General features: G+C 36.6%; 1 protein-coding gene across 1 annotated transcript; it reads right to left on the bottom strand.

The window, feature by feature from the left end:
* Window positions 1-41,589: 41,589 nt before the first annotated feature.
* LOC122029352 (probable nucleoredoxin 1) lies at window positions 41,590-48,961 on the bottom strand. Its single transcript, XM_042588301.1, has 4 exons — window positions 48,701-48,961; window positions 43,984-44,466; window positions 43,423-43,902; window positions 41,590-42,433 (listed from the first exon to the last, which is right to left on the bottom strand). The coding sequence occupies exons 1-4, from the start codon at window positions 48,833-48,835 to the stop codon at window positions 41,777-41,779; spliced, it is 1,755 nt and encodes a 584-aa protein (XP_042444235.1). The 5' UTR covers window positions 48,836-48,961; the 3' UTR covers window positions 41,590-41,776.
* Window positions 48,962-72,089: the final 23,128 nt, after the last annotated feature.

The following is a 72,089-nucleotide window of genomic DNA, read 5'->3' on the forward strand; positions in this document are numbered from 1 at the left end:
CTTCTCTTTGTAAGCTAATGACCTCGAGATCTTCTGCCGTATTCCTCGCCTCGCCTTGGACGTCGTGTGGGCGACGATCCTCCAAGATGAACACCACCCAAAAGAGCTTCTCCTCTTCTTCTAAAATCCGGCCACCAACACCACCAAAGAGAAGAGAGCAAAAGGGAAAAGAGAGAAGAGAGGGAGGGTCGACCACTTGATGATATTCAAGCAAGAGAATAAGAATTGTGTCTCATGAAGCCCCCTCACCCCTTCTTTTATATTACTTGTCCAAGGCAAATAAGGAAAAACTTTTTACAAAAAATAAAATCATCCAAGAGTTTTTCCTTTTTCCTTTTTATTTTTCCTTTTCTTTCCTCTTGATTGAATCAATCACCAATTTTAATTTTGTGATGATTTTAATTAATTTAATTATGGTCGACCCCTTGCTTGGGCACCAAGCAAGGTGGCCGGCCACCTCATCATGAGAAAAAGAAATATATTTTTTAAAAATTTTACAAGAAGAAATCCTCTTATAAAATTTACAATCTCTCTTTCCTAAAGTAGAAGTTAAAAAAGGAAAGTTCTAAAAATTAAAACCTTATTTTAAAATTTAAAACTTCTCTTATAAATTTCCTTTTTTAACATGATGATAGAAAATTTTAATTTTAAAACTTATCTTCCTTTTTTTTCTTAAACCATGAGGATGGTTAAAAAAGGAAAGTTTTAAAACTTTTAAAACTCTCTATTAAAACATATGGCCAAATTCAAATAAGGAAAGTTTTTAAAATTAAAATCTCTCTTTTAAAACTTATAGTTTTCTACAAAGAGAAGATTTTAAAAATTTAAAAACAACCCTCCTTGTTTGAATATTATGGCCGACCCCTACTAGCTTGATCACCAAGCAATAGGGTCGGCCCTTTAAGAGGAGATGTGGCCGGCCATTGCTTGGTCACCAAGCAATGGACCGACCCCCTTCTTGGACACCAAGATGAGCCTTTATTTGGATGGACTTGAGGCTATAATGAGGCTACGACAGGGACCTAGAGGAGAAATTGGTTTTGGCCTTCCGATGAGCTTGAGTATCCCGTGCTCGCCCCGAACACACAACTCAAGTTCATCGATAATAACTCATTCCACTAGAGAGTTATTACCACACTACCACACCAATCCCAAATTACATTATGGGCTCCTTCTTATCATGAGTGTGTTAGTCTCCCTATGTTTAAGATTACGAATGTCCACTAATTAAGTAAGTTACTGACAACTCACTTAATTAATATCTAACTCCAAGAGTAGCACCACTCAACTTCATTGTCATGTTGGACTAAGTCCACCTGCAGGGTTTAACATGGCAATCCTTATGAGCTCCTCTTGGGGGCATTCTCAACCTAGATAACTAGGACACAGATTCCTTCTATAATCAACAACACACACTATAAGTAATATCATTTCCCAACTTATCGGGCATATTGATTTATCGAGCTAAACCTCACCCTTTGATAAGTTAAAGAAATAAATATTAAATATATGTGCTTGTTATTATATTAGGATTAAGAGCACACACTTCCATAATAACTAAGGTCTAGTTCTTTTACTAAGTCAGTACAAAAAGAACTTACCTAAATGATCATACTCAATACACTTAAAGTGTATCAGTATAATTTATTAGTCAAGAGAAACTAATACTTAATTACACTACAACTATTCTGACAGTTTGTTCCTTTCCATCTTAGTCGTGAGCTATTGTTTGTAATTTATAGAGAACCGACAACATGATCTTCTGAGTGTGACACCACACTCCATATTATCTACTATATAAATTAATTGAACAATTACATTTAACAAATAAATGCAGATATTGACCAATGTGATTCTTTTATTTCAAAAATAAATATTTACAAAAGCTAGGCTTTTAGTATACACTCCAACAGATTTTACTTGGTTTGGAGCCTGTGACGACTCCTACTCTAAGGCTCACAGTCGTTGAGTGTTTACTTTGGGCAATTCACTATCAATCCATCAAATTACAAAGACAAGTACAATTTACAATGAAAATAGATTAAGTGCTATAACTGAAATTATACCGACGACTTAGATAGTTGAAGATGCAAGCTTTCGGTCGTCGGAGCAGCGTTACGGCCTCGTGGACTTGTCTTTGGAGCAGCGCACAATAGGAAGATTGTAAGAATTTGTTATGTTTGATACACTATCCAAAGAGAGCAATTATAAGCTATTGAAGGTACCTTCAACCTCCTTGAAGGTGCCTCCAGCTGTGAAGTTTATCCCCGCAGCATCGGAGCCGATAATTTTCGCAATCTATGAAACTTATCCGGTTGAAGACGCCTTCAAGATCTTGGAAGGTTCCTTCAAGCTCTTGGAAGGCGCCTTCCATCCCTGATCCAAGGTGCCTTTAGGCACCTAAAAGGTGCCTCCAGCTCCCTCCTACACGAAGCTTTGGATAAGACACTCGAGGCACCTCCAACATCCCTAGAGGCGCCTCGGACACTGTTCATCCAAGCATTTCCTTATGCATCTCCCTTCCTTCAAGGCATATTAGTTCAAAATTAAAATATATCCTGCAAAACAAAGTTAGCATAATAAAATATAAATAATAACGTAGTTGGCAATTTTCAGACTATCTGATTCTGAATTTTGGATTTCCCGAAAACCCTAGGTTGAACCGATGTCTACTGTTCCCTCAGTGGGGAATGCACCCTCACCTACTCCTCTCAGGAGAAATTACCTTTTGCCAGATCGGTCCTTCAGACCGACTGGACTTTTGCTCAGCGTCCGAGACTTCAGAACTTCATGCTGAACGTTTGCTCCATGACCTGTTCAGACTTCCACCTGATCCGTGACCACCAGGATTTTCACCTAAAATCCTCGACTCTAGGATTTCTCTTAAATTCCTCGATCCGCCAAGACTTCGTCCAGTCCCCCATACCTAGACTTCATTGTCTAACTGCAGTTAGGAATTTCCATAACCTACGGTTATCTCCCCTTAGGACCTAGGGTTACCTCCCCCTAGGATTTTCCACCTGCCTAGAATCCACTAGGACTTTTGTCTAAGAACACTTAGGACTTTTCTGCAAGCTCAATCATGCTTGTAAAACAACAAGTAACCTTAACTTTGAACCCTTTGCTATAATCAAAACACAGATTCGATCGTCTAGTGCTCCCTACACCAATAGGGGCTAGGAGAAGTTTTGCCGATTAGCATCCACGCCTCCATGAGCCATGGTTTATACTTTATAGTTTATAACAGGTCCCAGGTATGAGTGATCATTCTATGAAAGTTACGAATCAATGAACCAGAGTATGTAGTAACTACTGCCGATAAGCTATTACACGTTATAGCAACTACTACCGATTGGCTGCTACAACGCGCATATAGTAGCTGCAACAACATGTAACAGTAGCTGCTACATGATGTAGTAGCTACTCGAGAGTAGCTGCTACACTATGTAGTAGTTTGATAATACATTTATAGTAGTTTTACAAAATATTTACACCACCTTGGCAAAAATTATGTGGTAAATTAAATTGACATCAGTTTTACAATAAATTTACAACAACTTTTCATTAATCAAGTATTTTCTAGTAAAAATTTTAGGATCAACATGAAAACTAAATTCTCTTATCCCAGCTTGTCTAAAATTTGTTGGTCTTCTGTATATTTAATTCTCGGCGTACCGCATAACAAAAAACACATAATCTAACCTGAAAGATATATTTTTTTTTACTGTTAATAATTTAATTGCAAACAGGAATATAGAGATATATAGAAAACATGGATAAACAATACTTATGATTTTACTTATGTTGGACCTAGGATTGTAGATACGTCAAACTCTCTTAACATTAGCGATTGTAGTCCTAGATACCACATATTATAGTAAGATTAGTCCAATATTCTTTAAAAAGTCTACCTGTATTGGGATGAAGTTTGTAAGCAATACACATTAAAAGTTGATACATAGTGAATTCTTCAACATGGTAGGTACTTACAGAACTATGAAACTTAGAAGTGTATAATTCTGAGTCTTCAAGGGAGTTATAATGCACATATTGAGCTTCTTACAGGTCTATAATCAGTAGATGCCAATGATTACCTGCGTTATTTAATGAATAAAATATATATTTGATTGACTTGTCATTGTCAGTATTTGATGATAGACTAAATGTTTTAAATGACATCAATTCAAACAAATCCTGTGTATATAGACAAATATTGTAAGAGGAATATATGGAGAAAAAAAACTCGGTAGTAGCAGTTGGTGTTATACTTACAACAAAACCAGCAGCACAAAAAATAGATGGCCAATATGGTATACCAAATGTTTTGGCTTCCTCTGCAATGATTGCAAAATATGCATTTATATAATTGCCATATGTGAGTACGGTCCAATCAAAAATAGTCATGAAATATGTTATATTCAATGAAATCATTCTGTTGGACCATATTACTTTTATCATAGCCCTACATAAACAAAAAATTAAACATGTCCATAAATTATGTTTTACAACTTATTGTTGCTACAATTGTAGTAGCTACGTAAATTATATGTGTTATAGCAACATCTAAATATACGTGGTTGAATTTATTCAACATTAACAATGTTTGTTTGATAATAATTTATCCTTGTGTTCACAATACAATTATTAAAATTATTCATCATATATTTGTATATTACAATAAGTGTATAACTCAAGGGCCACTTGACTCACTTTAGTTGAATCAGTTTTAATAATGTCTCTGCCACCAAATCATCTTTATTTTCTTAAAATATGACTTCGCTTGCTGAAAAAATACATAGATAAAAGTTTTCTCCATGAGTAATTAAATGTCATATAGGAATAAAAGACAAAGCAATTAACCAACCTAAATTGTACCTTCATGAATTTGGATTTGTGTTTGACAAGCATATGTAAGAATTTAGATGTAAAGATGTGGCAGTTACATCCACAGATGAGACAAGGGCTTCTTGAACTTTAACATGATGGTCTTCTTGGAAATTGATTTTTTTTAATTCTCTTGGCTTGGCCACGAGCACTCCCTCAATCTCTTTTGCAAGTTGGGATGTGATTCTCTTTGTAGTAGTCCTCTTTGCCCTTGATATTGGCCGATTAGCAGGTAATGCCTCTATATTCTTGGCAAGCAACTGATTTTGAAGATCTTTAATTTTTCTCTCTTGTTCTACTATAATTTTATCTTTTACAGATATAATTCTATCCTTTTCTTTAATTGTTTTGTCTTTGGCAGCTATTGTAGTTTTTAAATCACTGGCACAAATTTTAATCTCATCAATTAACTCACTAATTTTGGTCTCCATCTTTGCAATGAGTTGGACGTTGTCCTCAACCAGAGACTCCAAATGAATAATTTTGGCCTCCCTTGCTTGGTAAAATGTATAAGACTCTTTCTCCTGAACACATTTTGCAACATATTCCTGAGCGAAACCGTTTGCTGTTCAAGAAATTGCTTAGGAACTTGTTTAGGAATTTCCTCATAAATTGGTTGTATAAACCCTTTAACAATTTGTTAATCTATATGTTCTATAACTTCTTTTAGGGAATCATTTGAGAGCATATGTGTCTCTAGATCAGATGGACTTAAATCAATAATTATTTGGGCTATAGGTAGTTCTATAATCCTATACTTTATTATCTTCACACGAGAGCCTAACCATTTTCATCTGCATATTCTTGGAAGAGCATGTTATTTGTAAGGATCCATTATTCTAACATGTTCATACATCCACACCTGCAATACAATAAGAATGGTTAAATTTAAAATTTTATGCATAAAATATATGAATCTATCATCAAATTTAAGAACTTATAGCGAGGAGATGTGTAAACCCCTTGAGCATGGGATCTTGATTTCTCTCAAGGCCCTCTGGCTTCGGCCTTGAAAATATCACACCAATGACTCTCAGCTGTGGGCTCATATAGTCATATATAGCCTTATACCAATTATACCTACCTAAATTCTCAAAATCATCTACACAATCAATTAGTGATTATACTAGTAATCTAGATATACTACTAGTTGTAGTAAATAAAACATAAATAAAGAAATACAATATTAAAAGTTGACAAAAGAGAGTATCAGATTCAGCATATGAACATTGTTTGCTAAGATTGATCATCTTGTTCTCTAGTCGTAATATACCAAAAATATAGATAAAGATGTAAATAATTAAAAATTTGACATAATTAAATGATTTTAAGGAAAATAAATATATTTTAGTAGATAATTTATCAGGAAATAAGTTTATATGAATTTTTGGAAGTTACTGGAATTTTTATGGATTTTATATGAGTCATTTTAGATTTTATAGGGATAAATGGGTAAGATAAAGCCTAATACCCATTTAAGTGAGGAGTTAGATTAATATAAAAAGCTAACTTTACCTAATCAAAACCTAAGTTTCGATTAAGCCTTTCCGTCACTTCGTCCCCCGCCTACGCACGTGATGCGCGATGCCATTTGCCAGCCGATCATTGACGCCGGTCTTGGTCCACACAAGTTGTCGAAGGCGGTGTCGTGTTCCTCCTCATAGCCACTAGTGCCTTCGCCACTGCCTTTCCTCTCTCGTCCGCGCATCTGTACTCCCCTGCCCTCAACGCAGCCAGTGTCGTCGCACTACTCTTTCCATGTCTTAGATGGTAGATCGCCATCGACTATCATGGGTCATCGCTGGAGAGCCGAGATGACGTCGGCGAGCAAGTTGTTCATTGCTTACCTCTCCTCTCAGTGAACACCCACCGTGTGCATGGATGTGCCATGTTTGCTGTTATGTCGCCATCGTCGTTGTAGGGAGGAAACTACCGCGCACCTCCATTGAAGTCGGTACCTTTTCTCTACCCTATCATGGTTGCCTCCCTATCGTCGTTGTTGTTCCATCGTGATGAACTATGTGATGGGTGTAAACCCGTTACAATCTGTGTGATCGTCTCAGAAGCTCTTTTCCACGCTTTTGAGTGCGTACCAGAGTCACAAGAACTTACAATCAAGTAGGTTTGAGCAGATAATCTCAAACTGTCGACTCTAGCGAGCCGAACCACGCACCGAGTAGATGAGTCGCGGACACTGTTAGTTGTCGAGCGGCGCCACGTTGCTGCTGAGAGTTGCTGACAGGATGTCGAGAGATGCAACACGAACTCAGAGTGGATGCCGAGTCCAGCAGAGCGTTGTCTCCTTAAAACAGATTCGGCCCCTCCGCGGTGCTCAGAGGATTAAGTGGACGTCTGTTTCTCAGGATAAAACGGCAGGATCACGAGCACAACCGAGCACTGGTTGTCGTGACGATCTGAACTAGATCCGAAAACTATCACTTTTCTGTTGAGCAAAAGTAGTGCACAACAGAAGGGAAAGAAACATGGGGATTAAAAGAGGAAGGAAAGCAAGTGCTCATGTGCTCTTCTCACACACGTGCTTCTCTCACACAAAGCTCACATAAAGCTCGAGTTTTGTTCTGCTCTTCTCAAGCTTCTTAATGGTCTTATATAGACCTCTGCCTCTTCTCTGCTTGCAACGAGCAAGCCCAACAAGCAAGCCACGTTGTGGCTTGCATGCTTGCCAAAATTGCCAGCAAGCCACAACGTGGCTTGCTTGCAAGCTTGCCACGTGGCGAGCAAGCAAGCTGCCACGTGGTGTGCAGGTAAGCTGACGACCTTCCTTGTCATGTATGCTAACAAGTTATCTGACTGATGTTACAAATAATGGGGTTCACAAATGACCCTTCGGGTTGATGTCATCCGGGCCCTGGATTTTCATCCCCTTTGTTCCGAATCAGTCGGCTAGAAGGATTCACTTTTTTTGTGGGACTACAACTCACACGTCACGTTTTCATTCAATTTTTCAACACTATGGGCAATAGGGGTGATCACGGATCGGGTTGGTTCGGTTATTGGGGTAAAAAATAATCCGGCCCTACTAGATCAGATAATGCAAAATCGGGACCTACATTCGGTCCTATATCCAGCGGTTCTTATGTTTCAGATATCCGACGGGTTGTCAGTTATTTGGATATCCGACTCTATATCCAATGAAATATAAAATATAAATATAAGTATAACAAAAAAATAAAAAATTTTAAAATGATAATAGACATTACTCATTACACGTTATAGCAACCAATCGGAAATAACTATTATAACATGTAGCAGCTTATCGACAATAGTTGCTACAACGTGTAACAGCTTATCAACATTAGTTGCTACAAGTAGGGGTGATCGGATCGGGTTGGTTCGGTTATTGGGATAAAAAACTATCCGACCCTACTAGATCAGATAATGCAATATTAGGACCCTACATCCGGTCCTATATCCGACGGATCATTTTTTTTCGGTTCGGTTCGGGTCGGTATAAGCGGGTTGGTCGGTTTGGCGGATTGACTGCTCACCCCTAATGGGCAATGTCGACAGACCTCCATATCCGACCATCATAGCCATTGCTATGAAAGAAGTAAGTTTTAATTAATTAATAGTTGGTAAACTTATTAATCCGACAATTAGTATTAATTGATATAATTAATGAGTTATTGGTATGTGAGGTTGATGAAGTTGATGAATGATGAGTAATTCTGTTGACTAACAGATTGGTTAATTAAGTGAATTATTCTATAAAATGATGAATGAATTAGTTGACTAACATATTTAATTAATTGATAAAGTTACTGATTAAATGAAATTAATCGAGATAGGGATTAATTATAGGATTATATTGGTACTTAGTTTATTTTGTATCATGTACTTATTGGATTCAAACACGAGACTACTCTCGGATTTAAAGATGGCTACGATATTCTACAATGAGATGGGTAAATCCTACTTGTCTTCTTGAGAGCTTTGATTATAGTGCATTTACTGTCATATTTTGATTAGGTCGCAGTTACTTGCTTACCTTAAATCTGTTCTATATTGCTCCTGAGTTTAATACCTTATTATTGTCCTTATATGTTGACCTATTGTTGATAGCTATGCAATTATGTTTGTTATTCATGATTGTGTTTATCTATATGCATGATATTATCATATCATAGTGTAGGATGTTGGATATTTTACTAGACCCCTTGGTAGATGATTTGAATTTGTACTTATTATTAGGACGATCATACCGTAGTATAGGATATCGAGTATCTTGCTAAACCTTTGTTTGCTATTTCATACCATAGTGTAGGATATTGAATATCCTAATAGATCCTTGTGGTTATTTAGACTTGTGCCTATACGCTAGTGAGGTTAGACTAAAGTGTGACTATAGAGTATTATATCGGATGTGATTATACTTTTTCTTCTTATCTTTATGTTGTTATATCCTAACGATCATTATCTCTCATTCATGGTTGAGAGAATTGTTAGAGACCATTGGTATATACCCTGTCTGCCCACGGAACCATCATGGTAGAACGTTCTCCCGCAAACAGTGACTAGTCACTTACCCTGTCTATCCACAGGACCATCTGTGGTAGAGTATTCTCCCGCATACAGTGACTAATTATTTACCCTATCTGCCCATGGGACCATCTGTGATAGAGCATTCTCTAGCAGACAGTGCCTAGTTATTTATCCTGACTGCCCATGGGACTATCCGTGGTAGAGTGTTTCTCTTGTAGATAGTATTTGTTATATGCTTGCTATATGTCGATCATGCATTTGTTCGTGTAAGTTTGGATGTACTGCATGTGCTCCTGATTTGTTGGTCATACTTGGTTGAGCAAGTTAGTGAAGTGTTATGTTATTGGTTAACTTTTGGTTAGTTGGTGATTATGTTGAGACACTTACGTTAGTTAGTAAGCATTATTTGAGACTACATCCTTTGATCTCCTGATAATATATTATTCATGCACTATCTTCTTCTACCCACTGAGTTGTACTCACTACCCTTTATTTTTTTTCCTTTGACTTTCAGGTTAGCAGATAGAGAAGGTGTTGTATCGCTCGGAGATCCTGGCTGCCAATCCCACTCAAGTTTGAATTTCTATGTGAGTTGTTGGTTTACTTTCCACTACTTATTATTTTGGTTTTCTTTTTGTATTGAATGTTTATGTTGTTGGTTATGCTTTTAGTTAAATTAATATGTTCACATATACATACATACATACATACATGCATGCATTATCATTTTTAGCTTATTGTGTTGTCTTTAAGTGATTTGATATCGATTATTTCATATATTGTCATTAGGGAGTACCACCCACTTTGGAGGACAAGTATTCCCTCAGGGTGTGACACTAATTCCTTCTATGAACACTCTACATTACTGAAGTGTTGAAGAAATAGTGGGGTGGCGGCTGCATGCTGTTGTAAATTAACTTCACCGCCTTGGTCTGGGAGTTCTAGAATCATTGAAACATCTTTCCTTATGAAGCTAATCTCCTTATTATGAAAGATGAAACATTTAGCTTCAACGCCCCAATTGTCAAGCATATTTTGTATAAGGCTTCGAATATTTGTAATTTCAGACATGGCTACAGCATAATTAAGAAAATGTTCTTCCATTTATCAACTTCATCCGCTGGTCGTTTATGTCTAGTGATGATAAAAAAAAACCTTGAAGTGAGGGCAATTATTTTTCCAATGCGATTTCTTACGATATGCATGGGAAGCAGAAGTTCTTTGGCTCGTCATTTAATTCTATCAAATAAATACATCAGATCTTAATGATAATCATTTGACTTCATTACAATGTTGTTAGTTTTCAATCATAATATGATACATTACAATGTTATTTTTTAACCATAATATGAAACATTATAATGCCTATTAGCTTGCTAGCTACTACAATGTTATTAGTAGCTGTTACAATATGACTACTGATCACATTGTAGCAGTTATAGTCAAATAACTGCTACATGATAATATATATTATGATTAGAGGGAATTACAACTTAAATTGAAATGACTTACCATTGAATGAATTGTGGGAAATGATATTTGGCAAGTTTCCTACAAATTATATAACCAAAAAATGGTAAGAAAAGGTTGTTTAGAATTTCCAACTAGCTGCTATAACGGGATTTTACGTTGTAGCATCAATCTTGATAATATATATTAGGATCAGAGGGAATTACAACTTAAATTGAAAAGACTTTTCATCGAATAAATTGTGAGAAATGATGTTTGATAAGTTCTCTACAAATTATATAACCAAAAAATGATAAGAAAAGATTGTTGGAGTGTCCAACTAGCTGCTACAATGTGTAGCAGCTAGCTGTCGAAGTAGCTGCTACATGTTGTAGCAGCTACTTCGACAGCTAGTTGGTACACGTTGCAACAGTTAGGGATTTTACATTGTAACATAAATCTTAATAATATATATTAGGATTAGAGAGAATTACAACTTAAATTGAAATAACTTACCATCGAATGAATTGTGGAAAATTGAAATGACTTAAATTGGTAGGTTTGCTACAAATTATATAACTAAAAATATTAAATTTAATCAAAAAAAGATTATTAACTTTATAAGATTGTACCTTGTATGTTTCAAAAGCTCTTATGACATCTTGTTTACTCTCGAAGGACTAGTATATAACACCTTTAAAATGATTAACTTGTGTTGATGCTTCTATCCAGGTGTCATAAACACCTGGCTGAAGTCCAATAAAGACAACCTATATTTTTCCCTATATTAATTAAATAGATAATTTAGAATCACATATAAATAATATATTAGGATTAGAGGGAATTACAACTTGAAATGAAATTAATGACTTACCAAGTAGCTGCTACACGTTGTAGCAGCTACTTAGATATTTAGCTGTTATAATGTGTAGCAGCTACTTGGACAGTTAACTGCTACACGTTGTAGAAACTACTTCAACATTTAGCTGCTACATGTAACAACTACTTCGACAATTAGCTACTATAACGTGTAGTAGCTAATTATCCAAGTAGATGATATACATTGTAGTAGCTAAATGTCCAAGTAACTGCTACACATTATAGTAGTCGTTGTAGTAGATGTTGGACTTATACGTTGTAGCATAAATCCTAAAAAATATTAGGATAAGAGGGAATTATAAATTAAAATGAAATGACTTACCATTGGTTATGAAATGCGGAAAATGATGTTTGGCAAACTATCTGCCAATTATATAGCAAAAAATGACAAGAAAATATTGTTTGGACTGTCCAAGTCACTGCTACACGTTGTAGCAGTAATTAGGCCTTATACGTTGTAAGATAAATCTTAATAAAAAATATTGTACAGAACTAAAAAAGTGACAGTAGAGTGGAAAGACTTATGATAGAGAATGGAAAGGAGTGTTAAGAAAAGTAACGTCGGCTATGTTTGCGGTGGCAGACTCATCTCGCTTCCAGCCAGCTTGAGAACAAGTATGCGGCTGCTTAGCTTGCTAGCAGGAGCGAGATAGAGTGGAAGACAGTTGTGAAAGAAGGAGCGAGAGCTAGGAAAATTTAGATTTCAAGAAGTTGAGAGATTAAAAGTCGAGGGCAGGATTTTGAATGACTTTAAATGAATTCTGAATGAAAAAAATTAATGTTCAATAATTTTTTTTAAATAAATATATATATATATATTAACAAATTTAATAATCAATCAATTGAATTTAAAATCATAAAATTTTTAATCAATTTTAATAAGTTTAAAATGAAAACTTGATATAATATTTAAACGAATGAAGTTCAAATTAAACTTCAACTAAACCCAAATTCATATAATAAAGTTAAGTTTTAATAATCATTTCAATGACTCAATTAATTTTAGTGCAAACTCGATTACAAATCAAGTTAAAATTAAATTTAAACTAAAGCCAAACTCATAAAATATAAAATAAAGTTCAGTTTTAATAATCATTTCAAGGATTAGTATCAAAAAAAATCCCACCCTCGACTTTTAAAATTAATTTTGAATAGAGGATATAAGGAGAGAGAAAAAAAAAGAATTTAAGAATATAGAGAAATCAAGTATATTTATATGTATTTAAGTAAGACTTTAAATGAATCCCGAATGAAAAAAATTGTTGTTTAATAATATCTTTTTAATTAAATAAAAAAAATTATATTATCAAACTTAATAATAATCAAATAAATTTAAGTTCAAAATTTTTTTAATCAATCTAATAAGCTTTAACTGAAAACTTGATATAATATCTAAACAAATCAAGTTAAAATTAAACTTAACTAAAGCTAAACTCATAAAATATAAAATAAAGTTAAATTTTAATAATCATTTCAACGACTCGATTAATTTTAGTGTGAACTTGACTTGTCTCAGTTACTTTATTATCAACTAATTTACCGTCTCCCTAAATTTAAGTGGGAGAGAATAATTTGAATAATATATATAGGATAAAATAAACTACTCATTAATTATATGGTAAATTGTCTTAAATTTCTTGTATGCAAATTCAACTTCCTTCTCAGTCTCTCTTAGAAAAAATTTATTTCCACTCCTTACATATAAAATTTCCTTTACTTCAACTCCCTAATGCACACTGATTTACCTAAGTGTCCTCAATTTTTTAAGTACAAAAGTCTAACGTGAAATATAATTTCTCCTAAATTCAGTCCATTTAAACTAGAATTTAATATATTTTCTATTAAATTGAGTATGACTCTTTTTTCGTCTGATCAATCAATTGATATACTCAATTTTAATTGAATAATATTAAATTTAAAAGGAATTATAATATTATTTTTATATAACACAATCCTTCATTATATTTTATAGGTTAAAAAATCTAAAATAAAATATAATTCCTTTTAATTCAGTATCATTTAACTAGAATCGAGTGTCAGGTGAAAAATGAATCGTGCTTAATTTAATAGAAATATACTAAATTCTATTTTAAATGTACTATATTAAGAAAAATTATATCTTATTTTGGATTATTTGTACCTAACAAAATGAGGATAATTTGATAAATTGGTATGTATTATGAAATCCAAAGGAAATTGAAACCAAGAAAAATTTGCATAAAAAAATGTGAATAATTTCTTCTGTGAATAATTTTTTCTGACACGGAGATTATGTAGGATGTTGAGTTTGCTATTAGGAATTTTTTTGGTAATTTATAATTAATTAATAATTTATACCGATTCAACAATAAAAGATCCAGCGTTGCTGCTTCGGCAACCGAGGGGAAAAACAGGGTGACGTGTAAACAGGACAACCCCTCTCAGATTGCGAGCGAGCGAGCACCGTCATCGTACACTGTGGGTAGGGACGAGAGGACAAATGGAGAAGCAGCGTTTTGTCACAGAATTTTGTATGCCTCAACTCCGTGCCATCTCGCGCTAGCTGTCTCTCGCTTGCCCAGCCTCACGGGACTGAGATTCAGACCGAAACCGAAATCACTCCATGCGGAGCCTTCCGCCGCCGCCAACCAGCTCTGATGCCCACTTGGATGACGGCACGCCGGTGCAAGCGGAATTATGATGAATTTATAAAAAAAAAAATTTTAAATGGAGTGTATAATTAAAAAATATTGAATTTTTTAGCTATCCTCCTAAAAATTTTTTCGGATGGATCTAGTGACTAGCGCATGAGATATTGTCATCATGAAATATGAGGTTCGAATATTAATAAAGTCGAGATAAATGTCTCTCTTATATACTAGTTACTATTTCAAAGGCTAGTAGTCGTCCGTGATTTATCTTATTTGTGTTGGTCCTCAGATGGATTGACGGAGGCATTGAGACGAATGTATTCATCTTTTATCACCATGTACACTTTCTGAAAAAATTTTATGAGGGTAAATTGATCATCCAATATTATTCAATAATACTAATTGGGTTTCAAAATCCTAATTTTATAAAAAACACAAATAATCTTAAAATCCTAACTGGACAAAAGTAATTAAAAAAAATAGACTAAACTTGTTTTCAACTTTTGTAAAAAAAAAACGAAAAGAAAAAAAAATCAGAGAACATGTTTGATTGAAATTTGTCGTTCTATTTAAGGTTATAATATTAAATGCTATTTAATTCAGGTAATGAGTGATTCATAATAATATAATTCAGAATATATTTATTTTTAAAGTGAGCTTTTACGTGATTCTAAGATTAATAACAAAATTTAAAATTTCTTAAACCAAATGCATTGAAAGATAACTTTAATTATATATCTGTTATGTTATTTAATTATATTTGGTTCAAGTAATGATTGATTATCAGATAATGAAGTATGCTGGTTATATCAGTAAAAAAAAGTTTAAACAAAAAAAATTAATTTTTTTCTTCTAAAATACCTATTCCAAAGGTGGAATTAAATAATATTGAATTATACTTCATTCTTCATAATTTTAATTATAATTATTTGATTATTTAGAAATCAGAAAATTAAGATCATGCATGATAACTTAAACTAAATACATCTTAATTATATTTTTTAATTTAAAACTAGGTCAGTTATGAGTTCCGATTGATATTCAATTGTAAATCTCTAAACGAGATTCGATTCGATAGGTTTGACATCATGGTTCAACCTAAAGGCAAAACATCCAAGCTGAGAATTGATTAATGCTGCAACTATGTCAAGCTTTAATGGCTTTACGAGGATTAGGGAAGGTAGCCGGGGATTGATTAATGCATGTCTGCCTTTAATTTGCCAAGCAGGTTAAAGATGGGGAAAGGGTTACTCAATTAACAATGGAGAGCGAATGTGGATGGAGAGATGAGATCCTCTGTCTTAACAATAGTATGTACTCATGTCCCCTCGTTGATCAGACGGGCTATGACATCACATTTAGCCCGTCCAATCGACGAGGGGACACGAGAACATATTAATTTCAAGACAGAGGATCTCATCTCTCCATCCACAGTCGCTCTCCATTGTTAATTGAGTAACTCTTTCCCCATCTTTAACCTGCTTGGCAAATTAAAGGTAGACATGCATTAATCAATCCGATCGACGAGGAGATACGGGAACACGTCATTTTTAAGACAAAGGATCTCATTTCATGATCGTGGAAGGGATGGAGTTAGCTCCAGGCCAAATTAAGGTAGCGCCCATGAGCTAGCTTTGAAGCTGAAGGCATGGGATACGGTAGGGACAGGCGTTTACATAATTTGTCTCAGATGCCTAGCTACCTTCTGCGCGGCACGTGAACCTGCACCAAGTCACATGCACTGCCTGTGTGTGTGTCGATCTTGGAAGCTTATGACAAAATATTAAATAAAATAGGACAAAATTAAAAGATCACACGGCTTCTTTATTTATTTATTTATTTTTAAAATCGTCATATTGTTACCGAACCAATTAATCTGGAAACGAACGATCTCCCTCAGTTCGTCCGTCCATAAGATAAAAATACGGAAGCTTGAGTGGTTTCTTATCAAACAGTCACGTTTTAAAATTTTCATCCTATTAACAAAATATGGAATACTGAACTTTTAGATCATTTATTGTAAAATGAAAAATTTCTATGACAGCAGATCAATCGTCCGGTTGAATTTGATGTTCCCTCCATCATTTGTTTTTTCAAACTGTGGAATAATTGTTGTGTAGCAACAGTTAGGGTAGATTGCTATATATATAAATATATATAAATTATTTTATTCTAACAAAATAACTATATATATATATATATATATATATATATATATATATATATACAAATTATTTATACTTTATTAAAATTATTTTAGTTGGGTCAAAATCATTTTATAATTTCCATAACTAGTTAGTAACTAGTGCATTACTGTTTCTATTTAAGATCGTCGACGTACGGGTCACTGGTGAGTTGACATCGATGTTGACTTTATCGCCATTCATCTTGATGCGCGAGACTAATACCAGTCTTCTCTGTCAAAGCATGATAAGAGAGCACTAGAAAGAGAGGGTTAGAATGTCGACCGGGGTTCCCAGCGTAGCCACTCTGATCCTTAAGTTAGTTTCTGGTGAAAGAGGAAGGAGAATGAAAAAAACAATTTAGTATCTTTGGATGCGTATGTATGCGTACCTGTACTGTAGCAATCTAAATGCATGAATTAAAACGTAAATGATAAACACTTACAGTGATTTTCCGTAGATCTACAATCGGCGACGGTGTGATCTTTAAATTTGTTGTCGGAAGAGCAATTACAAAATCAAAAAGCCCTACAATTTCACAAACCAATTTCGTAGCCTCGGATGTTACAACTCCTCAACTCTTCCACATCCCGTATCCTTTATAATGGGAATTATCCTAGGGGTAAAAGAGACATTTTCCCAAAAGAAAGTTGGGAAGCTCACATTCTCATTTCCTACATCTCCCACTCGTTTAAGGTAAGTCACTAAAACTAGTTCATCTAGGTAAGTCGCTAAGACTAGTTAGTCACAAAAACTAAATAAGTAAGATAGACTATATGAGAGTTTAGTCATAAAGACCATATCAGAATATTCAATCCATACTTAGAGAAATGGTTTGTGCGACAACAAGTATATCGAGAGATGGATGTTAAGAAGATTGTTACACCTTACATAGCCGCTCTTTGAGCAATTGATGTTAACAAAGTTATTACAATTTATTTAGCCGCTCTTCCAAATAAATCAGAGACTCTCATAATGACACATAGTCTCTCTATCTTGGTAGTACATAACCTTTATCCAGGAAACATTCGATCTCCCAGTGGCACACAGTCATTATCTTGGAGATATTCATATATATCTTCCTAAATTAAAATGTTAAATTTAAAACTTTAAATTAAAATATTAAATTTAAAACTTAAACTTAAAACTTAAATAAAAAACTTTAAACTTTAAATTAAAATTAAAATTAAAATTAAAATTAAAATTAAATTAAAATAAAATAAAAATTAAGCTTAAAGTAAAATTTAAAATTAAAATTATTTTAAAAAAATAAAATATATTTTAAAAAATCATTTAAAAACTTTTAAAAGAAAAATTATTCATTTAACACTTAAACAATTAAATCAATCAAAATTCAATTAACTTAAACTTTAAACTTAATTAAATAGTTAATAAGTAGTTAGTCTAACTTTATTCAAGAATTTATGTTGACTTAATCAATACTTAATTTAACCTAATTAAAACATTAACTTTATTCTAAGCCATTGTAAAACAAACCTGACTGAACATTAAAACGTTAATCAAAATTTTAACTTTTCTTTAATTAAATCATAATTTCTCTTAATTAAAGATTGACTTAAATTGAACCTTAATTTTACTTTATTTAATAATTTTAATAAATTTAACTCTGAATTAATACTGACTTAGTTAACCTAAGTTAAATCTAATAAATAGGATGATGTAAATAAAAAATTAAATTATAACTTAGACTTTCATTAAATCAGTCAATTAATATAAAATGTAAGTTATTTTAATAAAATAAATATTAAATTATTGAATTGAGTCAATTAATATGAAATGTACGTTATTTTAATAAATAAAAGTTAATCAATAAACCATTGATAATGGTTAACTATTATTAAATTAGTACCAAATTATTTGATTCAATCTAAAACTAAATGTTAACTTCATACACTTAAATCTAAAATTAATTATTTAATCAAACTTAAGTGAACAATCATAATAAGGTATAAATAATTTTTGATGAACATTAGTGTTACGAACGGTAAATTTCCTAGGCACTAAGGTAAAAAATCCTTGTTGCTAACAAAGATAACCAGAATGTCCTAGGTTAAGGGGGAGCAAGGGTCTTAAAAATGTGTTACACATTTTAACATACTCAAACCCTAGTATAAATTAAGGGGGAGTAATAAATTCAGGGAGGATCAATTTTTTTTAAATATTTACTTAGAAAATTATTTCCTGCCTTTTTTTATTAAAAATTTCTTAGATTTTTTTTTTTAATTATTGCTTATCAAATTTCTCTTTAAAATCTCTTTTGAAAATCCTACCTCAATTTTTTTTTTAAAAAGTACTTTAAAAATCTTACTTTAAATGTTTTTTGGTAAATATTTTCGAAAGCCTTATTTCAAAAATAATCTTAAACACTTCTTTTTGAAAATTTTACTTAAATTTTTTTTTTTACAAGTTTATTTTAAACTCTACTTAGAAAAAGTTCTTTGTGAAGGGCACTTTTAAAGGTTACTTAAAAACTTTTTAGTTCCCTAAACTTCTTAGAAAATATTTTGAAAATATCTTTGAAATATGTTTTTAATCTTTGAACATATTTTTTGAAAAGCTTTATCAAATTCTTGCAAAAATCTATCTTTGAAAAATGTTATGTGTTTTCAACCATTGGAAAAACATTTGCAAAAATCTATCTTTTACAATTCCCTTAATTTTAAATATCTCCTTGAAAAATATAACTTTCAAATTTATTTTTGGCAAGTATTTTGAAAAATGTTTTGAAAATTAACTATCAAAAGTTGCTTAGACTTTCAAAAGTTACCCTGACAACTAACTTTTAAAAATCAGTCTACAACACCTCTTTGAAAAATTACGTTTTCTGAAACACTTAATTATGTCTTCCAAATATTATTGTTGGCGCAAAAACCTAATCGAGAGTAACCTTAAGTTTATATCCTTTTGATGTGTACCAAAGGGGAGAGTGATCATAAGTTTAAAAAGTTTAAGGAAGAGAGTTATCTTAAATTAGAAAAGTTAAAACATTTCTAATCCCTCAAACTTTTCAAATCTCTCAAACTTTGAGAATTAACCCTTAAAGACCCAAGCCTAACTTAAGAAAATTCCAAACATCAAAAAGGGAGAGATTGTTGGTGCAATCGACTTCTAGGATTTTGATGTTTGACAATGTACCTAAGTTTGGTCAATTTGACCAAGGGTTGATACAAACAGGACTTGATGTTTGGAAAAGAGAAGTCTAGTCAGGACTAGATGACTAGCAAAGGTAAGTCCTAACCAAAGGATAGACAGGTGAGAAGTCTACTGAGTGACTAGTCCTAACTGGAGGTTAGGCAAAGCGGAAGTCCTGGTGAGTGAAGTTGGGCTCTAGTGAGCGAAGCTAGGTAGTAAAAATCCTAGTAAGTGAAGCTAGGCCATAGTGAGTGAAGCTAGACCCTAGTGAGTGAAGTTAGGTGGTGGAAGTCCTGGTGAGTGAAGCCAGACCCTAGTGAATGAAGATAGGTGGTAGGAATCCTGGTGAGTGAAGCCGGGCAATGAAAGTCCTATTGAGTGAAGTTGGGCAACCCTAGGGGAAGTAACCCTAAGTTATATGTGACCAACGCGCGGTTAACTGGACCAGCAAATCTTGAAATCTGTTAACACTGTTTTACTTTACCGTTTTATCTATTATGCTAAATTAGTGTTGCAGGGAAATCCGACTAGGTCAACAGGCCGATTGGATAGCTGGCATGAAGTCCAAATAGGTCGACGGGTTAACCGGATGTCTGGCAAAGCGGTAAGTTAGGGTAAGTCACTGAAGGGGAGTGACCTATTGAGGACGCGTTCCTCATTTGAGGGAACATTAGACGTCGATCTAACTTAGATTCATTTCAGAAATCAGAGTTGAGATCTTGACTAGATTCTGGTCTCAAGGAGACAGAATCTAATTACTACTCTGTTTTTATAATTGTGTTAACTTTTATTTTGTAGGGTAATATAATATTTATTGTCTCGAACTAATCTTTTTCTTGCAGGAAAAACTTTGCTGGAAAAAGTGGTCCGGGCGCTCGGAGTTGGTCCGGGCACCCAGAGCTGGTCCGAGCGTTCAGAATGCAAAAGTCTATCTCGTCGCAAACGTGGAGGGCGCTGATTGGCTAGGCCGACGTCACAATCCAAGCGCCCGAAAGGGATCCGGGCGCCCCGAGCTACGTATATAAGAAGCCTTTCGACATAGCATGAAACACAACTTCTTCTACGATTGCTCTATTGTGCGATGTTCCAAAGACGCTCCTGCGACGCTGCGAATCTCCTCCGACAACCTACAACTCAGTTCATTTCCTTGTTATTCGTATTTTTTATAATTCGTGTACTAAATTGTGTAATACTTTTTGCCAATTATTAGTTATTGCCCAACGAAAGCACTCTCACATGCGGGTCTTGGAGTAGGAGTCAACGAAGGCTCCGAACCAAATAAAATTGGTTTGTTAGCGTTGCTTCAATTTTTCTCTTTCACTGCGTACTCGATTTAATTTACGATTTTTGACGATCGCTATTCACCCCCCCTCCCCCCCTCTAGCGAACTTTATGATCCAACAATTTGTGTACTGATGTAATAGAGAGGCATTCTCGAATTTACAAATGTGATCTTCAGGATCTGTTGCTCCATTGTACTCTCTAATTTACAATGCTTGAAAATGACATGGAAGTTCATCTTAGAGGACGCCTTTTGAAAATGGAGGTCATCAGAGGGCCTTTGCTCAGCCAGATGCAAGAGCTTTCCCTTTCATCAGATCCTGATGTGGTGTCTCTCCTGAAGATTCCAGAGAAGATTCCCTCACAGTCGATATACCGACTTGAATGGTAAATGCAACCGGAGGCATACCTACAAGCTAGGTTGACCTCTGATGAGGCGCTTGCGACACTTTAATTGCTTGGGGACAATATTTTGATAGGAGGGTTAGGCGTCGACGGTGTTAATTGTTGGGGTTGTCTTTGCAACACCGCATGTACCATCATAGCAACCAATTTGTCTAAGTCCTCCGTTGCCTGGTGTCATCTATCTTAAAGTCTCAGTTCAGGTCTTAACTCAGGGTTCCTACATACAACGCTAATTTATTCCTGCCTGAGATCGTCAACGCACGAGTCATCGATGAGTTGGCATCGATGTTGAATTTGTCGTCATTCACCTTAGCATACAGAGGACTGATAGGGTTCTTCGCTAGAGTCTGGGAAGAGAGTACTATAAAGAGAGGGTTAGAATGTTGGCTGGAGGCTCCCCAGTGCAACCACTCGGACACTCAAATTAATTTCCGGTAGAAGACGAAGGAGAACGAAGAACAGTAGTCTAGGATTTTTGGATGCGTATGTGCGCGTACTTTATCTATAGGATCGAGCTACTTTTTATAGAGTTGCGGATATGCTCCACATGATCCGAGATCTACGCTAGCATTATCCATATTTCCTGAAATAAATGACTATGTTGTCCACCTTTCTTGGATTAAACGGTAGGCATTTCTCACATTCTTTGGTGAAAGACTATGTTGTCAGCATCTTCAATGAGACGCAGCTTATTACACAGTCGAGTGTGCCACTCTGATTTGTCAGGGTGATCCAGACTCAAGATTGGCATGGAGTCAGGTTGCTTGGAGACAAGGCTACCGAGAGCTGAGGATGATCCAGACTTGAGATCAGTGTGGAGCCAGGGTTGCTTAGAGTTGGGGCTACGTGGAGCTGAGGATGATCCAGACTCGAAATTAGCTTAGTGCTGAGGTTGCATTTGTTAGGATCAGTTGAGCTAGAGGGGGGGGGGGGGGGGGGGGGGGAATGACTCACTTTGTTTTCTTGATCTTTGATTTTGCACAGTAGAAACTTGAAGTCAATGCTAACTCCGGTATTTACTTGGTATCCACCTCCTCAAGGAGATGACTAGTCCAAGGATCCACTCCACTCACCACACTTCCACTATCCAAAAACCCTCCTTCTCGGAAACACACCGAAGGTGGAGAAACCTTACAACACTATCAACAGTTCCTCTCCAACAGAAACAGATCACACTCACTACAATCAAGAAGAGAGAAGTATTACAAACTTTAAGTAGCGTCTTCCTTGTGCATGAGATTTAAGAACGTGGAGAGGTTGAGCGCTTGAACTTGAAACTCTTGAGAAATCTTGAGCGCTTGAAAGCTTTTTCACACCCAAGCAATAGAACAGTATTTTTTTTGTGTTCGTGCTACGTTTTTCTTCTTTCTTTCAGTGTTTTAAACGTCGAGAAAACTAGCCGTTTCTCACTCTGCCGTCACCGTGGATCGATTGAGATTATGTCCCAATCGATTCACAAGTATTCGTTGGGAGCCATCACGTCAAGATCAACGGCGCAGATTCTTCCATTTACCTTGGATCGATTTGGGGAAGATTTTGAATCGATCCAGACACCTGCTCGCGAAATCGCAGCTTTGTGAATCGATCGGCCGATCGATTCAATCCCTTGAATCGATCGGCTGATCGATTCAGAACGATTCTGTGCTTCGCACAGAATGTTCATGGATCGATCGGCCGATCGATTCAGTACCTTGAATCGATCGACTGATTGATCCAGACGCATTCTGTGTTGCGCAGAATCTTACCAATCGATCAGCCAATCGATTGACTTACCTTCAATCAATCGACTGATCGATTCAGAGGCAATCTGCCACACAGCCATGTCTGAATCGATTTACCAGTCGATCTCTGACAGTGAGCCTAACACACACATAATCTTGTGACTTGCAAGAGCTTCTCTTGCCAAGAATCTGGTCCCCGACCTTCTTGGACTTCTCTTGCCTTGCATCTGGTCTTCTGACCCGTAAGAACTCTTTCTGCCAAGAATTCAGTCCTTGACCTTCTTGGACTTCTGACCTGCAAGAAACTCCTCCTGCAAACTCACAATGCATGTTAGTTCCACCGTATTAACCTAAACTTAAATAATTGTCAACACATTGAAACTTCCAGGGCATGATTGCACCAACAATCTCCCCCTTTTTGATGTTTGACAATCTATTTAAGTTTAGGCTAGTTTCCAATACAATGATAAATAATTATTGTAGCTTGCTGAAATAATAATTGCATAATTGCAGTAAACTTGATTTTAATTTACTGAGATAAGCATAAGTAATAAGCATGAACTTCAACATAGATCTCCCCCTTTGTCAAAAATCAAAAGCAAATAACTCCCCCTCAATAAGTGCACAAAGCAAATATGATAAATACGAGGAGTGCTCCCCCTAAAACACACATATATCAACAGAACATAACAACACTGAAATGTAGAACCAAAAGGAGAGCTTAGCATAAAAGTATATCATACATTCAAAATGAAAGAAAGTTCATAAAAGGGACTCCAGAACAACCATCCATACAACAAATAAAAACATGTCACACAGGAATATAAAACTCGATAAGCTCGTCTCCCGGAGGAGTGGGATCAGGATCAGCAGCTGGAGCGGACGTAGCAGCCGGAGCAAGAACCGTCGCAAAGTCAGGATCAGGGGCATCCTCAGCAGGGGGAACAGGGGCGGTGGATGGACCAGACTGAGACGGGTGAACCGTCACCCACGAGCCCACTAAGTCCACTAGTGTATCTAGAGTCGCCTGCATCGAAGTCTGCTGCTGGACCACGGTATCCATCGTGGTACGCAGGCTGGCTACCTCCAGGGTCAGTTCCTCAAGGCGAGTGGAAACCGTCTCCTCAAAAGTCAGAGAAGCTGGCCCGTGGAACTCCTCCTCAGCCTCATCCTCCGCAGGAGCCACTGCCTGTGCATCCCCCCTGCGACGAGCCCTAGGTCCCTCGCCAAAAGCACGGCCATCACACCACCGAACTCCCCCAGGACCACCCACCAAGCCTGACTTCGTGAACGAATGGGAGGAGATCCGTGAGTAGGCCACAGTCATGGGCTCCAGCCGTCCTCGAGAGACATCGATCTTCATAAACTCCAGCCAGTCTGTGATGATGTGCCTAAAAGGCATGTGAATCGTCTCTTTCACTGGCTGAGTGAAATGAATAATGCAATGAAAGATGTTCAAGGCGATGTTAATGTCCAGGGAATGACGGATGGCATATAGGGCAAACATGTGAGTAGGTCGAAGGACGACCAAGGCACGGGAGACAATGGGAAAAAGGCAGTTAACTATGACTTTGAACAAAGCGGCGTTCTCAGCCGATAATTCAAGAGAGGAGAATTTTTGAACTTGAGCATCCGGCCCATCCGGACGTGGACGACCATAAAAGAACTGATGCATGGAGGCAATGCTGATATGCTCAAAAGGTGGTGGCAACTCATCAGGAAGAGTAGGATAAAACACCAAGTCATTATCGGATGGTAGACAACCTAGAAAAGACTAAAGAATCTCATAAGAGAAGTCCAAGCTCTGTTTTACAACACGAGTTCGATAATTTACACCATCAGAAGTGTGCAAATTATTATAGAATTCGGAGATAAGAGCGACATTGATACTGCCTTCACAGGTTAACAAAGAGTCAAGCTTGTAGTGCTTGAACCGGTTGTATGTATCAAAACAAGAAACCCTATAGTACTGGAGATCAACAGACCTAGGGGTGATTAGTTTGAAAGTATTTTTGCTAAAGTTTTGCTGCAATGCAACATTAGGAAACCTAGGATCAGTGGGAGGTTGAGGACGAGATGGAGGAACAGACGATCCTTCGCCCGATTCACGCACTTTTCATTTCTTTCTATTGAGAAAGAAATACAAAAGAACAAGAGATAGCAAGGGTTTTGCAGCGGAACAGAGAGGGTAAGACAAATGCAAGAACAGAATACGTAATGCAATGCATGAGGAGAAAACAAAAACACACAAGACACACATGGATTAGGTCAAATATAAGAGCAATAACCAAAGAAAAACACTTAGAAAAAGTGTTAAGAACTTTACTTAGGGTTAGGGTTTTGAGTCCTCATTGTGGTCTGCGTCAAGGAGACACGAGAGAACACTGCCCGCTCGCCGAGAGAGAAGGAACAGAACCGGAGGACAGGTGGAAGAGCTCCCTTCGCCGGAGAAACTCGTCGGAGGGAACGAGCGAGACAGGCGAAAGAATCGCCTGGAAAATCGCTTGGGGCAGGACGGTGGTCGAGAGAGAGAAAAGGAGGAGATGAGGGTAAGTGAATCGATTTGAGAACCATTTGATTTTGGGTTTTAATATGGGTTCGAAATTCTCAATCGATCGACCGATCAATTGAGAACAAGTGAATCGATCTACCGATCGATTCATGAGGCTTCTGTGAGAATCGAACAAACGGCTGAATCGATCCATAGATCGATTCAGACGCCTTCTGTGGAAAACCGAAAGGGCGTCTCAATCGATCCATTGATCGATCGAGGTGCTCTGAATCGATCCATTGATCGATTCAGATGCCTTCTGTGGCCAAGTGTGAGCCTCCCAATCGATTGACCAATCGATTGGGAAGCCTGATATTCCTGCACGTCTGAAAAACTTTCAGAACCAAGATTTGGAAAAACACAACTAATTGTACACTACTCCAAAAATCATGAAATTTGCATAGACACTATATGTATGTCCCAAATTATCAAAGAAAAATAAAGTTTAATAAAAATGAACTCGCCTTAGTGAAAACTTACACAAAACCATAAATTATTGAAAACTTCAAAGATATGAGGAAGTTTGTATCTACCTATTTCATAATAATCCCCATCCAATAACACACTTCAACCAATGTTTCAGAAGTGAGTTGTTATATGGTAAATTGAAAATTTCCAATCATAATCGTAGGGCAACGGGCACATGAGTTGTACACTTGCTTTCCCTATGATTGGACAAATAAATGTTTCATGTGAAAGTCATTTTTTTTGACCAACTTAATGCATCATAACAAGCATTATGACCAAGATAAATGTTCCTAACCTCTCACCCCCATCTAAATCACACAGAGAGGACAACCCTATGTGTTTGTGAGAGGCAAAAATTAAGGTGAAGAACCTAAAAGCTTTACCTATAAAGTGACCATGGAGGATTTGATTTAATCAATACAACACATTCCCAATTCTCTTCTAAGAAAGCTAAATTCAACTTCGGGAAGAGGTTTGGTGAAGATATCGGCTAAGTTTGATTTTGATCCAACATAATTTAAAATGATATCACCTTGAGTTACATGATCACGAATAAAATGATGTTTAACCTCTATGTGTTTCGTTCTTGAATGATAAACGGGATTTTTGGTTAAGTTGATTGTACTTACATTATCACAAAGAACTTGAACATTGTTATAGGTAAGTTTATAGTCTTCTAGAGTATGAGTCATCCACAATAATTGTGATACACACTCTCCCATGGCAATATATTCTGCTTCGGTTGTGGAGAGAGCTACACAATGTTGTTTTCTACTTGACCAACTTACTAAAGAGGACCCTAGAAATTGACAGCTCCCACTAGTGCTTTTGCGATCCAATTTGCATCCGGCATAATCGGAATCGATATAGCCCACTAGGTCAAAAGTTTTGATTTTAGGATACCAAAGACCAACATTTTGAGTCCCCTTGAGATAATGAATAATTCGCTTAACGACACTCAAATGTGACTCCTTGGCACAAGATTGATACTTAGCACATATACCTACGGCGAAAAGTATATCCGGTCTACTAGCCGTGAGATAGAGAAGACTTCCTATAGCACTACGATACACCTTGGAGTCAACTTCTTTCCCCTCAATGTCTTTATCCAACTTAGTATTTGTGGCCATGGGGGTAGATATTTCCTTTGCATTTTCCATCCCAAATTTCTTAAATAGCTCTTTGACATATTTGGATTGATGAATGTAAATGCCTTCTTTTGTTTGTTTAATTTGTAATCCTAAGAAAAATGTCAACTCACCAACCAAACTCATTTCAAATTCACTCTCCATGTGATTAATGAATTCATTTAAAAATCTTTATTTGTGGAACCACAAATAATATCATCTACATATACTTGGGCCACAAACATATCATTACCACTATTTTTTAAGAATAAAGTAGGATCAATTTTTCCTCTATGAAACCCTTTTGATACTAGAAATGTTGCCAATCGTTCATACCAAGCCTGAGGAGCTTGTTTTAGTCCATATAAGGCCTTTTTAAGTTTATATACATGGGTTGGATGCTCCAAATTCTCAAATCCCGGTGGTTGCTCAACATATACTTCTTCTTTTACAACACCATTTAAAAATGCTGATTTTACATCCATTTGATACAATTTGAAACCCTTGTGGGCGGCAAAGGCCAACATCATTCTAATTGACTCCAATCTTGCTACGGGTGCATAAGTTTCATCATAGTCCAACCCTTCTACTTGATTGAAACCCCTAGCGACCAATCTAGCTTTGTTTCTCACCACTATCCCTTTATCATCAAGTTTGTTCCTAAAGACCCATTTTGTATCAATAATTGATTTGTTGTTAGGCCTATGAACTAAGTCCCAAACTTGACTTCTTTCAAATTGAGATAATTCATCTTGCATTGCTAAAATCCAATCCGGATCAAACAAGGCATCATCAATGGTTTTTGGTTCTATTTGAGATATTAAGGCAACTTGACCTCCGTCATTTCTAAAGTAAGATCGAGTTCTCACTCCTTGAGTAATGTCTCCTACTACTTGATCTAAGGGATGATTTATATGAGTCCTAGTAGGTCTTGAATCTTGATTTGTTATAATTTTGGGTTCAAGTGGCAAAGGTTCATTTTTCTCACCATCACTTTCTTGATTTTCTTCTCCTTGATGATTTACCTCATTTAGTGTTAGTTTCTCTAACTCAAATTGTAATTCTTCATCGTTTGTTCTTATAGAGTTTGAAGAAGGAGTTTCTTCAAATATAACATTTAGTGATTCTTCAACTAGTTTTGATCTTTTGTTGTAAATTCGGTATGCCTTGCTATGACTTGAGTAACCTACAAGAATTCCCTCATCCGCCTAGCGGAAAACTTTCCCAAGTGATCCTTGGTGTTTAGAATATAGACCTTACACCCAAATACTCTAAGATGCTTAATTGTAGGTTGTTTACCAAACCACAATTCATGAGGTGTTTTTCCTAGAAACCTATGTATTAAAGTTCGATTTTGGACATAACAAGCCGTATTAATTGCTTCGTCCCATAGGAAACTATGTAGTGAATATTCATTTAACATGCTCCTAGCGGCCTCTTGCAACACCCTATTTTTCCTCTCAACAACTCCATTTTGTTGAGGTGTTCTAGGGGTTGAAAACTCATGTTTGTAGCCTTTTTCCATACAAAAACTTGTGAATCTATCATTTTCAAACTCACCTCCATGATCACTTCTTATTTTGTTTATCTTATGAGCCTTTTCATTTTCTACTCTATTACAAAAAGAAATCAAGGTATCTAGAGTTTGATCCTTATGTTTCAAGAAAAACACCCATGTATATCTAGTGTAATCATCCACAATCACAAAGCAATATCTACTACCATTTAAAGAAATATATTTACTACTATCAAATAAATCCATGTGAATGAGCTCTAAAGCATTTGAGGTACTTACAACATTTTTACCTTTATGAGTAGCTTTGGTTTGCTTACCCATTTGACATGCATCACATATTTTGTCTTTTTGAAACTTCAACTTTGGCAATCCGTGCACCAACTCCTTCTTTGAAAGATTTTTGATATTCTTCATGTTGGTGTGAGCGAGTCTCCGGTGCCAAAGCCACGTCTCCTCTTCTTTGGACATGAGACACTTAGCAAACACATTAGTAGCACCAAATAGTTTAACTTGATAAATATTTTCTTTTCTATGGCCTATGAGAACATTGGTGTTTAGTTCACTATGCTTGACTAGGCATTGAGATGAGTTGAACTCAACTCTATACCCCGAGTCACATAGTTGACTAACACTCAAAAGATTAAAAGTCATGCCTTTTACTAGTAACACATTTTTTATTACAAATTTTTCGAAAATTCTAATATCTCATATTCCTATAACTTTTAACTCACCACTATTGCCAAAAGAAACGGTACCTTTACTTTTGTGTCTAAATGATGAAAATTTTGATGAGTCCCCCGTCATATGCTTAGAGCATCCACTATCTACAAACCATGTTGTTGGATGCTCCCCCTTTGCGCATGCCTGTTTAAACACGATGAACCAAATGTTTTGGTACCCACACTTTGGGTCCGGTAGCATCAATAACAAATTGCTTGGGTACCCAAGCTTGAACAACCTTAACCCTTGAAGCATGGTTTCTACTAATTAGAGACATGAATTTAACTTCCTTATCTTGTGATTTAAAACCTAGTTCCGCTTTGTTGTACACACCCCTTTGAGCTCCTAGAATCATGTCTAAGTATTTTGAGCTTGAAGTAAATTTTTCCAGAGCACATCTAAGATCATCAACTTGTGATTTCAATGATAGATTTTCTTTTTCAAGATCATCAACATCACTTTTGTCATTTTCATGAAGCATGCAACTTTCACATGGGACAATTTCATTTTTGAGTGATTTCAATTCATTTTGCAATCTTTTAACCTTCCCTTTTGATTTTGCTAGTGCATTGGTTAAGCATGCAATGGTGGCATACATCTTATCAAGCTTGGGAGAAATTACCTCATCATCACTAGATGATGACTCACTTGAAGACTCCACATCTTCTCCATGACTATCTTCATCTTCACTATCTTCTACATGGCTTAAGGCCATGAGAGCCATGTGCTTTGAGCTCTTCCTTTCATCTTCTTCCGATGAGCTTGATGACGAGTCATCCCATGTGGCTTTCAACGCCTTCTTCTTTTTCTTGATATTTTCCTCTTGCTTCTTCAACTTTGGACACCCCGTTTTGTAGTGCCCCTTTTTCTTGCATTCATAGCAAATTACATCAGTCTTATTCTTAGAATCTACAAGAGATTTACCTTTTCTCTTCTCATCATTGAAGATTTTCTTAACATCCTTCTTGTCAAACTTCCTTGAATGTCTCATCATTCTTCGAAAGAAGTTTGCCATTTTACTTGATGATAGCTCTTCATCACTATCACTATCACTATCTTGTTCGGATTCTGAAGATGACTCCTTCTTCTCCTTTTTCTTTTCCTTGTGCTTCTTTTTGCTCTTTTCACCTGCAACCAAGGCTATACCTTTCTCCTTATGGCTTGTGTTAGCTTGCTCATGCAATTCAAGTTCACAAAATAATTCATCCAATTTCACTATTGACAAGTCCCTTGAAACCTTATAAGCATCCACCATGGATGACTATAAAGAGTTTCTTGGGAAAGATTTTAAAGCATACCTTATGAGATCTCGGTTCTCCACACTCTCTCCAACTGAATGAAGACCATTTAGGAGTTCCTTGAATCTCCCATGTAGTGAGCTTACCATTTCTCCATCCTTCATGGTGAAGTTTTGAAGTTGATTTATTAACAAATCTCTCTTTGCAATTCGTGAATCATTGGTGCCTTCATTTAGTTCAATAAGCTTATCCCACAAATCCTTGGCACTTTTAAAAGGTCCAACTTTGTTGAGTTGTTCCGAGCTTAATCCACATTGAAGAGTCACAATCGCCTTTGCATTTGCTTGAGCCTTCATTTTTTGTTCAACAGTCCACCTTGATGACTCAAGCATTTTTCCATTTTCAGTTGGCGCCATGAAATCCTCCGTGATTGAGAACCACATATCAATTTCGGTCATGAGATAGTGTTCCATGCGGCTCTTCCAATAAGCAAAATTGCTGCCTTCATAGAATGGTGGTCGTGAAGTACTATGTCCCTCCTTCATTGACATCTTGTAGCTCTTTAACTTGTGCTTTCTTGACAATGAATCCTCAAAAGCAAACCAATGCTCTGATACCACTTGTTAGGATCGGTTGAGCTAGAGGGGGGGGGGGGGGGGGGTGAATGACTCACTTCGTTTTCTTGATCTTTGATTTTGCACAGTGGAAACTTGAAGCCAATGCTAACTCCGGTATTTACTTGGTATCCACCTCCTCAAGGAGGTGACTAGTCCAAGGATCCACTCCGCTCACCACACTTCCACTATCCAAAAACCCTCATTCTCGGAAACACACCGAAGGTGGAGAAACCTTACAACACTATCAACAGTCCCTCTCCAACAGAAATAGATCACACTCACTACAATCAAGAAGAGAGAAGTATTACAAACTTTAAGTAGTGTCTTCCTTGTGCGTGAGATTTAAGAACGTGGAGAGGTTGAGCGCTTGAACTTGAAACTCTTGAGAAATCTTGAGCGCTTGAAAGCTTTTTCACACCCAAGCAATAGAATAGTATTTTTTTTTATGTTCGTGCTATTTTTTTCTTCTTTCTTTCAGTGTTTCAAACGTCGAGAAAACTAGCCGTTTCTCACTCTACCGTCACCGTGAATCGATTGAGATTATGTCCCAATCGATTCACAAGTATCCGTTGGGAGCCATCACGTCAAGATCAACGGCGCAGATTCTTCCATTTACCTTGGATCGATTTGGGGAAGATTTTGAATCGATCCAGACACCTGCTCGCGAAATCGCAGCTTTGTGAATCGATCGGCCGATCGATTCAATCCCTTGAATCGATCGGCTGATCGATTCAGAACGATTCTGTGCTTCGCACAGAATGTTCATGGATCGATCGGCCGATCGATTCAGTACCTTGAATCGATCGACTGATCGATCCAGACGCATTCTGTACTGCGCAGAACCTTACCAATCGATCAGCCAATCGATTGACTTACCTTCAATCGATCGGCTGATCGATTCAGAGGCAATCTGCCGCACAGCCATGTCTGAATCGATTTACCAGTCGATCTCTGACAGTGAGCCTAACACACACATAATCTTGTGACTTGCAGGAACTTCTTGTTGGTGCAACCTTAGGTCAAGGTTGATCTGGTTGACCCGACTCGAGTTGACGTGACTCGAGTTGTATTTTGATGTTTGACTTGGAGAGATTGTCGGTGCAACCTTAGGTCAAGGTTGACCTAGTTGTGTTGCATGTTGATGTTTGACACTCGTGAGAGAGTTCTATTCTTGATGTGGGACAAGAATAGATGTTTGGGAGATTATTGGTGCAACCGTAGGTCAGGGTTGACCTGGTTGACCTGATTCGGGAAAAGTCCAAGTATGGAGACTTGGCACGGGGAAAGTCCTGGTGAGTGAAGCCAGGCAGTGGGAAAGTCCTAACTGGGATGTTAGGCAGTTGGAAAGTCTTGGTGAGTGAAGCCAGGTAGTGGGAAAGTCCTAACTGGGATGTTAGGCAGTGTGGAAATCCTGGTGAGTGAAGCCAGGTGGAAAGTCCTGGTGAGTAAAGCCGGGCAAGGGAAAATCCAGATGGATCAGGGATGATCGGACTTCTGGTGTTGGAAAGTCCAAGTAGGTCAAAGGGATTGACCGGACACTTGGCAGGGAGTTCTAGCAGGTCAAGGGAGTGACCAGATGCTAGGGATGAAGTACCAATAGGTCAAGGTTGACCGGATATTGGTTTGGAAGTCTTGGGACTTTGTTTGGGCAAAAACCAAGCTCTGGATTGGTCACCAGACCGATCCAGTGATACCTTGTTTGCTCTGATCGGTCTGGTGACCGAACAGAAACTCTCTGTTCGGTTACTGATCGGTCTGGTGACCGATCAGCAAGCGAACAGAGGCGAAAAGAAAGGCAGGCTGATCGGTCCACAGACCGATCAGGCCATGTCCTGATCGGTCTGGGGACCGATCAGGAGACGATGTCGCGGAAGCACAGCCAGAGTTGGGATCGGTCTGTGGACCGATCCAGCTGTAGCCTGATCGGTCCACAGACCGATCAGAGTACGCACAGAAGGTTCTGTGCACTAACTGATCGGTCTGGGGACCGATCAGCACAGGGCCTGATCGGTCCGTAGACCGATCAGGGTTCTAGCCGTTGCGACGCAACGGCTAGTTTCTTCGCTGTCTTCTTCGCAGGTATAAAGGGGTCGAGGGCTGCTGCTGCGCGATAACTTCTTCCTCTTCTTTCTACTGAGCTGCTGTTGTGCTCTTGAGCTTTGTTGAGTTCCGAAGCTTCGTGTGAGCTTCTACGACTGGTTTCCTGCTGTTGTAGGCGTCGCTTGAAGCTGCTGCTTCATCCAGTCGAAGAGAAGGCAAGTAAGTGAAGGTTTTACAGTTGTATTGTATTTTGCTTCTTGCTGTATACTCCTTCTTGTATTGCTTTTGCAAAACTTTGTGGCGAGGTTTCTCCACCCAGAAGGAGTGATTATTAGCCGGTTCTCCGGGGACTCATCCACCGACGGATTGATAGGGCTCGTCCACCTTACGGACACGCCGAGGAGTAGGAGTTTATCTCCGAACCTCGTTACATCGACGCGTTGAGGTTTGATCTTCTTGTTTTCGTTTCTTGTTCTTATTTCCGCTGCGCTAACCCTAGTTTGTAGAAAGAAACGCGAACGATTTAGGGCGGCTATTCACACCCCCCTCTCTAGCCGAGGACCATCGATCCCAACAAGTGGTATCAGAACAAGGCCGCTCTTCGACGGATCAACACCCGTGGGAGCAAAGCTAGAGAATGGATCTCTATGGAGAAGATGTCACCATTCCACCTTTCTACGAATGCGGCGACTTCGCGTATTGGAAGGTAAGGATGAAGTATTTTCTTATGACTAACATAATGAATTGGTTTTGTGTACAAGAAGGTTTTACTCCTCCGGTGGATGAAGAAGGAAAACCACTTGAGAAGAAGGAGTGGACAAGAGAACAAATTCACAAATCCGAAATCAACGAAGAGGTAACGAGAATAATTGAATTTTCATTGCCTACTAACATTTTGTGTAAGATAGGATACAACAATGCCAAGGAGTTGTGGAACAACTTGGCCAAGTACCATGAGGAGAGCTCCACCTCAAGCCATGAAGAGGAGCCTAGTGAGCCAAGTAGCTCACATCATGGAGGGAGCGAATTGGAAGTTGAGGGCTACTCAATATCCAAGGAAGAAGAGGAGGAGAGTTCCTCTTGTTCAAGTTCGGAGCAAGAAGAAGAAGTTTCCACCTCCGGAAGGGTTGAAGAAGAAAGCTCACACCCATCCCCAAACCTAGGTAACTCAAGCATCTCAATTTCAAATAAGTTACATATAATATGCTTTGAGTGTAGGGAGTGTGGACATTACAAGAGCAAATGTCCAAAGAGAGTTAGGAAGACTCCACCGGCACCAAAGGTCAAGGAAGCCAAAGTCCCAACACGCAAAGGCAAGAAGCACATGGTGTGCTTTCAATGCAAGCAACGGGGACACTATAGGAGCCAATGTCCGAAGAGGAGGAAACCTCACAAGGACAAGGGATGCACATCGATAGGGGAGCTAAGGCAAACCCTAAGGTAACCTCTAAGGTTCATTATTGCAATTCTAATAAAACTCATGCTAGTAGTTTTGTTGCAATTGTTAATAATGATAAGCATGTTAACTTTAGGAACCAATACATGTGCTTAGGAGCTAAACATGTTAGCCTAGATAGGGATACTACTAGGAATGCTAACCCTAGGATTAACACTTCTAAGGTTAAGAAAACCTAGGTAGAAACCCTAAATCAACTAGACATATGCCTAGGAATACCTCAAGGAAGAGTGATAAATCAAAAATTGAGGTATTAGAAAAGGAGAATCAAGTCTTGAGGTCAAGGCTTGATACCCTAGAAAAGGCCCTTAAAAGTTTAGAGAAGTCAACTCTAGGGCCTAAGGGTCAAAAGTCCAAGGACAAGAAAGGTTTGAGTCACAAACCTAAGTCCCAAATGGTCAAGCCCACATATCATGATGTTCCATTCGATTATGGAACAAAACCTAGGGCTAGGAAGACCAACACCAAGGTCACAAGGGGAGTCACCCCTAGAGTTGATCTTGATGAGTCCCAAATGGCCAAGGCTTTAAAGCCTAAGAGGGTCATTAGGAGGGTTGCTAGGGAAGTTATCCCTAGTGAATATTTAGTGAACCCAATGAGCTCAAGTAGGTATTGGGTTCCTAGGAGCATTTTCTCTACCCCATAGATGGGTTAGAGAGTGTCAACTCCAATAAGAAGGGTAGTTAACCCAACTTTGAGGAAATTGACACTCAAGGAGCATTTTCAAGGTTTTGATAACCTTTGAAAATGAAAAAGAATTATTATTTACTCCTTAAAGAGTAAATTGTGCCATATTTGAAAAATATCGATTTCAATCTTATTTGGCACAATTTAAGAAAACCTAGAGAAATACCATAATTGGGATTTTGGTTTTCTCTAAGGGATATATGGGCAATCTAGGGTTAGATTCTAAGTTAGCTAAGGCTAAGGATACTTAGATAGGGAATTTAGGCATTTTATTTGTGCTAACTTCCCATGATTGGTTGCCATATGCCATGCCATGACATCATACTTATTTTATTATCATTTGAAATGTCATGATAATGCTTAGGTTATCTATATGTCATGTGTTAGTTTCGTTTCAAACTTTATGCCATGACATCATGACATTGGCACATGTTTTCATTTATGTTATTAATTTATGCCATGTCATCATCTCTTGCATTAAGAATCAATGAAATTGATTTAAGGATAAAAACACATTTTGGTATTGAGATCAAAGTGTAGTTTAGAAAATGCATGAGAACTTAGCCTAAGTTGACCTTAACCCATATCTCACATCAAATTGACTTGAATGTGGTTTGATACACCTTAGATGTGTGTGAGATATTAGGATCATGAGTTAGGATCAAGGTGCATAGTTTTTGTACCTAGATGAGCCTAATTCAAGAAAAGGAGGATCATAGGGAAAGCTTGTGTACAAGTCATGTACATATAGCCCTAAGATTGTGGTCCCAAATTAAAGGGTTTGAAATCATTTCAAAATTATTTTGAAAAACCTTGATGAAGCTTTCCTAGTGATAGCATTCATCATTGAACATTGTGAAACAAAGTTGACTTAACTTTGAATTATTTCAAAGTTTTTGAATTTTGTATCAAGATTTGAAAATGGAAGTTATTCTCATAGAAAACTATTTTTCCATGATAGTATATGTTATGAGGAATGTATTCTCAAAATTTCACATTTTTTCGAATTTTTTGGAATTTTTTAGGAGTTTCTGAATTTCCGGGAAGGGAAATCAGAAATCTCTGATTTCAGAGTGTGGATCGGTCACCGGACCGATCCAGGGAAGTTCTGATCGGTCTGGTGACCGATCAGTGACGATCAGTGAAGCGTGGATCGGTCTGGGGACCGATCCAGGTCGGTCTGGGGACCGATCAGTGCGTGCCAGTTTCTGATTTTTCAGCTGTTGGTCTGAAATTTCAGCTGGAAGTTGGGTTTTGTGGATTTCTAAGGTTTGGAACTCTCAAAGACATTGTTGGTGCAATGGTCAAGGGGGAGTTGACCTCTAGGGGGAGTCTTACCTAATTGTCAAGAGGAGTTGACTTTTAGGGGGAGTTTGTACTCCTTAAGACTCTTGAGGATTAGTGATATGAGATTATCACTAAGTTGATTGTTGAGTTTAGTATCAAGGGGGGAAATTAAGAGTTTCAATGAAAGGTATGGGACTTTCATTAGGAAGAAACTCTTGACCTTGATACTCTCCGTTGTTTTTTTGATGTGTGTCAAAAAGGGGAGAGTATTCATTGGAGAATTATTGGAGAACCCAAGTTAGGTTATCGGGTTAACCTAAGCTAGGGAAAGAATGTCAAGGAATGTTCAAGGAAGAACATTGGAATTCTTTTTGATGTGTATCAAAAAGGGGGAGAATTATTGGAGAGCCCAAGTTAGGTTATTGGGTTAACCTAAGGGGAGAATGTCCAGAGAATGTTCAAGGAAAGAACATTGGACATTGGAAGATGATTGAAAACCTAAGTTAGGTTATCGGGTTAACCTAACTTGATTATGGTTTTGTCAAACATCAAAAAGGGGGAGATTGTTGGTGCAACCTTAGGTCAAGGTTGACCTGGTTGACCCGACTCGAGTTGACGTGACTCGAGTTGTATTTTGATGTTTAACTTGGGGAGATTGTCGGTGCAACCTTAGGTCAAGGTTGACCTAGTTGTGTTGCATGTTGATGTTTGACACTCGTGAGAGAGTTCTATTCTTGATGTGGGACAAGAATAGATGTTTGGGAGATTATTGGTGCAACCGTAGGTCGAGGTTGACCTGGTTGACTGATTCGAAAAGTCCAAGTATGGAGACTTGCACGGGAAAGTCCCGTGAGTGAAGCTGGGAAAGTCCTAACGGGATGTTAGGCGGTTGGAAAGTCTTGGTGAGTGAAGCCGGTAGTGGGAAAGTCCTAACGGGATGTTAGGCGGTGTGGAAATCCTGGTGAGTGGGTGGAAAGTCCTGGTGAGTAAAGCCGGCAAGGAAAATCCAGATGGATCGGGATGATCGGACTTTGGTGTTGAAAGTCCAAGTAGGTCAAAGGATTGACCGGACACTTGGCGTGGAGTTCTAGCAGGTCAAGGGAGTGACCGGATGCTAGGGATGAAGTACCAATAGGTCAAGGTTGACCGGATATTGGTTTGAAGTCTTGGGACTTGGTTTGGGCAAAATCCCTGGATCGGTCACCGACCGATCCGGTGATACTGTTTGCTCGATCGGCCGGTGACCGATCGATACCAACAAACTCTGTTCGATTCGATCGGTCCGGTGACCGATCGGGCGTGCTAAAGAAGCAGCCTGATCGGTCCACGGACCAATCAGTTATGTCTGATCGGGGGACCGATCGAGACGATGTCGCGGGCACGCCAGAGTTGGGATCGGCCGTGGACCGATCCAGTCGATCGGTCCACGCATCGATCGAGTACGCATGAAGGTTACGTGCACTAACCGATCGGTCCGGGACCGATCAAGACTGATCGGTCCGTAGACCGATCAGGGTTCTAGCCGCTTACGAACGGCTAGTTTCTTCGCTGTCTTCTTCGCAGTATAAAGGGGTTGCTGCTGCGCGATAACTTCTTCCTCTTCTTTCTACTCTACTGTTGTGCTCTTGAGCTTTGTTGAGTTCCGAAGCTTCGTGTGAGCTTCTACGACTGGTTTCCTGCTGCTGCTTCATCCAGTCGAAGAGAAGGCAAGTAAGTGAAGGTTTTACAGTTGTATTGTATTTTGCTTCTTGCTGTATACTCCTTCTTGTATTGCTTTTGCAAAACTTTGTGGCGAGGTTTCTCCACCCAGAAGGAGTGATTATTAGCCGGTTCTCCGGGGACTCATCCACCGACGGATTGATAGGGCTCGTCCACCTTACGGACACGCCGAGGAGTAGGAGTTTATCTCCGAACCTCGTTACATCGACGCGTTGAGGTTTGATCTTCTTGTTTTCGTTTCTTGTTCTTATTTCCGCTGCGCTAACCCTAGTTTGTAGAAAGAAACGCGAACGATTTGGGGCGGCTATTCACACCCCCCTCTCTAGCCGAGGACCATCGATCCCAACACTTCTCTTGCCAAGAATCCGGTCCCCGACCTTCTTGGACTTCTCTTGCCTTGCATCTGGTCTTTTGACCCGCAAGAACTCTTTCTGCCAAGAATTCAGTCCTTGACCTTCTTGGACTTCTGACCTGCAAGAAACTCCTCCTGTAAACTCACAATGCATGTTAGTTCCGCCGTATTAACCTAAACTTAAATAATTGTCAACACATTGAAACTTCCAGGGCATGATTGCACCAACAGCATTGAGTTGTCGGAGTATGCAAAATCAGAGAGCAGCTCTTTAGTTAATCACATAAGACCTTCTAATTACTTACTCACATCATACAATATTATATTAACTGTTACAATAATTATAATAGTTATTCAAATATCTACTAAAATACCGTAGCTACAATAAAATTGTATTAGTTGTTTTCATGGACGTAATAACATATACTAGTTGCTATACAAATTTAAAAGTGATTTTAATCAAGTTAAAATAATTTTAACTTTAATATAATAATATTATATATATTAATTTTGATTAGAATAAAATATTATATTTTATCACATTATACTAGTTAGAAAGTAGCTAGCTATTATACATTTAGCAGCTAATAACAACTCTTACAAATAAAGATATTCTTGGAATATAAAAAAAATTGATGGAGTGCTCATTAATTTGATAATTTTTTTATAACAGAGACAATCATTTAAAAAAGGGTTGATCTAATAAAATATGTATTATTATTATTATTATTATTATTATTATTATTATTATTATTATTATTATATAAATTATTTTAAGGTCAATTAATTTTGAGTGAGCACACAAATATAAAATGTTCGGTTGAAGACATAAAGGGGATGAAGACAAAAGTCTTTAAGCAATAATATTGAGGATGATATAAAAGTTAAAGTTCTAAAAGTTGTGCCATGTGTGAGAGAATCATATGTGAACTATGGCATGGAGCTTACGTTTTTGAACAATAATGTGAATAAGTTAGATAAGAACTACTTAATTGAGTTGGATGCGGAGGCTCACTTGCCTGGCTCTTATGCCATAACTTAATAGTCATACTTAGAGCTACAATCAAACTCAATCAATTATGTTAAAACTAAGAATGGGATAGCTTTAAAGAAGTTTCAAGTATTGAAGATTAATTCATACGGAGGTTAGTAACAGTCCATGTGACGAACCTTTGATTTGGTCAACAAAGAGTTCAGGTAGGAGATGATCTTTTAACTTGGTAAATGTAGTAATCGCGTGGTATGATTCAGGACTTGGTCAACATAGACTCTATGTGACATGCCAATAGTCTCTAACTGCCTGAGTCGATCTGACCCGCCGATCTCCTAAGTCACTAACTTCTAGACCGCCTAGCCGATCCGACTTGCTGAGTCGATCCGGTCTGCCAAGCACTCCAACTTTCCGACTTCTCGATCAGTCAGACCTCCCAAGTTTTTGACTTCCCAACTTCTCGATTTCACGAGTTCCCAAGCGAATAGACACGGTGATTAATATGGCATCGGTTATAAAAAGATGCGTTCTTTAAGGTAGTTCGGATTCTCTGTCCCGAAACCTCTCTGCGCGCATCTTAAAGATGCCATGATGCCTTGAGATGTGATCTGGACCGTCCGATCGGCAGTGGGACATGGGGACAGAGAGGTTTCGGGACAGAGGATCCGAACTATCTTTAAGGAGGTGCATCTCTTGAGCTTATCTCCCTATAGTTTGTATCATTCTTTCTTTCTATTTAGGGCTTCGTGATGACTTAGGCATCAAAAGCACCTCACCGGATAACTCTTGGTGAGCCCTTTGACGCGTGTTAATCTTGATAGGAATTGCTAATGCCATGAGAAGTAAGCGAGGAGAAGGATTTGAGAAGTATCGCTCTTGGTTGTGAGATGGATTTCTACTGCTACGTTATCATAGTGAGATTTCCACACTGCAACAATGATCAATGTTTATAGAATCACAAAATGATTTTGATAACAACATTAACTTAACTAAAATGACCTTTAAACAACTAAAATCCATAGTCATTTTGCAAATAATCTTACTAATATAAGTCGATTAGAAGTGTCCAATGATAATGTATCTCCGAGTTGTCCTCCAACATCAACGAAGGAGAGGTCAGTTGGCAAAGGAGCAATCACATGGATAGGGTCAAGGAACAAATGAACAACTTTTAAGTTCCATGGATTAGCACAATTAGTATTGGGTTATTTTTTAATGAGTGCAAAATGTCTCTTTTGATATATTCATCATGATTTACCTCACTCTTTATTCTAAAGAGTGTATGACCGCTCTGAAAGGACCACCAAAGTGACTGCTTTGCTCCAAATGAACAACTTTTAAGTTGGACTGAATCTTAAAACCTAGTGAACTGAATCAAATGAATGAGTATTAGGGCTACTTTTGGTATGATATTGTCTTAGGGTTCTTTTTTTATGATAATTTAAAAAAAAAACACTAATATTTGTCCAAACAACTGGGTCACACTAATGGAGTGCGCACAATGATTGATGGCATGGCATTGCTCTTCGTCTACCTAACTCTCTAGATAATTATTGCAGGTGTCATCCATTATCATCATGCTCTTGTTCTTGATAATTAGCCAAGAACTCACATAATGATTTATTGTTCACATGAATAATCATTTCATTCCCAATGAGTTCTAATAAAATTAAGATTTGAATACAAATACTTTCTCCTTGATTTGTTTCAAGAATACTGTCAAAGAAGAAGGTTCAGTGGCCAAACTATAACTTCAATTACTCTTCCTTTTACAGTAATTATAGGTTCTGATGATGTAGAAAGAAATTTAATTGAACACATGATATCACCAGTTTTGTTGCAGCTAGCTTCTGTATGATTTCATTGAAACTATTCTTAAACAGATTCCTAAGCGAAAATGAAGATAGTAGACTTCATACTTAGTAGCAAACTTCGCCGTCGTAGATGTATCCTTCCTTAGGACCATCTTCAGGATCACCAGTGTTCTCCATGTCTGTATCGTCATCTAGTGCACACTTAGGATGCAAATCAAAGTCGCAAGCATCGCAGTAAAAGGACCAATCAGTTCCCCGCTTGGTGCAACCATCACAAGTGTAAGTCCTGCGACGGCACTTCACAAGCTCGTGCTCCTCATGTAACTTATGCTTGAGCCTCTCTGGCCAACCCTTCGCACTCTCCTCGATCTCCAACTCAAGCTCCTGTATTCGCTCCTTGGTGAAAGGATAGGCAGAGGCACCATGAGCCTGTACCAGGTCTCTTGCTTCGGTGGTGATGGTTTTACCTGTTGGGCTAATGGCCACAAGTGAAGGGATACTATCGGTATTAAATGTGCGACTCAGAAACTTCTTCCTTTCATCTCCGAAGGGGAGTGCCAGGCATGGCATTTCCATGTAGAAGTCGTTAAAGGAGCTTTCATCCTGATCACTTGACACAAAGATGAGTTCAAAAGCAACATCCTTCTCCTTGATCTTGTGGTATGCCTCAATTAATTTGGGTAAGAAGGCACGACAAGGAAGACACCATCGTGCGGAGAAGTAAAGAAGGATATTCTTACCGACGAGTTCAGACACTGGAACCTGATCAATAAGAGCAATTAGACAAAAGTTAATAATTAACTGAATCATACCTCTTAACCAGGAAACTTCAATTCCAAAAGGAAAAGTGATAGAAGGGGTAATGCTTTTGCCACTAAAATTAAGGTATAAGATGTGATTTACTAAGAAGGTAACCAAATCAGAATTCTATATAGTCCATTATCTTGAATAGGAATCCTTTTAAACTGATTTTAGCTGTAAAATAGATTATTTACTAAATTTATCTGACCTTGAGCTATATAATATTTATTCATGAAGCTTATAACCATATTCTAAATGTAAGACCTTTACTCTGATTCTAATACAGATGTCTGACATTGTCTTACCACCCCCTAGCTAGTATATGTTGCAACATGACACGAGCTCAATTCATCAGAAGAAAAACACCTATATTTTGATCTGTGGTTCCTAGTTGAACTTTTTTCCCAACACTGCACACTCTAGCTCCAAAACTCACCAGCAAATCCAAAAGCCATCTTGGCTTGTTTCATGAGTCAGCATGCCAATGTGACTACTAGCTAATTATTTTTTTGCTACATTGCCTTGTCAAGCCAAAATTTTTAACAAAAAATATTTACTAGCAGTTTAATGCGTGTTCCATGCACAAGTACTCCGCCTGACAAACTTGCATAGTTGCATGTTGGATGAAGTTATTAGAATCCTTAATTATTGCTTCAATTGAATAATTAACCATTCATTAAATTCATAAGCCCGTGCAATGTTAGCCAAGAAGATCTACTGAATAAACAAGAGGTTCATGTGCAATTTTAGGATTAATCAGCTGTGTGGTTAACCTTATGACTAAAGAAGATCCTGCAATCTACCACTTGCTTTTTTAGCAAGCTTCAAGGCATCAGAGTATAAACAATTCATCATGAACACAAGGTTTTTACCCTTGTATCCATTTGGAAAAAGATATCTTCTAATAGATAAACCGAAACAAAGAGAGAAACCAAGCATTTGGATGATACCTTAGCACCATCCTTTCCAATGACATAATCCAGCTCCCCAGAAACAAGAAGCGATTGCAGAGTTTGAGATTCTATCTTAGCCTTCTCTTTTTCATCAATCTCCTTTAACTTGTCAGTAGAGAATGGATATGCCTCAATCCCGTGTTCTTCTATAAGCTCAGCCACATTGGAGTGCACAGTCTTTCCATCAGAGCCAATTATAACCAATGTAGGAATAGTTTGTAGCTCAAAGTAGCGGGCTAGTTTATCACAGATCTTGTCCTTGAAAGGGATTGCAAGCCATGGCGTGTCATCAAATCCTTGGTCATAAGATGATTCATCGTCATCCAAGTTGATTTGAACAACCTCAAAGTTTTCACCATTTTCTTTCAGCTTTTGATACATCTCCACAAGTAATTTTGTGAATTCATCGCCTGAACCCAAAGAGCCAAACGTGAAATATATACCAACAACCTTTCCTTTAAGGTCAGAAACAGGTACCTGTTTCCATTACAAAAAATCAAATGAATGAGTTTAAGATATTAAATATCAAGAACCTTAATAGCAAAGAGAAGCATTTACTTTATTGTCATCCTTTGAGATCACAAAATCACGAGAGGAGGTGACAAGCAAGCTTTCAATAGTTTGATTCTGATTCGCAGCCTGTTCTTCCTCTTTTAACTCTTGAATCCTTTCAGCTGTGAAAGGATAAGCCTCTGCTCCATAGTCTCTCACAATCTGAACAGCCTCAATAGTAAGAACTTTCCCATCAGCATCAAGCACCACAAGATGTGGTATCCCACCAACATCAAACAAATCATTAAGGTTATCATGGAGATCAGAGTCCTCAAAGGGAATAGCAAGCCATGGCAACTTAGAGAAGTAAACAGTGAAAGATTCTTTATCCTCATCAGCTGAGATTAAAACAACCTCAAACTTGCAGCTTCTTGATGATAGTTCATTGTAAGCGTCAACAAGTTTTGGGGTAAACCTTTGGCAGAGTCCACACCAAGAAGCTGAGAAGTAAAGACCAACAACTTTATCATCTAGGTTGCTAAGCTTCACCTGGAAAATTATACATCAAGACATGATTAATAAAAATATTTAACTTTATTTAAATCTTTGAAAAGTGTTATGTAGGTGTAACATGGTCAACATAAGAGATAGAAGTTATGTCCGGTGAAGGTAAGAATGTCGTGGCAATAAAACTGGTTGCTTGCAACTCAAGTACCAGGCAAATCAATCACACAAAGCTATATAAGCAAATATTCATACATCTGAAATGAGAGAAAAAACCTCAGTTCACGTACTAGATCTCATATACAACGCCTGCGGCATATGGATCAAAAAATAATGCTCACATCGTATTCACTTAATTAGTTATCCTATTTGTCTCCAGAATCAAACACAAAAGCATTTCAAACTCAAAATGAAAAGGTAAATAATGATAGTTAATATAGATATCTAATATAAAGCACAAAATTGATCATGCCATAGTAAGCCTCAACAAGTCTGAATGGAAAGGTGATCTTAGTAGGATCTGATAGCATGGTTGTCAAAGTTGATTGCTGCTAATACCAATCAGCTGAGATAGATCGGTATTGAGTCTATTGACGAAGGTTGATCCAATGTTTTCAGGAAATCAGACTTCTCGAGAAGATCACTGGAGAAATTTATAACACACACACACACTAAAGAAGGCTACAAATGAATTTGATTCACTAGTAAATGAATAAAATCAGTTGAAATTTGGTGATTGATTTTTTGAAAACTCAGCTAATCTAATTGATTATTCACTGCTTCCAGACTGAATTGAACTTACTGGGCATGGGAAGGAGAGATTCTTCTTTACTTGCTTGAATCTCGGTTTGAATTGCTCAATCTCATCTCTGCTTCAGATGTGTTGCAAGCTTGAGGATCATTTGTTCAACCTCGCTACTGCTTAGGCCCAACGTCTCATCCTGCTCTCTCGCTTAATGCCGATTGACAAAGGTGTTAACTCTCAAAAAACAATGAACTCAATTCAAACCCACCTTTTCCGTTATACAAAACAAGATTCAAATGTGGTTGAGGACCCAATTAAACCTTATAATATGAAATGTTAACAAATAATCTAGTTTTAATTTCATTCAATAATATATTACAAATTCAGCATTAATTTAGCAATTCTACATATAATATTCTTTATTAATTATATAATAATATCACGTGATTTTTTTTTATTTATTAATAATAGAATAAATATAACAAACATACTAATAATCTAATATCATTTTATAATTCTATAATATGATGATATGAAATAATAATAGTAATTAACTGTTAATAAGGCATTATCTATTATTAATCTAATTTCATTAATTCCATTATTTATTATTTGATATTAAGTATTGTTTGATAATCTGGTCTTTAACGTGACAATATGCACCTTTCTTAAGATTTTTTTCAAGCACTTTTTGATACCACATAAATATTTAGACTATTTGATCCTAGTATCGTTATTTTGACAATTATGACCCCCCGACAGGACAACAATTATCCTGCGGGATGACGAGAAGGGGAAATTGAGGAAAATGCAAGAAGAGAACCGGACGAAAACAAGAAGAAAATCCGCTATTTGCTAAAAGAAGGAAACTTTATTATTAATTGAGAGATGAATCCTCATACAACTAAACCGATATTTATATAGACTCTAAGACAAAGAAAGGAAAGAAATCCCAATATATGGACTTCAATTCCAATTTTGTAAACAAAGTAAAGAGATTTCTCTAGAAAAGGAAATCTCTTGACAGAAATTAAAATTAATATAACAGGACGATGTTTTAGACTAACTAGGACTCATAATTACTAGAAATACCAAAAATACCCTAAATACCATAAAAACGAAAATTACTAAAAATAGTAATAAAATCTTCGGAGGCTTAGATGAGAGCCTAAACGGTGGAATTTGGGCCCGAAAATTGACGGTTACGGGTACCATAACAAATGTAGATTTTCAAATTATGCACGCGTGGTCACTGATAGAACCTGATTCCGAGTCCCCCAGTCAAAAGTTATGACCATTTAAAGTTTAAGGGGGTAGATCGTATATCAGTTTAGAAGACATTCTAAAACTGTCTTCAACCTTAAAACATGAATGTTTTCTTTAATTACTTTTTTCAAAGAATGAAAACAAACATGAACATTGACCAAACTAGGAGAGCATTTATTTATCATTTGACAGATTGCTATGTAAAACTTTAAACTGTTCGATCCTGATATTAACACAAATTTTGACAGCATATCTAAAAACTATGTCATCAACCTTAAAACATGTTTTTTAAAAAAACATTCTATGTAGGAGAATGATAAGAAACATGGACATTAACAGTACTTGAAGAATTGTGAGATAGGTGTATGAAGTCACAAGGAAAAATGAATAAAGAAGGTTGTGATTTTCAGCTACTAGGTATAACTCTAATAGATGTTTGAAGACGGTCATAGGTTTCATAGTTACACAAATTGAATCAAGATTAATGATATAAGGAGTAAAGGGAGACAAAATAACCCTCTACTTATCATAATTAAAACTGATATAAATGGCCATGATACGGTGATTGATGAGTGGCACTGCCTCACATAGCAATCAAAGGTGAGTCATGATCCAAATAGTCACGACATATAGCTTGTCAAGGAAGTAGAATAAAGGACAATATATATACATGCATATAGATCCACCTTGAATCCTTACTCAACAAGGGTGAAGTTTAAATCTAAGACAAGATTTGAGTCATCTTTGTTGTGTAGTACTAAACAGACTTGTTAGTTTAGCAGTGAACCAGCCGAACTGAAACCAACATATCATAACTAATAGCATTATGTTGAAAGTAGCTGGAATCACCTCAATTTATGCACTCATTTTCAAATGTGATAAGACCTTAGATTCAAATCTCAAATGAGTATTGAATATCTGAACCTACAATTGATTTTAGGACATGGCAAAAAGAAATATTTGAAAATGGATTTGAACAACTAATTAAAATCAAAGTTTCAAGAAGCGAAAGTACACACTTTTCGGCCAATATAAAATCCATATTAAATGATGTTGCAAAAATAGGTTGCCAGGGCAAATGCTAAGGTGAATGCTGAGAGCAGACCTGTGCCAAAATAGGGTCGTTCAGCCGTTAGCTTCCTTAATATAAGCCTTTAGGTCGTTACTAACCGTGAATTGTGAAGGTATGGATGGAAGTTGATGCAAGATCAACATAGGAGGACCCAATCTTCCGGAGGACATAATTTTTGACTCGGGACTTGGAATTAAACTGTCAGTGGCCACACTTGCAAAATTCAAAAATGTACATTTGTTACCGGGGAACTCATAACCACCAATTTTTTTGTCCAAATTCCACCATTTAGACCCTTTTCGGAGCTCTTTTACTATTTTTAGTAATTTCCAGTTTTATGGTATTTAGAGTATTTTTTTTTTATATTTCTGGTATTTAGGGGTTAGGAATTATCTATAGCATCCTATTTTATTAATTTTTGTCTATTATGAAATTTCCTTTTATGGTAAGGTTTCTTTCCTTTCTTTATAAGATTGAAATTGAGATCTATAATTTAGGATCTCTTTCCTTTTTGAGTCTTAGAGTTCACGTTCTATATAATCTTTATGAAGAAGGATAGGCCAACGGTGGGCGCATGGCATCTCTGGTGTAATGGCGAGAGGTCAATTATCAGGACCTGACGACCTGGAGTTTACCACTATCCAGATCCGTAGGGCCGGCACTAGGGGGGTCGTTAATGTATTGGATCTACATTTTTTTTTTATGAAGAAGGATTCTCAATTCTTAATAAAAGTTTTCTTTTTGGTAGTTTCTCTTCTTGCCTTCAATTCCCCCTCTTGATCGCTATCGTCAGAAGTGCAGGCCTTGCAGGAATCACCGGCTTGCCCGGACATGGCAAGCCAGTGTGGTAAGGGTTCCATATAGAGATGACCTGGAGATGAACTACCGGCGCGGCCTATTGAACTCAGACCAAAGAGCCGGGGGGACCGAGCTTGAAGGAAGCGACCTAGTTGTACACTGCAGTTCCTCAAGTTGACTGAACAAATCTAAACAGACAACGTTAACACAAAGACAGTAATTTGTACACTGCAGTTCCTCAAGGTCCACACGCTAACCAGCCCGCCTTAATGGTTCGTGTAAAACCTCAAGTGAACCAGTAATTCGTACTAAAAAGCAACCTGCCGATGAAAATAAGGCTGCAATCCAAAATCCCGAACGGAATTAAGGAGGATCGTAAGAAGGAAGCAGATGGAAACCTGATCGCCGTTGTTTCGGAGGAGAAAATCCCGCCGCTCGGTGGCGAGGAGGGATCCGAGGTTGTGGGTGCCTGCAGCCGCTTCCCCCTCGCCGTCGAACCCGCCGTCAGATTCCCCATCGTCGTGCTCCGCCATCGATGCCGCCGCCGCCTCTCTCTCTCTCTAGACACTAGCTCTCTCGAGCAACGGGCTCTATATCGCTGCAGAGGTAAGAGAAGGGAGAACTCCACCTCTGCTCAGTCACGCTTCCATCGCCTTATTGAAAACGCTTTGACTTTTTAAGAAAATAATAATCAAATAAAAGCCATTTAAAAAAAAGGAAAAAAAAAATGAATCTAGGAGTGTTAATTTGGTTGGTTCAAATGTATTCGATTCAATCCGAATTAGATCGAACTGAATCGGATCAAAATAAGAATATTATAAAAACCTAAATTTTAATCTTATTCGAATACGAATTTAATTTAAAAATCGTAAATTTGAATCCGAATAACTCTATAGAATAACCACTCAATCAAAACAAATTTTTTTTTATTATTTCCTTTTTTTTATTTTTATCTTAATATTTAATCATTGTTATACTATGATTCTATAAAATAAAACATCTTAATTTAAAAAAAAATCTTAAATATTAAATTTGGATCAATTCGGATAATCCAAATCCAATAAAAATCTAAACCAATCAAAACCCTCAATTTGAATCTGGTAATCCTCAGCTCTAATCCGATATTTTTTAATATTAGATTAACAAATCGAATTTATTTTTATCAAATCTTTTGTGTTACTGCATACAATTGTATAAAAATTAAGTATTTAAAGAACAGAAACGATCAAATCACAAGGTTTTTGAAGATTCGAATTATTTTTTGTTTTGTTTTGTTTTATTTGTAGATATTTATTTTATTCTTTCTGCATTGCATTGCAATGGGGGTGGAAATTTAGAGAGCTCCGCATTAAGTGATAAAAATAATTATCATAAAAAATTTACTCAGCCTCCGAATTATGTCTAATAAAGATTCAAAATGCAGAGCCTTCGTATATCAAAATATTATTTAGTAACTTAATTCAAATTATTTTAAATTTGATAAAATCGTTTCGATTTAGTGAAAATAGTTTTAATATCATTCTAATAGTTATTTTAATTAAGTTGATTTGATATTAATCAAATTTAAATAATTTTTACTAAGTTTAATCGATCGTCTGGTTGAATCGGATGATAGGGGAGTGATAGAGAGCTCAGACCTATCAATAATAAATAATATTTTAGTATAATAACATTGTTATATAAGAATTTTAATTAAATTGATAGATAATATTTATATATAACAGTGCCCTTCGACACTCAAGTGGAACATTTGAAGAGATCAATTTTGATTAGGGTCTTACATGAATTGAATATTCAGAAATAAGTTTGTGTTTAGTTTGGTATGTAAAAATTTATTTATATCGTTCAATATATATTAAATTAATTAAATAAATAAATTTGAACAGCTCATTAAATTTTATATATATATATATATATATATATATATATATATATATATATATATATATATATATATATATATATGTTGGGCGACGCTTTGTGCGCGACCGTGAGCAACGCGCAGACGTGATGCTGCCAGCTCGGTTTCCCTACAAATAAAATATTCCTTTTATTCTCTTTCCCCTTCGGACCTCTGTTCAAAACTTCAGCGACGGAAATTATCCAAATTAAAATCTCCCTCCCCACTCTCTCTCTCTCTCTCCCATTTGCAACCTCCGTCTCCGTCGTCCGGCCGACCTCGCGGGTAAAAATCGGGAAAGTTTAATATTAAAATTTTCCTCGCCGCTCTCTCTCTCTCCCTTGCTCGCTCCCTCCTTCAACGACCCTCCTCGTCCCTCGTCCCTCGCGTTCCCGACGGGAAAGTTTCTCCGGCGTCTTCAATCGCACAGCTGTTGTGTTAATCCACACAGTTATTGCCTACAAAAATTGGTAAAGGCGCTAGCTGAAATAATTGTATAAAGATGCACCGCGCCTTTGCTTCACGGGCACATTTTTTAGTCTCCTCAATTAACTCACTAATGTTGCGCTCTATCTGGGTTCGACTTCTGATTCGGACGACGTTTCATCCCACGTTGTCTTTAGGATCTTGTACTTGTTCTTGCCCGTGTCCTTCTTGTTGATCTTTAACTTAGGGCAGTTTCTTTGGCGAGCCTCTGTTCAAAACTTCAGCGGCGAAAATTACCCAAATTAAAATCTCCCTCCCCGCTCTCTCTCTCTCTCCCATTCGCAACCTCCGTCTTCGTCATCCGTCGTCCGGCCGACCTCGCGGGTAAAAATCGGGAAAGTTTAATATTAAAATTTCCCTCGTCGCTCTCTCTCCCCCTCGCTCGCTCCCTCCTTCAACGACCTTCCTCGTCCCTCGTCCCTCGTGCTCCCAATGGGAAAGTTTCTCTGGCGTCTTCAATCGCACAGCTGCTGTGTTAATCCACACAGTTATTGCCTACAAAAATTGGTAAAGGCGCTAGCTGAAATTATTGTATAAAGATGCACCGCGCCTTTGTTTCACGGGCACATTTTTTATTCTCCTCAATTAACTTACTAATGTTGCGCTCCATCTGGACAATGATCTGGTTCTTGCCCTCAACCACAAACTCCAATCGAGAATTTTCGGCCTCCCTGGCTTGACATTTTGTACAAGCCTCTTTCTCCTTAACAAATTCTACAGTAAATGGCTCAGGGACTTGTCCAGTCTTTTCCAGAGCTTCGGATGCATGTGCAGGAACATGGTGGGGAATTTCCTGAGCATCCGCTGCCTCTTCAGTAAATTGCTAAGGAATTTGTTCACAATTACCCTCCCAAGCTAATTGTAGAAACCCCTCTACAATTTGTTGATCAATATGCTTTATAAGATTTTCTAGGGAATCGTTTGAGAGCAGGTGTGTCTCTAGGTATGATGGACTTAAATCAACAATTATTTTTGCAGAAGATAATTCAACAATCCTAGACTTTATTGTCTCAACGCGGGAGCCTGATCACTTCCATCTGCATATTCTTGGAAGGGCATGCTGTCTGTAAGGATCCATTATTCTGACATGTTCACACATTCAGACCTGTAATACAATAAAAATTGTTTAAATATGATACTCTGCATAAATCTTATGAGACTATCATTATATTTAGGGACTTACAGCAAGGAGATGTGCGAACCCTCTGAGCATGGGAACTTGATTTCCCGCAAGACCCTCTAGTTTTGGCCTCTGTGAAAGCATCGGACCAATGGTCCTTACCTGTGGGTTGATATATTCATATACAGCCTTACACCAATTATACCTATCTAAATTGGCAAAATTATCTACGTAATCTATTAGTGATTGTACTAGTAATCTAGATATACTGCTAGTAGTAGTAAATAAAACAGTAACAGAAATACAATATTAACAATTGGCAAAAGAGAGTATCAGATTCAACAGTTGGAGGTTGTTTGCTGAGAGTGACCATCTTGTTCTCTAGCTCCTTCTGTGTACACTCCACATTATGGAAGTGTTGAAGAAATAGTGGGGCGGTGGTTGCATGCTGTTGCAAATTAACTTCAACGCCTTGGTCTGGGAGTCCAAGAATCAATGAAACGTCTTTCCTAGTGAAGCTAATCTCTTTATTTTGATAGATGAAGCATCTGGTTTGAACGTCCCAATTGTCAAACATATTTTGGATTAGTCTTCAAATATTTGCAATTTCAGGCATGACTACTGCCCAAGCAAATGAGCTTCCATTGATCATCTCCATCTGTCGGTCGGTTATGTGGAGTGATGATATAAACCCCTTGAAGTGAGGGTAGTTACTTTTCCAGTGCACTTTCTTGCGATATGTACGGGAAGCAACAGCTCTTTTGCTCGCCATTTAGTTTTGTATACCAAAAAATACATAAGATCTTAATGATACTCAGTTGCGTTCACTGCAATGTAATTGATTTTCACCCATACTATGATACCTGACACTCTTATTTTTAAACCATAATCTAAAACATTACAATGTCTATAATTTCTCCTATGTAGTTCATTGTGACTTGTTGCTGCTAAACATGAATACTCTACACGTTGTAGCAGTTAGTGTCAAGTAGCTGCTACAATAGTGAGAAGCCAATCGACACTGTAGGGTTTAACCACGTTCTATCATTTTGTAGCAGTTTAACGACGGGAGCTGCGACAACAAAGATAAACAATTTTTTTTAACCTCTTGGTTCCCTCAAAGTAAACCCTCATTGAATAGTGACCTAAAGACATTAAACCCCATTGTAGTAGCTAGGAGACAGATCAAAATCCTAAAAATTCAAACTATCAAAGTAGGCGAAGCTTTGAATGATAAACCCTAAGACAATACTCACGATGGAGGCAAAGCTTTGGATTAGAAACAAGTCGTCACGGTGAAGTTGATTAATGAACACTCCGTGGGGCACCGATGTACTATCAAAGAAATTCCTTCGAAATATTTGTCACAAGACGAGTTTAGGGGTTAAAACTTTGGCCTATGAGGGTAAAAATGTAATTGCACAATATATATATATATATATATATATATATATATATATATATATATATATATATATATTAGCACAATAATTGAAAAAAGGTATTTGGGTAGAAAAGGTTATTTGGATAGTCACACTGCTACAATGTGTAGCAGCTTCTGAAGACTAACTTTTTCAACATGCTTCCACCACGTGTAGAACCTCATTTAATTGATCTTAATAAAAACTAGATATTGCTATGAACTATTATTGGTTGAAAATACAAAATAACATCTTGTTGGAGTGTAAACGAAGAAAGAGCTGTTAGATCGTTGTATCAGCTAACCTCCCGAGTTAGCTGCCACAGGTTGTTGCAGCTACATGTAGAGGTAGCTGCTACAAGGTGTAGCAGTCATTAGTCGAAGTAGTTTCTTCAATGTGTAGCAGCAAAGACAACCGAAGGCGCTCAGGCAGCGAAAATAATTTTAAATATTTTTTTTTTTTTGCAAGTTGATAATCTTTGTACAAAAATATGACCACTAAAAAAAGCACTTACGGATTTAGCTGCCACAGCTTATTGCAACTACATGTAAAGGTAGCTGCTACAAGTTGTAGTAGTTATTAGTCGAAGTAGCTTCCTCAACGTGTAGCAGCAAAGCAAACCAAACGCGCTACAGTAGCGAAAATTATTTTAAATCACTTTATTTGCAAGTTGATAATCTTTGAACAAAAATATGGCTACTAAAAAGAGGACTTACAGATTTAGCTGCCACAGGTTTTGGCAGCTACATGTAGAGGTAGCTGCTACAAGTTGTAGCAGTTATTAGTCGAAGTAGCTGCTACAATACGTCGCAACAAACCAAAGCAAAGGCACTACAACAACGGAAATAATTTATAATCATTTTTTTAGCAAGTTTAAATAGGGAGACAACAATTAAATATTTTTAGGGTTAATCTTTTTACAAAAATACGCCTACTAAAAAAAGGACTTACCAATTTAGTTGCAACAAGTTGTGGCAGCTACATGTAGAGGTAACTGCTATAATGTGTAGCAGTTATTAGTCGAATTAGCTTCTACAACGCGTGACAACAAACCAAAGCAAAGGCGCTGTAGCATCGCAAATAACTTTTTATCATTTTTTAAGCAAGATGATATACAACTACAAACAGGTGTAGCAAGTTATTAGTCGAGGTAGCTGCTTCAACGTGTACCAACAAAGCAAACCAAGGGCGCTGCAGCATAAATAATTTTAAAACAAATATATATACATCTACAATCAATCTGTAGCAGCAAAGCAAAGCATGGCACTGTAAGACTTGAAAAATAATTTTTAATCAAGTTGATATACACAATATGAAAACTATGGCTACTGGGTTAATCTCTGCTAGAAAATAGGGTTGCTAGAAACACGACTTACCAAGTTAGTTGCTACAAGGTATCGCAGCTACACGGAGAGTTAACTACTACACGTTGTAGCAGCTACCTCTCCATGTAACTGCTACACCATGTAGCAGCAAAGGAAAGCCCAAGTGGCTGCAGGTGGTTGTTGCATAAATCCTTCGTACCTTCTACGATGGTCAATCCAAGTCAGATGCTACAAGGATGGTTTCCTGCGAAGTAGTTGATGCAACGTTTAGAAGCGAAGCAAAGGCGCGGTGCGGTGCATCTTTATACAATTATTTCAGCTAGTGCCTTTACCAATTTTTGTAGGCAATAACAGTGTGGATTAACACAGCAGTTGTACGATTGAAGACGTCGGAGAAACTTTCCCACCGGGAGCGCGAGGGACGACGGAGGACGTTGAAGAAGGGAGCGAGCGAGGGAGAGAGAGAGCGGCGATGGAAATTTTAATATTAAACTTTCCCGATTTTTACTCGCGAGGTCGGCCAGATGACGGACGATGGAGACGGAGGTTGCAAATGGGAGAGAGAGAGAGAGAGAGAGAGAGCGGGGAGGGAGATTTTAATTTGGGTAATTTCTACCGCTGAAGTTTTGAACAAAGGCCCGAAGGGGAGAGAGAATAAAAGGAATATTTTATTTGTAGGGAAACTGAGCTGGCAACGTCACGTCTGCGCGTCGCTCAACATATCAAATATATATATATATATATATATATATATATATATATATATATATATATATATATATATATATATATATATATATGTTGGTGCGGGTAGCACTAACGGTCTAACCTAGGTTTTGATGAATGACAAATAGGTTAAGTTAGTTTTGTTGTTGTCTGACACTTTGATCGAGTGTGCAGGAGAAGTCCAGCTAGGTCGACGGGCTGACCGGATGTCTGGCACGAAGTCCAGCTAGGTCGACGGGCTGACCGGATAGCTGGCGAGAAGTCCAAGCGGGTCGACGGGCTGACCGGACGCTTGGCGAGAAGTCCAGACGGGTCGACGGGCTGACCGGACGTCTGGCAGGTAAGTGAGGTAAGTCACTGGAGGGGAGTGACTGCGAGGACGCGTTCCCGGGAAGGGAACATTAGGCGTCGATCCGGCTTAGATCCATTTCGGATATCTAAGTCGAGATCGTGACTAGATTCCGGTCTCGGAAAGACGGAATCTAAGTCATACTATTTGTGCTAATTCATACTATTATAAAATGTGCTAACAATCTATTTTGCAGGATATATATTGCCTCGGACTAACTTTGTTTTGCAGGAAAAGGGAGTTTTCTAGAACAAGGTGGTCCGGGCGCCCGGAAAGCAAATTATATCCAGCCAAGTCGTCGCCACGTGGAGCATCTCGGTTTGAGCAGCTACGTCACATTCCAGGCGCCCGGAAGGAATCCAGGCGCCCGGAACAACATATAAAAGAAGCCCCAGGCAGGAGCTTCAGAAATCAATCATCATATCTGAGAACTCCTCTACTGCTGGTCCTGCTGCTCTACCTTCTTGCGACGCCAACAAGCTCCGACAAAGTGCTCCTTCGGGTTTTAGTTAATTTCCTTGTCGGTATTTTTTCACTAGCATTTCCTGTACTTATTTTGTAACTATATTCGAATTGATAGTGATTGCCCAACAAAAGTGGTCAAGGACCACGGGCCTTCGAGTAGGAGTCGTCACAGGCTTCGAACGAAGTAAAAATAACTGTGTTCATTTACTTTTCCGCTGCGTATTTTAACTCAACTTTTCGAATCGATATTCACCCCCCTCTATCGAATGATCACGGTCCTACAAGTGGTATCAGAGTAGGTACCGCTCTGATTTGGTGCAACCACCAATCAGACTGGGGGTGAAACCTTTCCTTTGTTTTTTATTCCTCTTAAAATTTTTTTTCTAAATTCTAAACTGGTGTATCATTTTTTTTGCAATTAAATCTAAATTGGTGCAACACCAATCTAGATTTGTCTACTATTTTTTTTCGTCCCGCACTACTAATCCAAGACCAAGTCTTGGGATTTTTTTTTGTCTCTTTTCTTTCGTCTATGAGCAGGACTAAAATGTCTCAGACAGAAGGATTCAGCACAGTACGCCCTCCACTCTTCAACGAAGACGATTTTCCGTACTGGAAAAAGCGGATGGAGGTTTACCTCAAGACAGACTTCGACCAGTGGATGAGCATTACGAGACCCTACAAAATTCCAGTAGACAACTCCGGGAATTTACTGGATCCTGAAGACTGGACAGCAGACTTAAAGAAAAAGGCATCAACAGAAAATAAAGCGATCAACACTCTACAGTGCGGATTAACAAGAGAAGAACTAAACAGAGTCGGTCCACACAAAAACGCTAAAGAACTGTGGGACAAATTGATCGAGCTGCACGAGGGAACGAGCGACACCAAGGTAACAAAACGAGACCTGCTTTCAAATAAAATCTTTAATATAAAAATACAGGAAGGAGAAACAGCGAATCAGCTCCACGCGAGGATCAAGGACATCCTCAACGGGCTTCATGCGATAGGCCACCAGATGGAAAACAGAGACTTAATAAGGTACGCATTAAACGCCTTTCCACGTAATAGTTTGTGGGCATCAATAGTGGATGCCTACAAAATTTCAAAAAATCTTTCTAAGTTAAAATTAGATGAGCTTTTCTGTGAATTAGAATTACATGAACAAACTAATGCTGGAGCCGAGAAAGGTATAGCTTTATTTGCAGGTTCCACCAAAGAAAAGAAAAGCAAGCCTGAATTTGAAGAAGATTCCGACCAAGACTCCGAAGACGAAGAACACCTGGTGAACTTGGTAAGAAAAATGTTCACCAGGAGAAAGAGGAGCTTCAGTAAAAAGGACCTTCAAAAGATCAGCTCTCCCACAGAACAAAGGAATGTTACTTGCTTCGGCTGCAATAAAAAGGGACACTACAAGAACGAATGCCCAAAACTGAAGTTCGACAAACCGAAGCCAACCAAAAAGAAGGCACTCAAAGCAACGTGGGACGACTCCTCGGACGAATCGGAGGAAGAAGAACAGAAACATCAGAGCCACCTCTCACTGATGGCCCACGAAGCTGAAACAGAAGACGAGTCGGAAGATGAAGACGGGTCTGAACCCGAAACAAGCCACGAGTCCGTACTCGTTTCCGAAGGCCCGAATGAGGTATACTTTAATTTAAACAAAAAAAAATTTTAGAATTATTTCCTGTTTAAACAATAAATTAATTAAAACAGAAAATGAAAACAAATCACTTCTTGAGGAAAATCAAAACCTCAAGGAACAAATCAAAAATTCAAATCCAACTCAAGATCTAACACTTGAGGAGGAGAATTTATCATTAAAAAATGAGATTAATAATTTAAAATAAATGTTAGAAAAATTCACAACAAAATCAAAAAATTTAGACTTAATCCTGAATAATCAAAAAGCATGTTATAATAAAACCGGACTAGGATATAAGTCGAATTCAAATAAAACCTTCAAATCATTAATAACCCAATACAAATCAACCAATCTAGCTTGGGTTCCGAAAGCGTGTCTGACCACGCAAGTAGGACTTAATCAATATTATATACCTAAAGAAAAAATACATTATATAAAATCGAATAAACCAAACCAAAATCCAAAATACAAACCTAAATCAAATTCAAAATCTAAACACTTTAAAAATCAACAAAATTATCACCAAGTTAACTATAACTATAAAAAGAATCGACACAAACCTAAAACCAAAATTTAAAATCAATGGCCAATAATTCAGGGGGAGGCTCCAGAATAGCTGGCACCTCCAAAACTAACCTACCCAACAGGGTAACCCAAAACAAATTAACCCGGCAGGGTAATTAAGATTAGAGACCAAGTTTAACTTGAATCATGGTACCGGTGAAGTTTTTGGATGATAGTACGTTAGGGAAACTTGGGCATCGCATGTCTAGAAAGATATGGCTTCGATCTGGTGCATTTGGCCAAGTGGAACTGACCGAAGCTACCCTTAAACGAATCCTAACCAGTTAGACCAAGATTTAGTACTAAGCTCCGTGGATAGGACTATTCGGAAAACCTCGAAAGGTTGGTTACTTCTAATGACGTCCATGTGACTCACCAAGCTTAGAAGTTTATCCGAAGAATGCCTGTGTGTAGAGACCAAAACTAAACCTGAATCTAATACTAGTTAAACCAAACTCTGTAATCAAACCAATTTCATCTCACAAAGTCATAGGATTCCCTGATTGATAATATAGATCGGGTGAGATGAATAAGGCTTAAATTTGCTTAATTAAAAATTAAGTTCAAAATTTTAAACTTAAAAATTAATTTAATTTCAAAATTTTAATTTTAAAAAGTAATTTCAAAATTAATTTTAATTTTAAACTTAAAAATTAATTTCAAAATTTTAATTTTAAACTTAAAAATTAAATTAATTTCAAAATTTTAATTTTAAACTTAAAAATTAATTTCAAAATTTTTATTTTAAACTTAAAAATTAATTTCAAAATTTTAATTTTAAACTTAAAAAAAAAATTTAATTTCAAAATTTTAATTTTAAACTTAAAAAAAAATAATTTCAAAATTTTAATTTTAAACTTAAAAAGTAATTTCAAAATTTTAATTTTAAACTTAAAAATTAATTTCAAAATTTTAATTTGAAACTTAAAAATTAATTTCAAAATTTTAAGACTTAACTTAAATAATGCCTGCTCAAAAATAAAAAGACTAACTTTAAATCCTACTTACTGTAGGAAACCAAGTGGATTTTGGATAGTGGTTGCTCCAAACATATGACTGGAGATCACACCAAGTTCACTCAACTCACTTACAAAAGCTTAGGAACAGTTGCCTTTGGAAACAACGGCAAACTCAAGGTAATTGGTATAGGTAATATTGAATTAAAATTAGACTTTATAATTACAAATGTTTTACTTGTTGAAAATTTTAAATATAATCTTCTGAGTATAAGTCAATTGTGTGATACTAGGTATAAGGTTAAATTTCCTATCCACAGAGTGTTTAATCAAACATCTAGATAATCCTATCATAAGCCTAAAAGGTTTTAGAAAAGACAACATCTATGCCATCAACTTAACCATTTCTTCCATTAAGTGTTATTTAACATAAAAAGAAGAAACTTGGTTATGGCATAGGCGAATGTCTCACACCAACTTCAGAAATATAAGTAAACTAAATGGACTTGTGAGAGGCTTACCAAAATTACCTAACTTAGATTCAACCATATGTAATGCTTGTCAACAAGGCAAACAAACTAAATCCACTCACAAACAAACAAATCAGCCACAAACTAACTCAATATTAGAACTTCTACATTTAGACCTTTTTGACTCCCATGGAGTCAAATCTATAAATGGAAACGTATATTGTTTAGTAATTATAGATGATTATTCTAGGTTTACTTGGGTAAAATTCTTAAAACATAAAGATGAAACTTTTGAAATTTTTATAAATTTTTGCAAACAAATTGAAAACGAAAAAGATATTAAAATTAAAAGAATTAGAAGTGACAACGGGGGAGAATTTAAAAATCACAACTTTAACAGTTTTTGTCTTGAAAACGGTTACCATCATGAGTTCTCATGCCCTAAAACCCCCCAACAAAATGGGATTGTAGAAAGAAAAAATAGAACCTTACTTGAAGCTTCTAGAACAATGTTAAATGAGTATAACCTACCTAAATACTTTTGGGCAGAAGCTGTTAGTACAGCCTGCTATGTACAGAACAGAACAACAATAAATAAAACCCATAACAAAACATTCTTCGAAATGTTTTATAATAAACAACCAAATATAAAATATTTTAAAGTATTTAATTTGGGTGCCCAGTTTTTATCTTAAATACAAGAGAACACTTAGGAAAATTCTACTCTAAAATTGAAAATGAAATTTTTGTAGGATATTCCCTAAATAGTAGAGGCTATAGAATTTACAATAAGGTTACCTTAAAAATTGAAGAAACTACTAATGTAAAATTTGAAGAAACTAAACAAGACTTAGAACTTACACAACCACCTGAATTTGTTCCAGAAACCAACCAAACTCTAAGTCATGAAGAAGAGGAACAACATCAAGAGAGTTAACCCCCTAGAACAATAAGGGTTAACCCAAATCACCCAACTGATCAAATAATTGGTGACCCAGACTTGAGAGTTCAAACCAGATCATCCTTTAGAAACCTAAGTCAAATTTCTTTAATTTCAAAAATTGAACCCAAAACTGTGGATGAATCCCTACTAGACCCAGACTGGATTATAGCTATGCAAGAAGAACTAGCCCAATTTGAGCATAATGAAGTTTGGGACCTAGTACCACCACCTAAGAATAAGAAAATAATAGAAACAAAATGGGTATTCAGAAACAAATTAAGCGAAACTGGGGAAATTACTAGAAATAAGGCTAGGCTAGTTGCCAAAGGGTTTAGTCAGGTTGAAGGACTTGACTATAATGAGACCTATGCCCCAGTAGCCAGACTAGAATCCATTAGAATGTTACTAAGTTATGCAGCCCATAAGGGATTCAAACTATACCAAATGGATGTTAAGTCTGTCTTTCTTAATGGACTAATTAAAGAAGAAGTGTATGTAGGTCAGCCTCCTGGGTTTGAAAGTCTAGAACACCCTGATTATGTTTTTAAATTAAAGAAAGCATTATATGGACTTAAACAGGCACCCAGGGCATGGTATGAAAGGCTAACATCCTACTTAACATCTAAAGGATTCAACCAAGGTCAAATTGACCCAACCTTGTTTGTTAAATCATTAAATGCAGACATATTGATTGCACAAATATATGTAGATGATATAATATTTGGCTCAACAAATTCAGATTTTTTAGAAGAATTTATTAATTTAATGGAAAAATAATTTGAAATGAGCTTAGTAGGAAAGTTAACTTATTTCTTAGGATTACAAATCAAACAAACAAATGAAGGAAATTATATTTGTCAACACAAATACACTAAATAATTACTTAAAAAAAATTCGGAATGGAAAATACAAAAGAAATAAAAACACCTATGGCAGTAAATACAATCTTAGATAATGACCCAAATGGAAAACCAGTTGATTTAAAATATTATAGGAGTGCAATAGGTAGCCTACTATACTTAACTGCAAGCTGACATGATATTTTATTTGCAGTTAGTATGTGTGCTAGATACCAAACTTGTGCTAAGGAATCCCATCTGACACAAGTCAAAAGAATTTTTAGATACCTTAAGGGAACAACAAATGTAGGAATTTGGTATCCTAGGACAAATAATTTTGAACTAATAGGGTATTCTGACTCAAATTATGCTGGATGTAAATTAGACCGCAAAAATACAAGTGGGGGATGCCAATTACTAGGTTCATCACTTGTCAGCTGGTTTAGTAGAAAGCAACATTGTGTTGCTCTATCTACAACTAAGTCAGAATACATAGCTATAGGCGAATGTGTTGCACAATTATTATGGATGATGCATACTCTAAAAGATTTCAACTTAAATATCACAAATGTAAAAGTATTAATTGACAATATAAGTTCAATTAACTTAACCAAGAACCCTGTGCATCATTCAAGAACCAAACATATTGAGATTAGACACCACTTTATCAGGGATCATGTTACTAAAGGTGATATTGAACTCAAATACATTGAGTCCAAATCAAATTTAGCTGACATTTTCACAAAACCACTCCCTGAAAGTGAGTTTAGCAACTTACGTCGAAAATTAGGGATGTGCTCAATAGACTAGGAATTTTAAATTTCAAAAGTGTTTTCAAAAATAATTCTTTCAAATTATAAGTTAAACTTGTTTGTTTTCAAAACTTTCCATTTTTAGATTTTCAAAAACAGTTTTGGCCTTAGACTAGTTTTGAATCCTTAGAAAGCATGTACCCATAGGACTAGTTTTTGAGCATCTCACCAACACCTTAGGTTTACCCTTCTTGTGTTTGACAAACATAGAAAGGGGTGAGATGCATAGGCCAACTGTCTGGACTTAAGATGTTTATTTCAGTGCATCAGCATAAGTCTGGACATTAAATACAACTCAGATATTAATCAGATTAAGTTCATCAGTCAAGTCAAAGACTGACTGCTTATAATCAACTTAATCTGACTAACCAAGTGAAAGCTACTATCTTCTGATAGTTAGTTAGTACCTAATTGGTTAGACAGCTGTTTAAATTTAAGTATCAAGTTCAGGGGGAGAAATTAATTAAAATTTTGTGTTTTTGAAAAATGCCTTTGTACAACTATTTTAAAACTGACTTATTTTTAAAACACCAGTTTACGAAAAGCTAAACTAAGTGTTTGAAAAACTTGGAAGTTGAATCTCACCTAATTTTTAAACCCAATTTAAAAAGTTGAATATTTAAACTTATTCAGTTTTGTAACATATGCTTGAAAATTAAACTTTCCAAATTTAGCTTTTATCAAATTAGCCTTAAAAATTTATTTTGGCAAATTTAATCTTACTTGTTTAATTTTTGCTTTGCTTTAAAAAATTGAAGTTGAAAAATTTACCTTTTTGAGAAGTAAATATTACTTAAACTTGAAAAGAAAATTTGAAAATCCTGATTTAAAATTTTTACACGCTTGAAAAGTTAAACTTGATTAACTTTAATTTTATACTTTTCAAAATTCAACTTGTCTCCCCCAAGTCAACTTGATTTTTTTTCCTTGGATTTAAAAATTGTACTTTTATCTTTGGATTTTGAACCAAACTCAAATTTTTTTCAAGATTAACTGTATTTATTTTTTTAAAAGTAACTCTACACTATGATTATTTACCCTTGCTTATTTTTTTTTGATGAATGCCAAAGGGGGAGGGTTAGGTGGTTAAGTTAGATAAACCAACTTGAAAACACTAAAACTAACTTTAAAACCGATGTACCTGTTTTTGTTTGCGTTCTTTCACTAACTTAACTAGGTTGTCATTCCATCAAAAAGGGGGAGATTGTTGGTGCGGGTAGCACTAACGGTCTAACCTAGGTTTTGATGAATGACAAATAGGTTAAGTTAGTTTTGTTGTTGTCTGACACTTTGATCGAGTGTGCAGGAGAAGTCCAGCTAGGTCGACGGGCTAACCGGATAGCTGGCGAGAAGTCCAAGCGGGTCGACGGGCTGACCGGATAGCCAGGGAGAAGTCCAAGCGGGTTGACGGGCTGACCGGACGCTTGGCGAGAAGTCCAAGCGGGTCGACGGGCTGACCGGACGCTTGGCGAGAAGTCCAGACGGGTTGACGGGCTGACCGGACGTCTGGCAGGTAAGTGAGGTAAGTCACTGGAGGGGAGTGACTGCGAGGACGCGTTCCCGGGAAGGGAACATTAGGCGTCGATCTGGCTTAGATCCATTTCGGATATCTAAGTCGAGATCGTGACTAGATTCCGGTCTCGGAAAGACGGAATCTAAGTCATACTATTTGTGCTAATTCATACTATTATAAAATGTGCTAACAATCTATTTTGCAGGATATATATTGCCTCGGACTAACTTTGTTTTGCAGGAAAAGGGAGTTTTCTGGAACAAGGTGGTCCGAGCGCCCGGAGGGGATCCAGGCGCCCGGAAAGCAAATTATATCCAGCCAAGTCGTCGCCACGTGGAGCATCTCGGTTTGAGCAGCTACGTCATATTCCAGGCGCCCGGAGCAACATATAAAAGAAGCCCCAGGCAGGAGCTTCAGAAATCAATCATCATATCTGAGAACTCCTCTACTGCTGGTCCTGCTGCTCTACGTTCTTGCGACGTCAACAAGCTCCGACAAAGTGCTCCTTCGGATTTTAGTTAATTTCCTTGTCGATATTTTTTCACTAGCATTTCCTGTACTTATTTTGCAACTATATTCGAATTGATAGTGATTGCCCAACGAAAGTGGTCAAGGACCACGGGCCTTCGAGTAGGAGTCGTCACAAGCTCCGAACGAAGTAAAAACAACTGCGTTCATTTACTTTTCCGCTGCGTATTTTAACTCAACTTTTCGAATCGATATTCACCCCCCCTCTATCGAACGATCACGGTCCTACAATATATATATATATATATATATATATATATATATATATATATATATATATATATATATATATATATATATATATATATATATATCATTATTTAGGAATAATATTCACAAACTATATTTATTAATAAAACTCTTATCAATATACAATAAATGAAAAAAAACTTTTTAAAATGAACATTTAAATTATCAATTCAATAATCAATTAAACAAGTAAAAGTTTGGACAATCAAATAAGGTTGAATTAAAAGTTCGATAACATTTAAACGAACTAAATTCAAGCTCATAAAAAAATAAATCAAATTGAGTTTGAATAATTATTTCAATAACTTGATTTAGTTTATGTTCGACTTAACTTGGTTCGACTAATTTTGACACAATGTTCCAAATTTTTACTCTCTTGGCTGCTTTTCATTTTGCAGTTGGAATGGTAAAAAGTAGGGGTGTAATCGAGCCGAACCGAGCCGAGCCGAGCTGAACTCTTGAATGTTTGAGTTTGACTTCTTTATAATCGAGCCGAGCTCGAGCTTTATTTAACAAATATATTCATGGCTCATGAACTTATTCGAGCTTTTATCGAGCCTAAACGAATTTAATAAATATAAATCATAAATTTAAATATTTAGTTAAAACTAAATTATATATTTAGAAAAAATTATAATATTCTTATTAAAATTTATAATTTTATTTTAATAAATAAATTTAAAATATTTATCTATATTTTTCATAAATAGAGTGTAAAATCTATAAATTGAATATCAAAATTATTATTTTTTTCATTTAAAAGTTGATTCATGAGATTACTAACGACTATGTTTATGAGCTAACTAACCGAGTATTATATTTATTTATCTTAACGTACCTTATTAAATAAATTTAAACGAATTTTTATCAAATCGAGTTTTAAATAGCTCATGAGTGATTTAATTTATTTACACTCCTAATAAAAGGCTCCTTTGATGTTTAAATGTTAAAAATGACATACAGTAGACAATGTCAGCAAAGTTCAAGATCAGTTTCTATAAATTACTGTTAGTAAACGGTGATTACACTTCATTTCTCATAGTATAATCTATCAATCTTTATCCAACTAACCGTTAAACAGCTAGAGGATAGAAGGAATTTTTTTATTCAAAGGAATACAACTATTGAAAATTAATCTCTTATCCTATTATAATAAAATCGTCATTCCCTAACCAACTGTGAACGGTGCAAGGAGGAGGCACCGGTCTGAATCACCAGATAAGTAGGCATCCTTTCAATTCTACCTTCAATTATCGACTTAAACAAAGGATCCCAAATCAGGATCAGAACGATGCCCTACCTGTTGAGTGGATATTAAAATACCAGCAATCAGAGAGTTTTCTTGGATTCATTCGATGTGCAAGTTAATGCCAGCGTGTTTCAGATAAGATAAAAAATAAAGAATCACAAAACAAATCGGATAATAATGATTTTTTTAAAGATTTTTTTTTTTTTTTTATGTCTCAGAGCATACCGAATATTTCTCTTAAATAATCATATCTATATTATTAATTAAATATCTTAAATTTTATAATTAAATATAACACGAATCAAATATCTCACTCTCAAATATCTCAATTCTATCATTAAATATTTCACCAATTAATTATTTACTATCCTATTATCATGTTATTAATTTATATCTAATTTTACCTTTAAATAAAATTAATTATATTTATCAATATTTCAATTTAATATATTTCAGATATTTTCATAAATATTTTTTACTTAATATTTATTTACATATTTTAATAATTATTAAATATAATTAATTTAATGATAATATTTTTTTAAGCAGAAGTATAATATCTCATCTCATTAAAAAAAACTATGTATTAGTGATGATTTTAGCGACAGATTATTTTACTCCATCGCTAATAGCAATGGATAAATTATTCGTCGTTACTACTAGCGATAAAATATTTAATTCCGTAGCTAATAGCGATGGATTAAATATTAGTCGGCACTAATAGCGATAAAGTAAATATTCCGTCGTTAAAATCAGGAAAACATAGGGTTTCCGGCTCAATCTCGCATTCATGCAATCAATCTCCCCTCTCTCTCACACCCTTCAGTGATCCTATTTGACGACTGTCACCGGCATCTCCGACAAACTTCCTCTCCGGACCATCCTCTCCGACGTTCCTTCACGTGTCCATCGGGCTTAGCCTCGTCTCCGGCCTCCTCAACACTCTCTCCAGCGTTCCTGAGTCATTGGTATTCTCTGATGTCCGCGAGTCAATGTGCCTGAGCTCCTTTTCCTCTCCAGACTCTAGCTCCTCTATGGCGTCATTGTGCCCTATCTCTCCATCGTCTACAAGCACTCCTTCAAGCGCCATCTATTTGCTTCTCTCCGTCGCAAGGTAAAGCTTTGGTGCTCTAAGGTCTTGTATGCTTCCTATTCAATTCGCAATTAGCTTTGAATCTAATTGATTCAGAGGCTACTGTGCTTGCAAGTCCGTTGCCCTAGTGAGCCCAGCCAACCTTACAATATTATCTTGCTAATATTATGTGTATGTTCCATGTATGTTTGGATTTTTAGAACAATATTATTGTGCTAAATTCTCATATATATGTTATTTTGATTGTCCAATTATAGGTTTCCATTATCATACATACTAATTGTGATGTTTGATAATTAGACTAAGTTAGAGATACAATGATTCCTATTCAATTGCAATTAGTTTCGTGAGACCTAAAAAGAAGCTCGTTCTTCTAATCCAATCATAGGAGAACCTCTTACAAGCTACTAAGGTTTACAACATTTACATTAGAAAAGTCTGCTCAGTTTCATGAGACCTAAATGATTTAAATATGAGCATGCTTAGTTTGACATGATTAACCATGTTGAAAATTTTATTCTCAATAGGATACAATGTATATGAACAAGACTTGGATGTACTATAATAGGTTAGACAATGAATTTATCAGTCAATAATTTTTGTTGGGGTTGAAGAGTTTGTGAATTTTGCCAAGTCTTATCTAGAATGCTTGAATGATGTCGAGTTAAAATATCTATGTAATCGGCGCAGATATAGAAATATAACTTTTTGTAATGAGGATACAATGAAAACACATATGTACATGTATGAATTTGTTCCAAATTATTACAACTAGTATTATCATGGAGAGTCATATTTATTTGACCAAATTGAACCTTCTGTTGCTTCATCATCTTGCCTGATCGCTCAAGAGGAATCATGAAGGTTTGTGAATACAATGTAATCAATGGTTTACGATACAATGAATGCATATGATCAATCAAATATAGAAGAAACACCTATGTCTAAAGTTTAAAAAATGTATGACATGTTAAACGCTAGTAAAAGAGAATTATGAGAAGATATTCCTTCTGACTATTCTCAACTATTAATTATTGTAAGATTATTGAACATGAAGATAAAATATCATTTCTCTGAATGATGTTACAATGACATGTGTCCATTGATGTCAGAGTTGCTCCTTGTTGATAATTGCATGACTGATAGCTTCAACAATACAAAGAAATTCATTAGAGATTTGAATTTGTCAGTAGAGAAGATTCATTGTTGTATCAATAATTGTATGATCTTTTAGAATAAAGATAGTGAACTAATGGAATATAGAATGTATAATCACCATCATTATAAGTAGAGTAATTTCATGCTTAGAAAGAAGAAGAAAAATATTTCCTTGAAAGCCATGTATTACTTCCCGTTAACTGCTAGGCTCCCATGCTTGTATGCATTTGTTGCAATAGCAAGCCACAGGAGGTGATATCAAAATAATGTACATGAAGGAGATATAATGTGTCATCCTTGTAACTTCCTTGCATGAAAACATTTTGATACAACATTTTCTTCCTTTGCAATGGAACTACGTTATGTGAGACTTGGACTTTCTGCAAATATATTTCAGTCATTTGAAAGCTATGAATAACAATATTTATCTTGGTCAGTTATGTTAACACCATATAATTTATTTCCATGGATGTACATGAAAAACGAATTCATGTTTCTTACTATATATGCTTATTCCAAGTCCTCAAAATCCAAAAGGGCAAATATATATTTTTTACATGTGATTGTAGAGCTGAATCATTTATGGAATGTAGGGTTGGATACTTATGACATTGTAAGTAAATCAAATTTGACAATGTATGCTGTTTTGTTATGGATGATTGGTGATTTTTCAACATACTTAATGTTGTCAGGATAAAGCACGGCTAACAAGTTAGCATTTCTACATTGCATGAGGGAATCTAATGCATTTTCATTGTCTTGTAGAGGAAAGATATCATGATTTGATAATCATCATAAATTTTTACCAGTTGATCACTCATTCAGACGAAATAAGAAAAAATTTAACAAGAATAAAATGGTTAGGAAACTTCCCTCAGTATGGAAGTGGGGTGAAGGAGTTCTTGATGAAATTGATAACTATGGATTTCTATCAGTATATTAGGATGATTTTGATGACATAAATAAGTACATTGTTAGAGTAAACAAACGTGGTTGGAGGAAAGAAAACATATTTTGGGAGCTGCCATATTGAAAGTATTTACTCATTCGACATAATTTAGATGTGATGCATGTTGAGAAAATTTTTTTCAACAACATGACAAAAAAGGTAAGCAAGCATTATATACTTGGTTGAAAGCAATCAAATTTCCTAATGAATATGCTTTGAATATGTCTCGCTATGTGGATACGAACAGATTAAAAATGTTTGGAATGAAAAGTTACAATTGTCATGTGTTCATACAAAGACTAATTCCGATAGTTTTCCATGACCTACTTCCTAACAATGTTTGGCAAACACTTACATAATTGAGTCTATTTTTCAAAGACTTGACTTCAAAGGTTATTATGATACTTCGTCTTCTGACAAACATTCCAATAATACTTTGTAAGCTTGAGTGCATATTCCCACCTAGTTTTTTGATTCAATGGAACATCTACCTATTCATTTATCTTACGAGGCACAACTAGGTGGTCTTGTGCAATATAGATGAATGTACCCATTTAAAATATTTTAAAGAAATTAAAGAATAATGTTCATAATAAAGTAAAAGTTGAGGGATCAATATGTAATGCATATTTGGTTGAAGAAGTAACTTTCATCTGCTCTTATTATTTTACTGATAATGTGAAAACCAAATATCATAAGTGTCCTCAAAATTTCAATGATAGTCAACCAGTTGATCCAGAGATACTTTCTATTTTTAAGTTTTCTAGTAAGATAATAGGTGCAATTGTTTTTAAATAATTAAATGAACAAGAATATCATGCTGCCGGGACATATATACTCCTGAACTCTGAAGAGGTCAAACATACATAAGATAATAGTTCAAATATGTATACATACATAGCTTTTCATATATTTGACATGTTATCTAATATGTCTTCAAATTACCTTCTTTGACAGCTTGTATGAATAACAACTACACCTACAAAATCCATCAATAAGTGCAAGTGAGGTAGATCACAAGTTAGAGGATGAATTTGCATTTTGGTTTCAAATTTATGTAAGTTAGCAATTAAATTTTTTATTACAATGCAACTATATCATATACATCTAATTTATATCATAACTACTGTTATAGGCTAATGACCGTAGAACATCAAATGTGCAAGATGAAAGGCTAAAAAATTTTACATCATGACCTCTTCGTAACATAACATTCTATTCAGGTTATTATGTTAATGGATTCAGATTTCATGTAACCCAACGCAATTCATAAAGGCTTACATATAATTTTTGGTGTTTACATAGAAGGATCCACAAATAACAATGATACTCAATTTGATTATTATGGGAGACTTGAGGAAATCATCGAGGTTGAGTATCTTGCTTTACCTTTAAAAAGGTGTGTATTGTTTAGATGTTCATAGTATGTGATCCAACTCCAAGAATAGGTACCAAAATACATCATTTTTATAATTTATCCGAGGTTAACATAAATAAAAGATTCAACAAATTTGAGTCTTTCATCTTCATGGTACAAGCTGATCACAAATTTTATCTTGAGTACCCAACAAAGAGAATGAAACCTACTGAATGGTTAGCAGCGTGCCAAATAAAGTTTCGGTCAACCATAGAAAATGCCAAACACCGTAACTGCCCAAAATCATGATACATATCAAAATGAAGAAGTCGAGATACACTCAGTTGATTTAGAAATACAATCCACATCACAATTACTTATAGATGTTAATACCACTTATAAGAAAATAGATGATGGAGAGATGTCTAGCAGTGAGGAGGTCGATATACTAATGGAGTCTAGTGATGAGAACTTATAAATATTAATTTAGTTAATTCAGAATGACATCAGGTGATTAAAAATAGTAACAATGTCATGGTATATTGTATGATATTTTTCATCTTTATAGTTAGAAGACGTTATTATTTCAAATGTGTATATCTTATCAGCTTGGATTCCTTCCGGGCGCCCTGGTGCGACGTGGCAGGTCTAATCAGCGAACTCCGTGTAAAATACCGAAAATAGGCGAATATTAATAAGGGAATTTTTCGGAATTTTTAGAAATTTTCTGGAAATTTTTCGGAGCTCGTATGGACGAGTTTACGGGGATAAAAGTGGGTCCCAAAAAGGCCTATTTAGACTACCCCATTTAAGCGAGGAAAAGTTGGATTTATTCATTTTCTTTTGCTTTTCTTTCTTCTTTGTTTTCGCCGAACACTTCTACTTCTTCCCCCCCGAACCTGTGCTTTGCCCTAAACCACTCCAAGGCGGTTTCTTCCTATCTATTTCTTTTTCTTCCACGACGTCAAGCTCTTTTCCTCCTCTCCTTTGCTCGGCGCCGACCTGATCTATTCTTCCTCGCGTGCCCTAGATTTTTTTTGTTTGCCGCCGGCTGAGTTTTCTTCCCGCACGAAGCTATCCCAGCGACGCTGCCGACTGCCTCCTCTGCCATCGCTCTCGCTGTGGAGACTACCACAGCCGACGCCGATCACCGACCACAGGAGCTCTAGCGCCGCACCGTGCCCTAGCTTCCTCTCCTCTGCCGCCCCTCTTCTTGTTCTCTGCACTGTGTGCCACCACCCTGGTTGACTCGGTTGCCCTAGATCGCTGGAAAACCAAAAGCTGGAGAAGATGACAACAAGCGCCAGTAATTTGACAGTGGGATTGAAGGTGAGAGTTTAGGATTTGGTTTTTGATTTTGTGCTTGTTTCGTGTCCTGCTGTGAGCAGCACTGTGTGGGATGGAATGGTTGTGCTAATTGAGAATGGTGGTCTCTGGTTGTAGAGTCTTGGTCACCAGCAGCGGCTACTCCTTTCGGCGACACTATCCCTAGTTGCGGATCAACAGCGGCTGTGAATTGAGGTATAGTGTAGTAAATTTTGATACATAATTAATTAGGGTTATGTATTGAATTAGGGATAATTGAATTTGGAGTGGATTGTTAATTTAGGGATATGGATTTGGTGGACAGCAGCCGTTGGAGTTCATATGAGTGGAATATATGGATC

Source organism: Zingiber officinale, chromosome 10B (genome assembly GCF_018446385.1).
Source record: "Zingiber officinale cultivar Zhangliang chromosome 10B, Zo_v1.1, whole genome shotgun sequence".
NCBI classification, from domain to species: domain Eukaryota; kingdom Viridiplantae; phylum Streptophyta; class Magnoliopsida; order Zingiberales; family Zingiberaceae; genus Zingiber; species Zingiber officinale.

Coding starts and splice junctions, on each gene's coding strand:
- LOC122029352 (XM_042588301.1), bottom strand. CDS start 48,835: ATGGCGGAGCACGACGATGGGGAATCTGACGGCGGGTTCGACGGCGAG. Junction 43,903..43,983: donor TCTCAAAGGATGACAATAAA/GTAAATGCTTCT, acceptor TAATGGAAACAG/GTACCTGTTTCTGACCTTAA. Junction 42,434..43,422: donor TTGGAAAGGATGGTGCTAAG/GTATCATCCAAA, acceptor CTTATTGATCAG/GTTCCAGTGTCTGAACTCGT.